This window comes from Lactuca sativa, chromosome 3, assembly GCF_002870075.4.
Source record: "Lactuca sativa cultivar Salinas chromosome 3, Lsat_Salinas_v11, whole genome shotgun sequence".
Taxonomy (NCBI): domain Eukaryota; kingdom Viridiplantae; phylum Streptophyta; class Magnoliopsida; order Asterales; family Asteraceae; genus Lactuca; species Lactuca sativa.
This window is the reverse complement of record NC_056625.2, coordinates 22,351,967-22,424,055: the sequence shown is the minus strand read 5'-3', so window position 1 is coordinate 22,424,055 and position 72,089 is coordinate 22,351,967. Positions and strand designations below refer to the sequence as shown.

At 37.1% G+C, this 72,089-nt stretch overlaps 1 protein-coding gene, 1 non-coding gene and 2 pseudogenes across 2 annotated transcripts; 1 reads left to right on the top strand and 3 right to left on the bottom strand.

Annotated features, from left to right (window-relative positions):
- Window positions 1-16,253: 16,253 nt before the first annotated feature.
- Window positions 16,254-16,370, bottom strand: LOC111907411 (5S ribosomal RNA; annotated as a pseudogene).
- Window positions 16,371-23,635: 7,265 nt separating this feature from the next.
- LOC111907368 (uncharacterized) lies at window positions 23,636-47,958 on the top strand. Its single transcript, XM_023903141.3, has 58 exons — window positions 23,636-24,015; window positions 25,144-25,247; window positions 25,385-25,519; window positions 25,595-25,645; window positions 25,872-25,966; window positions 26,035-26,152; window positions 26,496-26,597; window positions 26,672-26,857; window positions 26,965-27,125; window positions 27,318-27,488; window positions 27,644-27,733; window positions 27,818-28,142; window positions 28,233-28,337; window positions 28,411-28,503; window positions 28,597-28,664; window positions 29,066-29,186; window positions 29,267-29,476; window positions 29,555-29,758; window positions 29,847-29,956; window positions 30,041-30,137; window positions 30,256-30,354; window positions 30,524-30,688; window positions 30,765-30,839; window positions 30,913-31,356; window positions 31,445-31,786; window positions 31,887-32,018; window positions 32,555-32,668; window positions 32,743-32,927; window positions 33,051-33,159; window positions 33,344-33,487; window positions 33,659-33,952; window positions 34,548-35,195; window positions 35,272-35,460; window positions 36,874-36,977; window positions 37,994-38,283; window positions 38,369-38,453; window positions 38,548-38,859; window positions 38,933-39,776; window positions 39,957-40,120; window positions 40,240-40,402; window positions 40,494-40,760; window positions 40,985-41,182; window positions 41,593-41,635; window positions 41,939-42,048; window positions 42,142-43,119; window positions 43,212-43,285; window positions 43,379-43,718; window positions 43,805-43,903; window positions 43,988-44,143; window positions 44,240-44,421; window positions 44,538-45,237; window positions 45,311-45,447; window positions 45,530-45,656; window positions 45,755-45,976; window positions 46,052-46,570; window positions 46,637-47,134; window positions 47,218-47,379; window positions 47,482-47,958. The coding sequence occupies exons 1-58, from the start codon at window positions 23,919-23,921 to the stop codon at window positions 47,830-47,832; spliced, it is 12,708 nt and encodes a 4,235-aa protein (XP_023758909.1). The 5' UTR covers window positions 23,636-23,918; the 3' UTR covers window positions 47,833-47,958.
- On the bottom strand, window positions 35,982-36,055 carry TRNAR-ACG (transfer RNA arginine (anticodon ACG)). The gene has a single exon. It is a non-coding gene; the product is annotated as a tRNA-Arg (tRNA).
- Window positions 47,959-65,185: 17,227 nt separating the features above from the next.
- LOC111907321 (uncharacterized) lies at window positions 65,186-69,907 on the bottom strand (annotated as a pseudogene).
- Between the last annotated feature and the right edge of the window lie 2,182 nt (window positions 69,908-72,089).

Here is a 72,089-nt window from a genome sequence, read left to right as displayed (position 1 = left end):
GATGTCACAATATCTCCCACAAAGGAAACCCTAGGCTAACAGGCATCATAAATCAGGCAACATTATCATGAAATCATGAAGATCCCTAGCCTAGTACTAGCATTTTGTTCTATCAAGGCTCAAAAACAAATATCATGTATGGTATTTTGGGGTTACTTACTGGCTCCGGGTGATCGTACCTCCGCGTCCTCCTTTACTCATTTTGGAAACCATTTTAAATTCTCTTTTGAAAATCCTCCTCTATTTGAGACTGGATTCACACGAATGTTCCTCCAATTCACTCAAACCAAGGCTCTGATACCAACTTTTAACGACCATAAAATTCCAACCAATTTAAACTTTTCAAAAACAACCCGATTTCATAAAATTATTACAAAAGGTTTTCAATATAATTATTTTAGAGTATTCCCAGAATCGCATCACAAAACATAATCATGAGGAGCGGTACGATCACGCCTTTGCCTTGCCACGGTCTTCTGAAGAACCTGAAAAACATTAAACCACAACTGTAAGCCCGAAAGCTTAGTGAGATATCCCCAAAATACCAACCACATATACCATACACGCATAACATGTCATATCATAACAGAACACAGAACAACCATGCACTTCGGGTCTACTATGTGACTGGTCTGCCGCACCGGCCTTCAGTCCACCTGTTCCACCCTCCAAGTCTATCCACATACATCGAGTCTACAGTGTGATTGGTCCGCCCGCACCGGGCCTTCAATCCACCTGGTCCACTCTCTGAGTCTACAATATGACTGGTCCGCCCGCACCGGGCCTTCAGTTGGTCTGGTCCACTCTCCGAGCCTCGGCACGTCTGGTCCGCCCTCTTGGGGCCTACAGCCTATCCGGACCGCTCGCTGGGCCTTCGGGATAACCGGTCCGCCCTGGGTATGTTGGCCTACAGCACAAAGCAGGTCCCGCCTCAACCCAACCCCAGTCCAACAACCATGTGCACATAAACATTCAATCATATAACATATCACATCCAATCAAACCGATCTAACAGATCACTAGCATAGCATCATCCTATATACCAAGATACCGACCTTAACCAGGTCTCTAACATATACCACCTTAACTACCAGGATGCAACACAACAACGAAACATAAAAACGATACCCGGATCACAATCCGATAAAAGGGTCGGCCTTGGTGCCGTAGACCCTGTCGATATAGTGAGGATAACTCACCTCGCAACTGCCGACTGATTAGATAAACCCGAGCTGCTCCGACCACTGATACGATTCCCACCACTGGCCAACCACCAAACACTGAACTCAAAACAAATGCCAACAATTACCAAAATGCCCCTGGAAGTCAACTGGTCGACCCTTGGTCAAAGTCAACCCCTAACTGACTCTACTCCCCGAGTCAACCCAATGACTCGCCGAGTCCCCATGCATAGAATCTTCCCCACTCCGCGACTCAACTCGCCGAGTCACCCCGAGACTCTCTGAGTCCAGCAACTCTAAGTCCTTTCACACTCGACTCACTGAGTCATCCCTTGACTCACCGATTCACAGCTCAACCAGAAGAAATTTGGACCTCACTACCAGACTTGCCGAGTCCAAGAACAGACTCGCCGAGTCCAAGGCTATCTTCAACCTACTTGCCGAGTTGTTCTTCCAACTCGCCGAGTTCCAGTCCATCTTCAAGCAACTCGCCGAGTACACCTTTGTGACTCGCCGAGTTCCTCTAGATCTCATCCCATACATAAGCCTTCCAGGCCATGCAGTTGATCCAAAACATAGATCTACCCTTCTACAACCCATCCATCACGTAAAGTGCCAAACTTTATGTGAATCCAAAGAGATCTAGGCATTTTACACTCTAGGGCTAGGGTTTGGGACAATATGACTTCACCAAACACTCAAGAACAGGGACTTTAATGCACTCTAGACCTTCTCCATTCCAGATCTGAGGTAGCAACCTCAGATCTAACCTTCAAACTCAAAATACCACAAGCTAAACTTCCCACACACTCCAGAATGATGAATCTAGATGAATAACAACCCAAGAAACGAAATAATACCTCAAAAGGAATCCCCAATAGAAGAGAAATCTGAATCTTAGCAAAGCCCCTTGCTCCAAGCCTCCTAACTCTCCAAGATCTCCTCCAAAATCTCTTCTCCAAGGTTCAAATGCACTCAAATCCCTCACAATCGCGTCTTAGGGTTTTTTGGACTTCAAGATAGGGTAAAGAGGCTGGGGAGAGGGTATAATGTCCTTTGTATAGGGCTCATCCTCCGAAATTAAGGTTTTCTCCACTCAGCGCCTACTCGCCGAGTCCATCCTGCGACTCGCCGAGTTGGCCACTTAACACGCGACCAGAGTCGCGACCCTACTCGCCGAGTCCACCCGTGGACTCGACGAGTTGCCCTTTCCCATTTACACTTTTAGCACTTCAACTCTACTTTTGGTATTCCGGGATGTTACATGATTACATGTCCATGATGGAAGGAATAAAGGAGGAGGTATGGTTGCAAGGGCTTATTCAGAGCCTTGGTCTGAAGGTGGAGAAACCTGTCTTGTATTGTGACAGTCAAAGTGCTTTGAGTCTTGCAAAGAATCTTGTGTATCACGAAAAGACGAAGCACATTGATGTCAGACTGAATCTTATTTGAAATCTTCTGGAAGGAGACAAATTTTTAATACTGAAGATTGATACCAAGGTCAACCCAACAGTTATGTTGACAAAGTCGTTGCCCACTGAGAAATTCAAGCTTTGCTTGGACTTGGACACTTGGTTGATGTTCGCAGGAGGTAGGTCCCTTCGGGGACGAATGATAGGAAGGGAGAGGAAGTTCTTATTCAAGGTGTTGTTCAAAGGATGCTTGTTGCGCCATATGATAAAGGGATGGGCCAATAGTGATGCTCTTACGCCATAACACTCTCTCTTGCGCCATCATGTTCACTCTTGCGCCATGAGGCTTGTTGTTGCACCATGCATGTGCATGTTGTGCCATGGTGATGTCGTTGCTCAAATATTGATGTTCTTGTGCCACACTTGAATCCTGTTGCACCATCCATTCACTTGTTGCACCATCTTGGTGCAAGTTAGACAATCTTGGTCCTTGATGAGCCAAGTATGCTATTAAGTCCTCTATGATGCTCAAGAATGTTCTAGAAGATGTTGCATGGAAAAACATGATTGGTTGCCTCCATTCATGGGCCTATGGGCCAATGGTCTTGTCCCATTATAGTTTTAGGTCTGATCCCTCAAGTATAAATAGGGATGCATGCTAGGTCATTTTGTTTCTTGAATTATATAGTGATAAGTGAATCTTTGTGTAATTGTACTTCTAACCTTTATTTGAGAACTCTGAAAAAAATAATACTCCCCTCCTGCCCATGGACGTAGGTCACCTTGACCGAACCACGTAAATATTGTGTCTTGTGTTCTTATAGTTTTTCTAGTTATCCGCTTTACTTCCTAACAGTATGAAAGACTAGGATGTAGACCTTGGTAATTGTATGCAATATTGGGATGTAGCCCATGGCAATTGTATGGAAGACCAGGATGTAGCCCCTGGTAATTTGTGTAGTGGCAGCAGTGTTAGTGGACGATACACATGATTAGCATGTATGTTGTATGCATGTGATAAGAGACTTGGCAGATCGACGCTAGAAATGATGACTTTGTTTTCATGCATTGTATGTATAGTGGAATATGTGGTATATTGGGGAACTTTCTAAGTTTTATGCTTACAATTGTGAATTAAATGTTTTGCAGGTTGTTCATGAGAAGAGCTCAACGGGACTGTACACTTAGGGCCGACCTTAGAGCAAGAGCAAGTTGGGCAACCTCCCTGGGCCTCACCAAAACTCGGGGCCCCTCGGCTACGAGTTGCAAGTAGTGTGTGTGTGTATATATATATACAAGTAGTGTGTGTGTGTGTGTATGTATATATATATATATATATATATATACAGTTTTCGATGATGTATTATATAATACCGAAAAAAAAACAAAAGTGTCTTGCAGTTGAGACGGCTAAGTCGTGGGTGGCCTTCTTGCTAAGGTTTAAGTTCAAACCTTGATCTTTATGTTTTTCTGTAATCTTTTATACATACTTTTTATAATTAATTATGTAAAAAAAAACTTTTGTGCCTTTCCAAGAGGCTGACACTTCATTTTTCAATAAACAAATATAAATATCTCGTGTCCTTGTAATATACACATGCTATCCAAAAAATTATTGCTATTGGTATAAGTTACTGATGTTGATATAACCTTGAATATGGTTGGATTTCAGCCTCAAGCTGAGAAGCTCAAGGAGGTTTCCATAGTAGTTATCTCAAAAGTTAAAAGCAAATCTCCCCTCTTTAAAGTTGTTTTATCTAAGCAGGAATGAACCAATGATCAACTTGTAATGAATCCATCTTTTACCATAAGATCTTCACTAGTTGATTATCCTTTATAAGTTGGTCATGTATCCAGTATCCTTCTAGATGTAAAATCATTCCTCAATTTTTTCTTTAAATTTCAAGGTGCAATCTCACTAGGGTTAAGTTTATTAATTAGCTCTGTTTTTCATATAAATTGTATAAGCATGATTAATATATATATATGTTATTACTTCTATTATCAAGAGATAACATATATCTTAATTCATTTTTACCTGTAAGTTTGTTTTCTACATTTAAACTCTATGTGATGATGCCATTAAAGGAAAAAAATTATTTGTTCTCTGCAGCCATTGATGACCTTTACTTATTGTTGTGTCTGGGAATGTTATTTTGTTATTTAATAAGTTTTATTTATTAAAACTTTTTATTAAAAATCGATTAAAAAGACTTGGATACTATTTAAAATGCTATGCGTAGGGTTGGCATTTACCTCTTAGTTCTGTTTTGGACGATTTTACCCTTAAGGTACCCCCTCAAGATTTATCTTCCTGATGTTGTTAACCTTGTGTTGTTAGTTTCCCACTTATGTAATCTTTATTTTCATCCCACACTCTTATACTAGTCAAACTTCTGGCTGACTTTTGTTTATTTTCTAATACATTTTGTCTTTAAACGAAAACATAGTTAAATGTGTTCCTTTTCGTGTTATTTAGTTGATAAATTTTTTGGAGATATTGTCGTTCTTATCAAAATCTTCTTCTATTTGATTTGGAGGGCCTCATTTTTTTATTTCGCCCCATACCTCAAATCATCTTGGACCGACCCTGTGTACACTCGCATCAAATACATTGGTTTTCTGATGCTTTGCAATTCAACTATGTCGATCTTATAATATTCAAACAAATGAATGTGACTGAATGATTTTAAGTAAAGGGTTTTAATCGGTTAACTTACTTAAAATAAAAAACATCTTTTGTAATTTTTGGGATGTTACATATAAACTAAGACACTTAAAGGATTCTTAGATACAAATAAATTGAATAAGGGCATGTTTGATTTACCCACTTACTGGTCTAGTAAGAGATTATCTCTTATTGGGCCCGGTAAGAGTGTTTGATATCATCAAATATAGCATCTTATCGGGTCAACAACCTCTTACCGAGTCCACATAAAAAAGACAATGACTGAGAAAGATAAGTGTATGTTCCCCTATCTGCTATTCTCCTTTTCACGCTTTCCTTCTCCTTGCCCACCTCCTATATCTGCAAGGGCAAATCGATATCTGCACCACTCTCTCCACCTCTAAAGGACGCCTTTTCCGTCCTCGTCCAGCATCGCCGCCTCCTCCTCATCCTTCGGTATGTCTCTCCCTCTCCCAGTCGATTTGTGATTTGGATTATTGCATCGATTCACTCTGAATCTCTTCTCATTGCTCGTTCAGTTTGATCAATTACAAGATCAGAATGGTATTCCCTTTCCTTCTTTATGTAAATTGTCACATGGTTATGTGTTGGAACTCTTAATATTAAAAAATTAAATTGAAGCTAGTGATGCTAACCATTAAGAATTTGACTGAAATAACTTCGAATTTAACTGCTAATATCTGACAACCCGAAATTTCTATTTTGTATAGCCGTTTAGTTCAATCAAATTCAAACTTGTTTTGCTATATTTTAGCCTTGTTAAGGGTTTTTTTGAGTGTTCTAAGCCTAGTACCTTCAAGTATAAAGTGTTAGGAAGTATCGTATTGAGTTCGGTGTGCAGCATACAAGCCGGAAAACTCCATCATAAGGAGTTTACGGCCGTAAACACCTCCTTGGTCGTGAACTCACCCCCTTATATATGATATCCTTTCTTCCTTCACCACTTTTTCCACCTCTAACTCAAGAACTCGGATTTGCTCTCAACTATCATCAAGTTTTCACCTTGATCTTCCAAAATGTAAGCAATCTTTCCATTTTATTAGTGGTTATCCTTCTTGATCTTGTATCACCCTTTGATTTCATCCATGAAAATCATCTTTTTGGGTAGATCTTCAAGTATTGAACATTATAACCAAGAACACCAAGAACACTCACTAGTTCTTGGACCGTGAACCCCTCCCAAGCTTCAAAAATGTGAGTATCTCTTTTATCTCCTAGTTAGACTTATGTTAAACTCTTGATTTCTAGCCTTGGATCATCACAAAATACATGATCATCAAGAGCTTACGGCCGTAAACCCTTTCATGGTCGTAAACTCTTGTGTTGGTGCATGTTTTGGCTTCAAACTCCTTCAAGACCAAACCTAGGACCAAGAACACTTAGGGAATGCTTGTTAGAGCCATAAAACACCTCATTTTCAAGCTCTTCAATGAGTGTACGGTCGTAAACTCCATGACCGTACACTCATTGGCCGAAAACTCCCTTAGGCCGTAAACACAATGGTCGTAAACCCCTTAGATGCAATCCTTTGTGATTATAACACTTCAATATAAGTGCTTCCTAGTCCCTAAGGTGTTTCTATATCATGATTAGTTGCCTAAACACTAATTATATACATATATGTGTCATTATATGCTTATTAGTGTAACAACGTAATTTTTCAACCAAAATTTTCATTTTAAAAATACACAAAATTCATCCATTTTTCTTTCAAGAAAATCATAAGTGTCTCAATGTCAACATAAAATCACAATCATAAGTCAAATCCCATAATCCTCCATATCATCACGAACAAATGTGTACAATCACGCCGGTGCCTTCCCGCGATCCTCGGAAGTACCTGAAACACATAACACATAACACGGTAAGCACGAATGCTTAGTGAGTTCCCTAAAATACCACGTACAACAATTCGCCACTCGAGGCTATACTCTGTACGACCCTCTGGTCAATGTGTCTCAGTAGGACCCTCCAGTCTCGTAGCTCATTGGACCCTCTGGTCCGGTCTAGCTTGAGAACCCTCTGGCCTCGTAAATCATTGGGCCCTCCGATCTGGTCAGAATAGTATATAACATACATAATCACAAAACACATAATCTCAAGCAAACACGTATGACCTTCCGGTCCACACATAATTACCACCCTAGGTAATATATAGTGAGAAGACTCACCTCGGGTAACTCGAATGATCTCGAACTCGAAACACAGATCTAGCCTCCGCCTAATCACATACAAAATATATCGACTTAGTAAAGGATATCAAAGGCTAGACTAATCCCTTCCTATTCTTTCTCAGAAGGGTAAAAGACCATTCTACCCCTCCAATGGTCCAAAAGTCCATTTGTTGACTAAACCCTAAAAGTCAACAAAAGTCAGCCCTAAGGAGTACGCGGCGCGTACCAGATCCCTACACTGGGCGTACTCGACTGCTACACTGATATCGGGCCGCTTGAACCCTACGCCCCGCGTATTGGGATTTACGCTCAGCGTACGTCCCAATTTCACTATTATCTCACTTATGGTCTTAATCATTTAAGACCTTGGCTCAAAATACAGATCTTTCCTAATCTATAAAGTCGAAGACTTTACGCCTTTGCATGGCTATAAAGGTCATCATCATCCAAAATACACCACTTCCTTCACTAAAGAGCTCATATCTCATGCATGGCTCACTCCTAACGTCCAAGATTGGATTTTCATGGATCTATAACACCTTATACACTGAACATGGACAAATCAAGGTCTATGGAGCTCCTATACTCATAAAGTCTCCACCTGTGGGACAAAAACCCTAGAAATGGTCCATAATGCACAAATAAAAAAAGATTGATAAAGCTCCAAGCTTTTTACCTCCAAATGATGCTCCAGTCTCAGAAAGTTCAGATCCAAAGCTTGTCCTCCAACTCTAGCTCCTTCAATGGCCTCTCCTTCTCTTCAAAAGCACACAAGAACACTTTCAAGCCCAACCACACTCACACAAGCCCTAGAACGAGGGTTAGGGCACACTTAGGGTTTTGCTCTCTGGAAATGGTGGCTAAAAGTGAGGCCATAATGTTCCTTATATAGGGCTCACCCCCACAATTAGGATTTCAATATGAACGTGGTACGCCTAGCGTACTGGGTTATCACCGCATCTAGAATACGCTCAAGAGTACGCGCAACGTACTCTCCCTTACGCCCAACGTACTAAAAAGCCCAAACTTTTATTACAAGGACCAATTTTGACAACTTAATGAAAGAAAAGGATCAACGAGATATACATGAATTCCGGGATGTTACAATTAGGATCCACTTGTGCCCGAGATTTCACTTAGCACTTAGCATCCTACAACCAATCTTACATTCGTATTACTCACTGTATGTGAGTTCATACCCCTTAATCTACCTTTTATATGATTTTAAATGCTTTTATGTGGGAGGGGGAATACAAGTTGATAACATTATAGTGGTTATATCAATCACATGTGATTAATAACTATCAAACAAGTGAATTTTCTTATACTTCAACTGTTTTATCAAACAAACTCTTCAAAACATTTTATAAACTGACATCAAGTCATCTGTTACCATTCAAATGGTTAAAACTCTTTTATATGTTAAACTCTTTTAAACTTAAATATATTGTCAAAATCATGTCTATATAGATATAGTTATACAAGTAAGGTTGAAAGGACATATGACTGATAACTCACTTTATTTCTTGTTCATTGTTTGGTTGTGGACTTAGTGTATCCAGTTATTTGTCCGAGTGTCGTTTGAATCTCAGTTATATAGTATGTATATATGTATAGATATAAAAATTCTTACATCAGTTCAGCACCTTTGGGTAGCAAAGGTGTATAAACATACTCAATCATTCAAACAACATTACTAGTAAGTTATAATAGGTATACTTTAGAGGTTTACTACTCACTATTTCTAGTACAATGAAACATACAAGAGTCAGTTCATTCATGATTCAATACAAACTTACTATTATGAGAAACAGAAGGACCATACTATGATGAGAAACTAACAGAACATACACTACACTATACAAGAGAACATACTATATACTAGAACAGAGAGAACATACTATACACTAGAACCGAGAGAACATACAATTGTTGGATTAATGTCTAAGTCCATAACTATAATTGGTAAGACTTGACCCGACCCGGCATGGTCCATTTGGGTTGCATGGCATCATGCATTTGGATAGACTATAATGAGAGAAATAAGACACTTATGGTTATTAATATATTATAAGTTCTAGTATATTACTAATAAGAATAATAAGATTATTTAATTAGTATTGATCAAGAATTAATCTAGGATTAATTAAGTGATCAAAAGAAGACTAATTAAATATATGGGTTGATTGTGTAAATCATTCATACTTGTATAGTGGGCTAATGCTCCATGGATAATCAAGTTGGGCTAAAACCCATAGGATGGTCCATGAATGCTCCATGGTGTATTTGAACCCATGGATCCAAGGAAATGGAAAGTCATGACAATTAGGGTTTACCCTAATTGTAACACTATATAAAGATCTTATTCTTGACAAAATTGGCGACTAGTATGAACTAGAGAGGGCTAGCCGATTTTCATGAAGTGTAGAATTCTCTCAAGTTATTCCAAGTGTATTTGGTGTTGTGTGAACCATTTGAGGTGTCACACTTGGGGCACTAGGCACTCAAGCTTCATGAAGACTTTCTACATCAAAGAGGTATGTATTCTATCTTGTTATATTGATAGTTTTATATGCTAGATTAGGATAATACCTTGGAAAGTTCTTATTTGCATGTATAATAGAGAAAACATAGATCCAAGGTATTTAGGGTTGCATGTACACTTATGAGTGTTAGAATGCTCAAAACCCATCAGTGGTATCAGAGCCTAGGCTTGTTTTCTTGTTATACTTGCAAAACTGCTTAAAAAATCGAAGTTGTTGCTGTTTGATCATTAGACTCGGCGAGTCCATCAGGAGACTCGGCGAGTCCATGCCTAAAAAGTGATCAAATCGATCCAACTCGCCGAGTTGGTTCATGCACTCGACGAGTTGGACCCCCAGACAGCATAAACTCGACTTTTTTGGCTGGAATTGGACTAGGAACATTACCCTAAGATGTTTTTGAACTTATAAACTTGTTTTTGATGTGGTAATGTTCATGCTAATCCAATTTCAAATATAATTGTCAATAGATTCATGTTTTGTATTAGTTTAAGGTTTAGACTAATTACATGAAAAAGTTTGATTTGAATTATCTTGTTCTTATGAGTTGCTTAGATTAATAGAAAGTTGAGTGAAATAGTTGTTTTCAATCCAAATTAATCTAAGAGGTGATTCTAAAATGTGTTTTTGTAACTTGTCTTCAAGTTATATGAAAAGTCACATTTAAGTTTCATAAAACTCATAAAAGTTGGCAATGGTTACAAAAGATGAAAAGTCTTGTCCTTAAGTTATGGAGGTTCAAGAGTTACTTCATTAAGTAATAAAATATGTAACCTTAATTAATTCCATAAGTTACAAAATAAAGAAAAAGCTACATTCTTTAATAATTTAAAGTCTTCCATAACTTGTCCTCAAGTTATGGAACTTGAAGAGTTTTTGGATTAAAACTACTTTAAACACATAAGTTATGGAATTAATTAGTTTTGAATAGTTTCAAAACTTGCCCTCAAGTTTTGGAATTTGTAAAGTTTTCACTTATGAATACTTTAATTCCAAGTTAGCCCTTAGAATTTTAAATGTTAAAATTCAACCCTTATACTTTATAATATTATAAGTTAATAATATATATATATATATATATATATATATATATATATATATATGTATGTATGTATAAGAGTAAAGTCAGTCTTACCGCTAGTACGCCTCATTCACGAAGCCAGTCTATAAGGTGGGTATAAGGTTGTTGCCTATAAAATGGCAACTTAGTGGGTGTCCACTCTCACCCACCGCTTGCTTGTCTGGTGGAGGGTCGTTAGCCGAACGGGTTTGACAGGACTATAATTCTACCTTCATTAAAAGTATTAATGATAAATACTAAGTAACTAAACCTTTTATAAATACCCAATCTTAGTTACTTAGGAAAATATAAATAAGGTGCTAATCCATGAAATTACACTTTGCACTTTTTTAAGTCGGTTAGTGGAGCGTGTGTGGTTAACCGGCACACTAACTCGTATTTAACAAGGTAGGTAAAGGGTAACTTAATTTTTATCTTAGTATCGATGGAGCGTGTGTGGTTAACCGGCACATCGATTGAGGGGTAAACACTTAAGGGTACCAAGTAATTTGCATGGTTACTTCACACCTTGTTTTGTGATCCTCGACATCCCAGTTACAAAACCTGAAGGGCACACTCGAGATTGAAACATGCCATTGAACAATTCAATGAATCTCAAAGATCTAGGAGTTTCAAAACCAATTAAAACCTAATAATACATTTTGTTTATCTTGGTGGAAATTGGTGAATCGTCATTCACCTACCTTCAAATATTTTATAGCTTGGATTACGGCATACCTCTTCTAAGTTATAAAATAGTTTGTTGGGTCCTAGCCTTAATATTTCATATTGGGTGTCATATTAAGGACTTAAGATCAACTATCTTGAATATCTCCCAAAAGATGTCTGCTTTAGACATTTATGATCTTCCCAAATCTCTTGAAACAAGCTTTCCTAAATGAAGATGATGTCCCTTGGAAATCATACTTCTTTCACCTCCTCCAATTATTCTCCCTAACCCACAAGTTCTTGACAAGTTCAAGGTCACTCAAGCCCTATTGGCAAGGCAAGGTCTAGGTGTGTTCACATCTTGGAGATGTAGTCATATATTGACAAGCCGGGAGAGTTGGGTGTCAAAGTCTTGAGAAAGTTGGTGGTTCAACTACTTTCTAAGTCACATAGTGAGTTCTTTTGGAACACCTATGAAACAGACTATGACAAGACCCTTAATGATTTTTGATAAGATCAACTTCCTAAAAATTTATGGACATTGACAATGATGACATTGGATATCTAGTAAAGCATTCTCTTCCCAATGGAAAGGGATCGGCCATAGTCAACTCGGTTGACCAAATGGTAAAGAGAAAAGCTAAGTCTGTGATAGTCCCGTGTACCATTATCAAAGTGTCCATATGTTTATATTGCCAAAGAAAGGGGCATTGGGTGCGAAGCTGCCAAATTTACCTAAGGATGTTAAAGTCAATAAGTTTGACTCTACTTCAGGTAAAGTCCACTATCTAACTCTGCTAAGTTTCTATTCTGAGATTCTTGATACATGATGTGACTGGGTCACATGGTGATGTTTTAAGAATCAAAGAAAAGTAAAGAAACTTAAAGAAAAAATATGCTGAATCTGATCGCGTAGATGGATTTCTATCGTGTAGTTTGAAGATCGGATTCTTGAGCTGCTTCTTAGGAGTTATGAGATATTGCTTAGGAATAGACAACAACAAGTTTTCATATGGATTGTAAGGATAAGTTTTTCCGCAAAATTTTAAAATAAAAGGAAATTTTTTGATTTTATTTATTTTTAAAATATCCTTACAATGGCATTTGAGGAAAAATTGTTGCTTATATAATTCCATTAATAGCAAGAGTGGAAATATGAAATTGATTCTTTCATTTGTGGTAATGTCTAAATTTACCAAATAAGGAAAGATTCTCATCACCCAAGTTTCAATTGGACCGGAACTTGGAATCATGCAAGTTGTATAGCATGATGAATGAGAACTTTCAAGTATTGGAAAATTAAGACTAATTACTCGGTCACATGGATGTGTGATTCAAGTAAAGGACTAAGGGATCGAGTACACATTCTTGTGCACTGATTAAGTCCACCACAAATGATTGATAAGACTATTCGTCATAGTTTACTAAAGCTTAGTAAATATGATTATACTTACAAGCTTAAGTGTAACTCTGAGACATTGGAAAAGGTTCCAATGTATGGCAGAGCGAATAAGAAGAATCAAATTAGGTAGAAGGATAAAAGTTTCTTAAGAAACCATAGCACAATTAATTCTTTATGGAAATCTTAGTGCACTCTTATGACTAAGAAGAGGGATCTTGAATTGTTGAAATGGTTAAATCAAGAAGATGAGTCATACTTCGTTCCAATACAAGTCTTAGAGTCATACTCCAAGATTGTAACTTGAGTGACATGTCTTAAAGAAGGTTTAAAACACTTGTCAAATGTAAGAGTAAAAGTTTTCTACTCTTGTACATTTGAAATTGGTAACTTTTGATGTTTTGGATAAAACAAAGACCAACTTAGGCCAATTTTGTGAAGTGTTTGTCTTGATTAGAATCCACACAATCTCTTGAATAACTGACAAGAAAGTCTTATATGTCAAGAGGACAGTGGGAGTCTTAAAGGTCTTGAAAGTCTCAATAACTAATCAAGAATAAAACCTGAAGTTCTTCACTAGCACACGACTTGAGGTTTATCACCTATCGTGTTGACATATTATGTGCCCATTCCAGTTAAAGTTGGCTTTGCATATGAGTTCTTAGAGTTCTCAATTAGTTGCACAACAACTTGGAAGCAATGGCAGGCCCTTCAGCTGCCAGGTGGCAAGAAATTAAGATTGAGTTCAATCCTTATGAGTTTGGATTTGTCATTATCCTGTCTTGTGATTATGGTTTTGACAAATTCATATGGGTAGGAACTCATACACCATAAAAATCTAAGTTTCATAAGGTTTCTCTCCGATTCATGAAAATGATGGTGAGGAAACACTTTCACTAAGTAGATTTTAGCTAGATAGCAATTGTGATATTTGCATTCTCAAAGTCGTTAGTGGAGCGTGTGTGGTTTACCGACACACTAACCTGGACTTGTGAGAAGTGGAAAAAAGGTCTAACCATTATGATTACGGAATCCCTCTTCATAATTGGTTAGACACACAAGTGTGCTATCTAAGGGAAGGTGTATGATTTTGATAAAGTCTTATCAAAACAATCTAGTATCAGAAATATGAACTTTGGTAAGAAAGTCAATGAAGTATTGATTTCTAGAAGTCCAGCTGATTTCTGACTACATGTCAAAGCTAGTGGGAGCATAAGTGTTATGCTAATAATCATCTTGTTAGTGGGAGCATGATAATTATGATAAAGGTTGCAAGTTAGCAATGTTAATTATAGAAAAACAAAAGTTTCAATTGGGAAAGAGTTGTTTTGCTATAATTAAGGGAGAGGAAGTTATACCTCATCTCAAATGGTAAAGAGAAAAGCTAAGTCTGTGATAGTCCCATGTACCATTACCAAAGGGTCCATATGTTAAATTGCCAAAGGAAGGGGCATTGATTGCGAAACTGCCAAATTTACCTAAGGATGTTAAAGTCAATAAGTTTGACTCTACTTCAGGTAAAGTCCATTGTCTAACTCTGTTAAGCTCCTATTTGGAGATTCTTATTACATAATGTGACTAAGTCACATGGTAATGTTATAAGAATCAAAGAAAAGAGAAAAAGCTTAAAGGAAGTATATGCCGATTCTGATCGCGAAGATGGATTTCGATCGCATCAGAATTTTAAGTTGTTACTTAGGAGTTATGACACATTGCTTAGGAATAGATAACAACAAGGTTTTCATATGGATTGTAAGGATGAGTTTTTCCGCAAATTTTTTTAAATAAAATGAAATTTTTGATTTTATTTATTTTAAGTATCCTTGCAATGGCATTTGTGGAAAATTGTTACTTATATGATTCCATTGCTAGTAATATATGAAATTGGTTTTGATTCTTTCATTTGTGGTAGTGTCTAAATTTACCAAATAAGGAAAGTTTCTCATCACTCAAGTTTAAATTGGATCGAAACTTGGAATCATGTAAGTTGTATAGTATGATGAATGAGAACTTTCAAGCATTGGAAAATGAGTAAATTACACGAATGGTCCTTATGGTTTAGGGTAATTTACACGTTTGGTCCCTAGCTTATTTTTTTAACTCGGAAGGTCCCTATTGTTTGTTTTTGTTACGCGTTTGGTCCCGGTCTTACCTAAAAAGACTATTTTTCCTTTGGTTTTATTAATTTATTTAAATAAACACACCCCTAACCCCACCCTCTCACGTTATCTTACCTACCCCACTGTTTTTCCCAATTTAAATAATAGTCTTTTCAGGTAAGACAAACACCAAGCGTGTAACAAAAACAAATAATATGGACCAAACACGTAACAAAAGCAAATAATAGGGACCTTCCGAGTTAAAAAATTAAGTTAGGGACTAAACGCGCAAATTACCCCAAACCATAGGGACCATTCGTGTAATTTACTCTTGGAAAATTAAGACTAATTACTTCTTCAAATGGATGTGTGAGTCAAGTAAAGGACTAAGGGATCAGGTACACATTCTTGTGCACTGGTCAAAGTCCACCACAAAAGATCGATAAGACTATTCGTCATAATTTACTAAGGTTTAGTAAATATGGTTATACTTACAAGCTTAAGTATAGTCCTGAAACATTGGAAAAGATCCAATGTATGACAGAGCGAATAAGAAGAATCAAATTAGGCAGAAGGATAAAAGTTTCTCAAATCTGAAAAGATGGGAGAGTACTTTAGTATCATGATATATGATCATCGTAATGATTAAGAGACCTTATCACAATTTGTAACATCCCCCTCTGGCACGTATCATAGTATTTTGTCTGCTTTGGGCCACTCGGCATGAGGACTTCCCAGGGGGTCACCCATCTTGGTACTACTCTCGCCCGAGCACGCTTAGCTGCAGAGTTCTTATGGGATCTGCTGCCCTCACGGCTTTAAAACGCTTTGTGATAGGGAAGGTATCCATACCCCTTATAAGGAATGCTTGGTTCTCCTTCGCAGCCGATGTGGGATCAGATCTAACCCACTTTCACCCCCCATTATAGGGTTCGATGTCCCTGTCGAACACATCGACCCGTGCCCTGGCTCTGATACCATTTGTAACATCCCCCTCCGGCATGTATCACAATATTGTCCGCTTTCGGCCACTCGGCACGAGGACTTCCCAGGGGGTCACCCATCCTGGTACTACTCCCGCCCGAGCATGCTTAACTGCAGAGTTCTTATGGGATCTGCTGCCCTCACGGCTTTAAACGCGTTGTGATAGGGAAGATATCCATACCCCTTATAAGGAATGATTAGTTCTCCTTCCCAGCCGATGTGGGATCAGATTGTAACGCCCGTAGATCCGGGCTAGTCAATTTAGAAACAATAAGCATCAAAGATGACTTTTTGATGGAAGATTATTTATAAGGATTAATCTTAACCAAGTTTTAGTATATGTCACAAGGTTTTTGTGCATATAAAGAACGCCAAAATCCGAGTTATAACGAAGAAGTTATGACCTGTCGAAGTTTCGCAACAGAACCGGCACGACCCAGCGCGACGTAAATAGTGAATTTAAGGTAGATAGATATCTATCCTTAGTGATCTAAACGAGAGTTGAAGATGTCTTCGATAGTAGTCCAACGATAAAAAGACAGACGAAAACGGAGTTCAGATGAAAGAGTTATAAATTTCGAATGGAGTTTTCCTGTCCCGGCCTACTAAAGATAATATATAAGTAATATATTTACAATATATTAAAAATAAAGTCAAAATTAGCCAATTGAGTCTAAACGAGATTTGTATATCATAATCTCACCTACGCATCGATATAAAGAACGTCGAAAACGGAGTTCGTATGCAAAAGTTATGAATTTATGAAGTTCGGGGCACGAAACCCCAAAACTGTCAGATACCACGACGTGGCAAGTCTTTTGACACCTCCGGGAGTCCCCCAGATGCAACTTGCGATGACATAGGCAGTGAAGACCAAGCCCACGACGTGGAAAAAGATGCCACGACGTGGCAAGGGCAGATTTTGCCCTATAAATAGATTTGAAGGGCCAGCCGAGTTTGGTTACTCATTCTCTCATCTCTCACCCATATTACATCGTTTTACGTGCAATTTTAACCCCCCAAAGCCCCGATATAATCTTGAGACCCGAAGAGAGTCCCGAAGCACTGAAGATCCCGAGAAGAAAAGAGTTTCCGAGCCGAAGCTCTGCCCGCGAGAAGTCCGGTGTGTGAAGAGATCACAGTTTCACCGAAGGATACTACTTCTACAAGCCGTAGTGCTGCCCGATCATCTTCTGATCAGGTAAGTGTGTGGTCACTTTCTTCTAACACATTAATATTAAGTATTTGCTATGAAATACGTGCTATGTGTGTATATATATTGTTTTTTATTTGAGATGTTTGTGGGATGGATAAATTATATAGGTTTTAATGAGTTAAACTGTATATGTATTTTGTATCTGCAAATACGTTGGGTAGAACATGGGTAGAACATGGATGTATGGGTCAGATCAGGAGGTTAGTTTTAGATCTGAGAGTATGGATAAGATCAAGAGGTTAGTTTTAGGTCCGGGAATATGGATTAGGTAATGAGGCAAATTTAAGATCCGGGAGTACGGATTATGTATTTTAGAACTACGTATTCATTCGATAAGGTATCATGTGTATAGTACCTTTTAGGAACATAATTTAAAATACGAGTATTGATTATAATATGAAATATACATATGTATGTGAAGTATCTGTCATTGTTCGAAATACGTGTTAGATATATTTGATAATATACAACGTGCGAATCAGATATGGTTCAATATGTGTTAAGATGTGTATATATAATACTATTGCTTAAAACCTTGTGTTAAGTATACACTAGTTAGCGTTTCCTAAATGAAGATTGTATCAAAAATTGATTATAAACATTGTAGGTTTGCCTAGTGATAGGTTAAGACTTAAATGGGATGTTTAGTTCAATTAAGATTTGAATTTGGGTAGTCTCTTATTAAGAGTACGTGTGGGATGAGATTAATGATCGGTGGAGTACGTCCTACGTACTGAAGTACATTTTATGTACGAAGTATTTTTCAAAGCTCTGTGTCTTGGGTGCTGCTTGTGCCAGGGTATTATTATGTTCTCGGGTACGATTCTTTCGCATACCAGAGTACTATAATGTGCCAGAAGTACTATCTTGTACAAAGTCTTTTTGACAATTTTGTGTGTCGGTTACGGGAGCGTACGGGAGTACTCTAGTAGTATTTCCCCATACTTTTATTTTGAGAGAGCTATGGAGTCAGCGTTTCTTTTATGAGGTGATCGACCGAGCTTCATATGTCAGCGTTTTCTTTCACGAAGTAATTAAGGGAACTTCGTAGACTGCCTAATAAAGTGTGTCGGTAATAGACCACTGCTAGGTATGTTTAGTGTTATATTGTTGGATAGGGTGCGTCTGGGGGTGAAATACCTCATGTATTCAGGCCACTGCTAGGCAAAGTTCGATGCTGGGATAGGTAGAGTCTGGGGGTATAATACCTCATGATAGTCGGACCATGCCTAGGCATTGTTATCTAGATAACTACCCCTGACTTAAAATGTCATGTGGTTCTTTCTTTTACGAACAAAGGTTCGTGGTGAAACTTATTCCATTCCCCTCATTTGATGTCTTTATTGATCCTCGTTTACTGCTAGGGAATTTCCGAAGCAGCTTTGTCAGTTGTTGTTCATATCGATTTCCTTAGGTTAGATCTCGTAAGATCATTGTATAGGGTCAGTATGTGGGGATCGATGGGATGGGATAGATCGTTTTAGAAATATGGTATATATGCGTTAATAATATTAGTGGTTTTGCAGGATCGAGATATACATTATTATCATCATTGTTTGAACTAAGAGCTTTCGTACTCTGTGTTCCTTAGGTGATTGGGTTCACCAGGGATATTTGAACTAAGATTTCATTAGGTGTTTTTGAACTAGGTGTTCATTAATTATCGTGAACTGCGAGTTCACCATAGCCGGTTGAAAGACCGAAGGGGTAGGCCAGCACTCAAATATGCTAGGCAGTATGTGATTATGTGTTTATAGACTAGGACACTATGTGGTAGTGGTAAGGGGTGAAATAGTCCCTATAACCGGTTGAAAGAGATCGAAGGAGTATGCCAACACCCTGATATGCTAGGCAGTTACCGGTTGAAAAAGACCGAAGGGGGGAGGCCAACACCCTGATTTGCTAGGCGGTTACCGGTTGAAAGAGACCGAAGGGGTAGGCCCGCACCCGAATATGCCTGACAATATGTATTGTATGATATATGGTATGATGGGGGAACTCACTAAGTTTTGTGCTTACAGTTTTCAGTTTTGGTTTCAGGTACTTCTTCTTCGAAAGGAAAGAAGCCGACATGATTGCAGCGCATCACCCCATGATTTCCGCATATGTGATCTTTGGGAGTTATACTCTAATGATGTTTTATTATGACATGTTTTGATTATTGATATATTGGTTTTGGTATGTGGTATGGTGAGGGAACTCATTAAGTTTTGTGCTTACGGTTTTCAGTTTTGGTTTCAGGTACTTCTTCTTCAAAAGGAAAGGAGCCGACATGATTGCAACGCATCACCCCATGATTTCCGCACATGTGATCTCTGGGAGTTATACTCCGATGATGTTTTTGATGGGTTTGAGCCATAAGAACTTTCCTATGTGCACATGCAAACCCTAATGCTTGGATCTAGGTTTCTCTAATTGAACATGCAATGTATCCAAGACTTATATTGATAGATCTAGTGTAAACATTCAAATCATAACATATGAAATCAGATCTAAAGGAATACCTTGAGTTGCTTGCTTGAATCTTCTTGTCTTCGGAGCTTAGAGTCATAATTGTCACTCCTCTAATGGCTTACAAACATCAACTAGCAAGAGGATGATAATAGAGAGAGAGGAGGATGAGAAAATCGGCTCTAGGGTTTCTTGAGATGCAAGAGTGCCGATTTCCTCCACCCAAAGGGTCTATATATACTATTGGCTACTAGGGTTACACCTTAAACCCTAATTGAATAACTTAGGCCCTAAGCAATCCAATAATCCCTATAAACTAGGCCTTGGACGATTTCTAGGTTTCTCCAAACCCTAAAATCGTTCACCCTCATATCCATAAAGATTCATAGCCCAAAATACAACTATCACACATTTGACAGTTTATGCCCCTTTACTCAATTAACCTCTTTAAGTCACCAAATTAATTCCTAATTAATTTATGACTTATATTAATCAAATAACAATATTATTATTCCTTATATTATTCTCATAATATATTAATAATATTTCTTCTCTCATTATAAATCATCCTGTCAAGTTGCTATGGTGAAGGCAACCCAAAAGGACCATGCTCAACCGGGTCAAATTCTTGCCAAATATAGTTACAGCCTTAGACACTATTCCAACAGTTTTATTATCACATGTTTTGATTATTGATATATTGGTTTGGTTGACACTATGAATGTTTTCAGACAATTGGTTTTATAATTATTAAATTAAAAATGAAATTTTTGGTCTTAAATTTTGGGATGTTACAGTATTAGTTATGACATTTTTTTTTGTATTTTGAAACAATAGTATTCAAAATATTTTAATAAAATACAATTTCTGCAAATTGTTTTAATATACTAGGATTTTCCGCAAACAAAGATCGTTAAAAAAATAGAGGATGCCACAACATTTTTATTTCGATCAACAAGAATTATATTTGTGATTAATGTAATAAACTAATAATCGATTCCTTAAACCTATAGGAAGACAAATCAAATTTTGGAAAATTGGTATACGTGCATTCCTAGAGAAACTCTAAGAGACCTAAAAAATTGGTATACAAAATGACTTTAGATTGTCCGATCAAGATTCACTTAGAGAACCTACTGGAGGTGTTGCAGTAATATATTCCATGGAGTCGATGTGTAACCGATGTGTGTTACTGATGAGATGGTGGTAGCTAGGAAGTCAACGTGTGTCCCTTGTGGATTCTTAGAAGTGGGGGTAGAACATGCATGAGAAATGGGGAGGAGAATAAGTATTAGGTGTGGCCATATATGTTTTTTAAATGATAAATTATAAATTAAATAAAAAATTATGAAATTAATGACTTATAAAAATATTAAACTTTACTTATAAGTTACTTATGTCTTTTTCACATGTTTAATCGTTTATATTTTTTATACATATATGATCAATTTTTTTTAATTAAATATATACACCAAATAAAACTTATTACCCATATAAATCATTAACACTAAAATGATACCACACAAACCTTCTAAGTAACAAACGACAAACTTAGAAACCATATAATTAAAAGACAAAACTTCAAAAATGGTCCCTGTGGTTTCCAAAAATATCAAGTTTAGTCCCTAAGTTCAAAAAACCTCATAGATGGTCCCTGTGGTTTCAAAACTTTTAACATTTGGTCCTTCCGGCTAACTCCGTTACCATTTAGCCGTTAAGTCAGGGGCATTTTTGGCATTTCACTACACAAGGACCATTTATGAAGTTTTTGCCTTATTTAAAAAATAATTATTATAATTAATTAATATTAAAGGGTCCCTCTCTCTCTCTCTCTCTCTCTCTCTCACTCACACACACACATGTATTTAATAAAAGGGGCATTTTCATCCCTCTCAAGTATTTCACAGGAGGAGCGTATTCATCGTTCATATATTCAGTGGTGTTAAATTCATTCATGAACAAAATCGCATTCGGATCAATTTTATGAACTCGATTGAAAAAAAATGATGACGCGTTCTTCCCGAGTCTCTTCTCGAAGAAGTTATGATGCAGATTCTCGTTCATCACATCCCAACCAATCAACCTTCCTTTATATCGATTCACCACCGAATCAACTCTTTCTTCTTTCTCGATGACAAGCTAGCTAAACAACCACCGATATTTGTTGTTGTTGCCTTCCTTTTTCTTCTTCAACTTTAATCGAGAAAATCTCCAGCAGAGATGGGGTTTTCCGACATTCAAGAGGGCAACAACCCCTTCCCACTTGACAGGAATGGAGAAGATGCGAACGGAAGAAATTGACGGGACCTTCGGCGATGGTTGGGCCAATCACAAAGGGAGGGAGAGACACCAATTTGTGGCGACAGGAAAACGGAAGGGCATCTTTCACCCAATCAATTGAAAAACAAACATACATACACTAAATCCACATCTCCTGCTGGGTTTTTTCCCTAAATTCAAAAACATTTTTCAATCGAACCACCTGTCAACTAAACCATTGCCTCCGCTCGACCAGAGAATCAAAACCTTTGGAAATCAATCTTGATTTTTGTTTCGAAATCAAAGTTTAATGATTTGAAGTCATATGAGAAGAACCCAGTAAGGAATCAAAGGAATCAAGTTGATTAATCTCTTCGGAGGTTAGTTTGAATGAACTCACTGTTATGATGTTTCTTTGTTGTTGAATGTGCTTGAGGACAAGAACGACGGAGATGACGGTGGTCGGACCCGTTGATGAACAGAACTAGGTCGGCGACTGGAACTTGGGTTCGATTGACTGAGAAATACAAACGAGGGGTGCTTCGGGGTGGCTTGATTTGAACTTGGATATCGTTTGCTTTTTTGGTTAGAAGCTTAATGGCTTTGTGTTCCGCGACTGTAATTCCTTTCGCTAGAAGAGTGTTGTCGTCGATAGCTAAGCACTTGAAGATGAAATCAAAAAGGCGAGAAGTGTGTATGTTTGTTCATCATATCTAAATTGGGGAATAAGCGGATAAGGGTATACCAGTGGAAAAAAAAGACAAAGACTGTGGATTTCCTCAAAAAAAATACCATGATTCAACACTGTAGATGAGAGAGAGAGAGAGAGAGAGAGAGAGAGAGAGAGAGAGAGAGAGAGAGAGAGAGAGAGAGAGAGAGAGAGAGAGAGAGAGAGAGAGAGAGAGAGAGAGAGAGAGAGAGTGGGTGGGACCCTTTAATATTAATTAATTATAATAATTATTTTTTAAATAAGGCAAAAACTTCATAAATGGTCCCTGTGTAGTGAAATGCCAAAAATGCCCCTGACTTAACGGCTAAATGGTAACGGAGTTAGCCGGAAGGACCAAATGTTAAAAGTTTTGAAACCACAGGGACCATCTATGAGGTTTTTTGAACTTAGGGACTAAACTTGATATTTTTGGAAACCACAGGGACCATTTTTGAAGTTTTGTCTAATTAAAAAAAAAGACTGCTAATGCAATAATCATACATCAATATGTACTATTCTCGTAATTAACTCTTAACATTTATTTAATAAAACATTATTTTTAAATGTAACATGTCTTTATGGCAATGTCGACAATAGACATAAACACCGGGTTTATTAACTAACCGAGTCTTGCGCAATGTCGACAACATATAACTCCCTTCAAAAAACCGGGTTTGTTACCTAACCGACTCCATTTAATCGTTGAAAATAGTGAGCAGTCAGCTGAACTCGTGACATCCACGGGATCTGATTAAAGGATATTTTATTTCATTCCTTTTTTGCTTCCTCCTGTCCCAAGTCGAATACGTGGGCCAACTCTGTCACGTTCTAGTCCCGTTGGAGGCGTTAATTCAGACGTGTCTTTCATAGCTCTCGTAATTCGTAAACCCTCTCTCTCTCTCTCTCTCTCTCTCTCTCTCTCTCTCGACTCGATACTTCACTTGCACCGAACGAATCCATCCTGATTCCTTTTCCCCCCAATTTCTTCCTTCCATTTCTCCCGTTGATACCGTTACCAGGATATGGAATAATCAACACCAAAATCAAAATCAAAGTCAGAATCAGCCTCTAAGATGTTGGAGGATCAAGTAGCGCATTTGTTGCAGAGGTATCTCGGCAACTATGTCCGTGGCCTAAGTAAAGAAGCTCTCAAAATCAGCGTCTGGCAGGGTATAAAATCATCATCATCATTATTGTTCTACTTTTTTGTTGATATACTTTTTTTCGCTATGATCACTTTACTGACGGACTTTTTTAAAATTTCCCTGTGGTCGGTTTTTTTCATGTTTCGCGTGTGTATTGTTTGCTTTAGGGTTTATAGGTTTGTGCAGCCGGCGTCAATGTTACTAGTGTTTGTGTTATGTAAAAGGAATATAGAATGGATGCTTGTTTGGTAATATGAACAATGCTATTAGTTTCTGAATTTGAAATGATGGTTGCGTTGCTGGCGGTGGTGTGTACATACCGATTATGGCATGAAACTGGGGATAGAAATTAGGAATGTTACAGTTCTGTGAGACAGTCCATTAGAATTGCTCAATTGGTTTACTGACTTCAGACGGCTTCTGGCTTGCACTTTAGGGTGGTATGTAGTACTTCCAGTAGGGGTAAGTGGATGACTTTGGGGGCGAGTGATAACTGAACTGATGAGAGCCTGCCTGTTGGTTTAATGGTTTTGGGCGAATAAAACAGTAACATTTGTGTACTGTGAAATACTGAATGTTGTAACCTGCTAAGTGTGTGCCCTATTCATTTTTGGTTTACCATAACTAAGTTGAGTTTCAAGAAGGCCACTGTAGATATGTAAAGCTAGTAATCAACTTTGGCCTAGGATAATAGCCTTGAAATGGATAGAGTGGGCATTTTGTAATTCATTCATCAGTAATTACAGTAATGTGGTCAGATGTGTGAGATGAATGTGCTTTTAGGCTTAGGTGGTTCAGGAGGTGTTGGTGCATTGGAGTTATGTATTAATACTAGTTAATGGTTATGGTGTATATTACCGTTTATATGTCAGTTATTTAACATCCCAAGCCGAACTCAGAGTCTTGCATAATAACCTTCAAATCAAAATTAAAATGATGTAGGCCAGTTATCAGTAGCCCACTACAAATTTCATGCTATATCTTAATGAAGATCCTTGTATGATTGTATCTTGAATCAAATGTTGGTCTAGTTTGAAACCTTTGTTGCCCATCTTTTTGGTATATGCATATAAAGTTTCCAAAATTTGATTCCTTCATGTCAAATTTATTTCATACACTATACTTTGAAATTCAATTGTTTGGTTTGTGACAGGCGATGTAGAATTAACAAATATGCAACTGAAGCCGGAGGCACTAAACGCGCTGAAGTTGCCTGTGAAGGTTAAGGCAGGGTTCCTTGGATCAGTGAAGCTCAAGGTGGGGGCTGATAAATCTTCTCTTAATCACATAGAGGATGTTGGAAGATGTCTGAAAGCATATTAATTAATGGGGACTTCTTATCTGCTTATCGTCTGTAATTATTTAAGTTTCTTTATGGTATTTATATTTCTCAGGTCCCTTGGAGCAGGATTGGTCAAGAACCAGTTTTGGTATACTTGGATCGTATATATTTGCTAGCCGAACCTGAGACCCAAGTTGAAGGGCATAGTGAGGATGCTGTTCAGAAAACTAAGAAGTCCCGAATACATGTAAGACATCAGCATACTGTTGTAAGATGCCTGATTTGATGATCCTATAATAACTTCTTATTATTATTGAAATAGGACATGGAAATGAAGATGCTGGAGAGTAGGCAGATATTGACCACAGAGATGGTATGCGCCTAAATTCAAAATCTCACCTATCCGGTACCATATAGTTTTCTCCTTTATAGAAGAAACACTAGCAATCTGCAGATAATTTGCCTCCTTGTTCTCTACTTTGCTACATTGAACTATTGAAGAAGTATTTATATCTATTTTAATGAGGATAACATGTTAAAATAATGCATGCTGACTTGCCCATTCAATCAAGTAACATGTTCATTTTATTTTCTTTAAGAATAAATCGTGGCTTGGATCCTTCATCGAAACAATAATTGGGAATTTAAAGCTGTCGATATCAAGTATTCATATCAGATATGAGGACACTGAAAGGTAATTAACTTCAAATTCTCTTTGTTGTCTTGTCACTGTGTTTCCAGCTAATTCTTTTTCTATTTTAGCAATCCTGGCCACCCATTTGCAGCTGGTGTGACCTTGGAGAAGCTCTCAGCTTCGACAGTTGATGATAGTGGGAAGGAGGCTTTTGTCACTGGTGGTGCATTAGAGCTCCTCCACAAGGTCTTTTTCTACAAGCTTTACATTGTTGGATGCAATTTCTTAATGTCATTCACATGTCCGCTTTTCTTTTTAATAAGCTTTATTTACTGTTGTGATATTATTTGGAATTAACCTAACTTGTTTGAATTGATGTTTTTTTAAAAAAAAAAATACTTGGGTATCATGTTTTGAGATTCTTTAGTTAGTTACTTTATTTCTATTATGGGTATTTTGGTCTTCTAGTATTTATCTATTCTCCAAGTTGGTGATAGGGTTATTGTTCCTTGTAATAGGACCATGATCTAGTGGGGTTCTAGTGAATTGTCATATTGATTATCGGTTTTGCTGTCATAACTTTTTCCAGTCTGTAGAGCTTGAAAGGCTGGCTGTTTATTTGGATTCTGATATAACTCCATGGCACATTAAGAAACCATGGGAGGATATGAAACCCTCTGAATGGGATCAGGTATATATATTCGCCGGTGTAAATTGATCTTTTAGATTTCAGCCGCAATGTCATTGTACTAAGCTCTACTTCAGGTCTTCAGTTTTGGCACAAAAAATGGAAAACCAGCGACTGCTCTTGCTCAGAAGCACACATACATTCTACAACCTGTAACCGGAAATGCTCAGTACTCAAAACCACGTTCAAATTCATCTATTCGAGATCAACCTTTACAGAAAGCGGTAGTGAACCTGGATGATGTCACAATTTGTTTGCCAAAGGTCAGCAAGTCTTTATTCTATCTGGTGACTTCATTGTGCGAGTGAGTGAGTCTGATGATTATTTTATTTATGTTGCTCTAATAAACATTCCTTTCACAAATTTACAGAGTGGTTATAGAGATGTGCTGAAGTTAGCTGATAACTTTTCTGCGTTCAATCAGCGATTGAAATATGCTCATTTTCGGCCTCTTGTCCCGGTGAAATCAGATCCGAAAGCATGGTGGAAGTATGCCTACAGAGTTGTTTCAGACCAGATTAAGAAAGCAAGGTATTGACTTGACCTCCCCTCTAGCATCTCACAATCTTAATTATTTAGTTACTTTTTTTGTTTCTCTATTTGTTAAGAAAATATCTTGTTTTGAGAAAATGAGTTTTCTAACCATCATTCTTTTAGTTTCATATCAAACTACTATCTTATGCCTGGGAATTTTCCAATATATAATACTATTTGTGGTGGCAGTGGGAGAATGTCTTGGGATCAGGTCTTGAAATATGCAACCTTACGTAAAAGATACATATCTTTGTACGCTTCACTGCTAAAAGCTGACCCTGGTCGAGATGTCATCGATGATGATAAAGACATAGAGGAACTAGACCGTGAACTTGATATTGAGCTCATAGTTCAATGGAGGTATAATTTTCTTTCCGAGGTTTTAGTTATAGATCTTTTAGCATGTCATTATTTCTCTTTTAGTCAAGTTGACCAGCATGTTGAAAGTAGAAAAGGACTCCTATTTCACTACATCAAATCTAATCCATTTACTTCGTCCCTTGTGGTATGTGTAGGATGCTTGCACACAAGTTTTATGAGAAGTCGCAGTCTGATATTGCCATGAAGAAAGAGCAAACAAAGAAATCATGGTTTTCATTTGGATGGTAGTACCTTCACCCTATTTTCTTTACTCTATATCATGTGGCAAGACTTTTGTATATTTAAGTGATTGCACTGTGTGGTTTTAGGGGCAATGGAACTGCTGAAGATGATAATCAACCTTTGCAATTCACGGATGAGGACTGGAAACAATTGAATGACATTATTGGATACAAGGAAGGTGATAATGATGAGCAGTCGGGGAATAAAGATGAGCAGGGGGATGTCCTTCGTACATTGATAGAGGTTCACATGAAACATAATGCTTCAAAACTTACTGAAGCTCATGAGTTTGTTGCTGAGTTGTCATGTGAGAACCTCGATTGTTTGATGAAGTTTTACAAAGATGCAAAAGTTATTGACATGAAATTGGGATCTTACCGATTGTCATCTCCTGATGGTCTCCTTGCTGAGGTTAGGCTCTTAATACATTTGTGTATGTGTGTCTGACTGCTATAGTATATATGATTGTTTGAATACTTGGGTTCTGATTTTTTGATGCAGAGTGCGACATCCTCTGATTCATTAGTTGGGGTCTTCAACTATAAACCATTTGATGCTAAAGTGGACTGGAGTATGGTTGCTAAGGCATCTCCTTGTTATGTTACAGTAAGTTTTATTTTCATTAGGTATGTACTCTTTAAGGAAATAGATTTTGATCTGATAAGATGTCTTTTCTCAGTATCTGAAGAACTCCATCGATCAAATTACAAACTTTTTTGAAAGCAATGCTGTGAGTCAGAAGATAGCATTGGAAACTGCTGCTGCCATGCAGGTTTTGTTTCTTGAATAACGCAATAACGTTCTTTCCACTATCTCTGTGTGCTCTTTTCATTGTACGTTGCTGACAGCCATATTATTTGTTTAGCTTACAATCGATGAGGTTAAGCGCTCTGCACAACAGCAAGTAAACAGGGCCTTGAAGGAGCATGCCAGGTGTGTAACTTACTTCATGTGGTGATATTACCTTTGGCCATTAAGGAGAACATCATATTACTTGATTATAGCTGTTCACTAGATGTGAATTTTGTCTCCATCTTTTAAGTTGTGTGCCTGGGGGTGGACATTTCTCTAAAATAACTTTCATATTTCTTTGGAATTCTATTTGCCTTCCTCGACCCTTTCCGATTTCATTAGTAAAGTTTATGATGATAGGCATGTCCGTTTCTCTTTCTAATCATACCATCTGCTTTTTTGAATGGTTATGTGTTGATGATTGATGTGGATGTATCATAATGTTGTTGTTGTTGTACTTATACATCCATAGACAGTTCATATAACCTAAGAATACTTCATTTACAAAGCAAAGTGTGACACTTGAGTTAACTTGCTACTAGGTTCTTCTTGGACTTGGATATAGCAGCCCCCAAGATCACCATTCCAACTGAATATTGTCCGGACAATCTTCATCCCACAAAACTCTTGCTTGACCTGGGAAACTTGATAATCCGTACTCAGGTTGGTCCATAGTGATCTCTTTGATCAGCCCAAATATCCTTAAATGTAACTTTTTCATAAAATTTCTCAAACATGCACAGGATGATGATGATGATGATGTTTCTCACGAGAAGGATATTTATCTCCAATTCGGTGTAGTATTGAGTGATGTATCTGCTTTTTTTGTTGATGGTGACTATCACTGGAGTCAACGTTCGGTGACAGGAGGATCTGGCGGTTCTTCGCAGTCTAGTATCGTTAGTTTGTTGCCTATTATTGATAAGTGCGGTGTGACTTGTAAGCTTCAACAGGTAAATTCATTTCAAGTTTGAAACATGATTGTTATTATTATATGTTGTCAGTTGATAACACTTCATCTCTGTATCTAGATCCAATCAGAGAATCCATCTTTCCCCACAACAAGATTGGCCGTGCGGCTTCCTTTCCTAGGATTTCACTTTTCTCCGGCGCGTTATCATCGACTGATGCAAGTTGCAAAGATCTTTCAGGGAGAGGATAATGATAACGAAGGTCTTGTCCGCCCTTGGGATCAAGCTGACTTTGAGGGCTGGTTAGATGTTCTTAATTGGAAGGTTGGTTTGATTCTAGAACCACTCCTGCTTTCATCCAATCCAATCTTAAACTTTTGGAATTTTTTTATTTATCGTTATTTTGTTGTAGGGTGTGGGAAATAGGGAAGCTGTCTGGCAGAGGAGATATTTCTGTTTGGTGGGCCCTTTCCTGTACGTGCTTGAAGCGCCTGGCTCTAGGTCATACAAACAATCTTTCAGGTGCTTATATTTTGATGTTGATGGTTGTACTTAGCATACTTCCGGATTGGCTGTTTTGATGTTGATTACTTGTCTTATTTGCAGCCTGCTTGGAAAACAAGTATATGGCGTCCCATCTGAAACTATTGGCGATGTAGAAAATGTGTTGGCTGTCTGTCGTACAGAACGATCCATCAGCAAGGTTGTTTAGCTATTCTCTCACAGAGCATTTTGGTTAACCAAAAGAAACAATATTCTTATGTGTAATCTATTTAGTTGGCTTGATGGTCTGTTTCTCATTTGCATACGTTCATCTGTAGGTTGTGGAAGACGCAAATGCTCTGATATTACGATGCGAATCAGAGGAATCAAAGACAAACTGGAAACACTTATTGCAGGGGGCTATTTATCGGGCATCGGTAACCATTTTTGGCTCTCTTTGATTTATAGCTATTTGTGTGATTGCACTTGCTAAGTTTACCTTGCACTACGATGTCTTTACAAATATACTAGTATTGTTTTCCTTTCATATATTTTAATGTGAATGTCTGGAAGAAATTACAGGATCCTTTACCTGTTTCCATGCAGGGTTCCGCTCCCATCACTGGTCTATTGGAAACTTCGTCAGAGTCGGAAGATTCAGAAATTGAAGAGGTTCAGAAGCTTGATATGAAGGATGTTTCAAATACAGAGAAACTGTTTATAACCGGTGTTCTAGATGAGCTGAAACTGTGCTTCAATTATAGTACACAGGTAAAAGTGCTTTTGAAGTGGCTAGTTGAATTTGCACTGGCACAGGTAAACCTGACATTTCCTTTGACTTGTTTAGACGGACCGGAATCTTATAAAGGTGCTTCTGGCTGAGGAGATTCGTTTGTTTGAACTGCGGGCAATAGGTGGTCGGGTGAGATTTATTTGCATTACATTTTACAAGTCTGTAAATTTTATTTCTCATTTGAGTTCATGCTTCTGAACAGGTTGAGATTTCAATGAGAGCAAGTGATATGTTCATTGGAACTGTCCTGAAAGCATTGGAGGTAGAAGATTTAGTATCATGCAAGGGGTCCCGCAAACCTGTTTACTTGGCACGGTCATTTATACGTCATGCAGATGCTCCTTCTGTGTTTGATACTATCGAAGATCAGAGTTATGGTGGCAGCGATAAAAATCAAACTGAAGGAGATGATAGGTTTTATGAGGTATCTGATAGCCTAAATGATCCAGGAGATAGCCCAGGGCCATCAAAAGGAACAATTTTGAAGACCCCAAGTTTTACCCGTATTGCTGGTTTGTTACCTGATGATGTTAATCAAGATGGGGAAAATAATTTGGAAGTTACCGACACATTAGACAGTTTTGTGAAAGCTCAAATTGTTTTCATTGATTCAAACTCTGCTTTCTATGATAACGTTGATAAACGTGTGAGTTTCTTTCCCCGCTTTCGTTGGTTCTTTTTTTGTAAGCAATTGTTGGAACTCAAGGTCCTTTTTTTTTTTTTTTAAACTTCAGGTGATGGTTACTCTAGCAACCTTATCGTTTTATTGTAGAAGGCCTATACTTGTAGCAATTATGGAATTTGTTAGTGCTATCACTGTTGAGGATGACAATCTGGAATCTTTCAGTGATCATTCTTCAACAGATGATGTGAATGATAGTTCTCGGGAGGTTGAAGTCAATAATCGGTCACCTGCTGTTGATGAGTTGAAAGTCACAGGTCTGCTGGGAAAGGGTAGGTCTAGAGTGGTATTCCTTTTGACACTGGAGATGGCACGTGCTCAAATTTTGTTGATGAAAGAAGATGGAACTAAGCTCGCTACTATGTCTCAAGATAATTTCACAACTGATATAAAGGTTCATTTGACTTCTTTCTTTAAAATACCAGTGAATCTACGTATTAAAATGGTGTCCTTCTAAAATAGTTTAATTTGTGTAATTATCTTTTCTTCCTCAGGTTTTCCCATCTTCTTTTAGCATAAAGGCATCCCTTGGGAACCTGAGAATAAGTGATGATAGTCTTCAGAGCAGTCATATGTATTTCTGGGCATGTGATATGAGAAATCCTGGTGGTAGTTCATTTGTGGAGGTAATGTAATTCGATTTTTATTTTTATTTATCTTTAAAAAATGGCTGTAGTGAGGTATGTGAAGGGTCTGAATATCTGATACCCTGTTCTTTGAGGTATAATTTTTGTAGTATGAAAGTTCCATAGCTCACATGCCATCTTGATGTGTAGTTCCGATCTGTTTTGTTTGGTTGGTTTGGTGCATAAGTGCATTGAATGGGCATAGAAGCAGCAGAGTGTCAGTTTTGTCCCGAATTGACACAACTTAGCTTGTCTTTATTGGAGCTTGCTTTCCTTTCTTGCTTTAATCTTCATCTAGTTATTTATTGACCCACAATAGAATGAATTGCTTGTGTCCATGTTTGTAATGCATGCATGTGGCATACTGTACTCCCTGCAACATGTAAGCACTATGCAGATTGGTGTTTTGAAACAATGAGTATATGATAATATTAGTTAATGTATTTGTTCTGATTGCTTCTTCTTGTTGGTTTCTGCCATTTACACCCATACACATGTCAAATTGATCACATTTTTCTTATTTGTCAAATCTACAGTTGGTTTTCAGTTCGTTTAGTGCTGATGATGAGGACTATGGTGGGTTTGATTATAGCTTTACTGGACAGCTTTCTGAAGTACGAGTGGTGTTCTTGAGTCGATTTATTCAGGAGGCAAGTTTTCTCTTCTTCTTGTTATATCTGATGTATTTTGCTATTGCTTAGGTTGGTGTTTTGTTGGCCTGTAGATTATCAGTTACTTCATGGGCCTTGTTCCTAACAACTCAGTGGCTGTTGTAAAAGTGAAAGATCAAGTAACAGATTCAGAGAAGTGGGTTAAAACAAGTGAAATTGAAGGCTCACCTGCTATAAAGTTGGACCTTTCGTTGAGGAAACCAATAATTCTAATGCCTCGTAGAACAGACAGCCCCGAGTAAGAGTTAAATTCTGTAACTAATTAATCATGTTTTGTGCCTGATCATGTTGTCTATATGTAAAATGGCCTTACTAGTCTTTGAGGGTTGTCACATATATCGTCCTTGTTTTGTTGTTGCAGTTATCTGAAGCTAGATATTGTTCATATAACTGTTCAGAACACTTTCCAGTGGTTTGGGGGTACCAAAAGAGAGATGAATGCTGTTCATTTGGATATAATGTCGGTCAAGGTGAGTCCTAGGATTCGACTTTGGGTTAAGTACTAAAAAAGTTGGCATGGTAAAATCTGTGTTGTTGACTATTTATTTTTCTTAGTTTGGAATCTGGTACTAGAGGAAGTAATCTAATTGCTTAACATAGAATGGAATCTGAATGATCTTTAAGGTTTCCCTAATGAGAGCTTTCTTTTGGTAGTTTGAGGACATCAACTTAAATGTTGGCATGGGAACCGAATTGGGTGAAAGCATAATACACGATGTGAAGGGCGTTTCCATTGTTATTCGGAGGTCACTTCGTGATTTGTTGCATCAAGTTCCAAGTATAGAAGTTGCCATTGAGGTATTACAACTCATCTTCGTATGTAAATATGTAATATGATTTAAGAGAGATGCTGGTGACACTGTTGCTGTCTCATGTCTGCGAAAGCTTCAAAATTCAAATTCACTGTTGTAATATTCTTGAAGGTGTCATTTTTCAACTTATATGATGTGTTTTTTACCACTTATTCAGATAGGTGAACTGAAAGCGGCTCTCTCCAATAAAGAGTATCAAATTATTTCAGAATGTGCACTGTCCAACATCTCAGAGACTCCGAATGCTATTCCCTCTTTGAACAACAACAGTGCTGTGTCGGCTTCTGCTGATGTTGTTGAATCTTTAGTTCTTCAAGATTCAGAAGGTCGTGAACATGGAGCTGAAAATGAACAGACTTGGATTTCTATGAAGCTTTCTGTTGTTGTTGGTCTTGTTGAATTGTCTCTTCATTATGGGATGGCTTCGGATGCAGCTCTCGCGACACTGCAGGTACTCCTTGACACTTAAAATTTTTCTTTGCAATTTCATTTTCGTCAATCTTGTGCAGATTCAGTGTTGCACTGCATTTTAGGGGTTGTTTCTTGCTGACTTAAAGAGCTGTGATTGAACTAGAAATCTGAAAATGAAAGCTTGCATTTAATAGTGAGGTTTAAGCCTCAATTTATATACAAAGGGAATACCAAAACAGGAAATGTTTAAAAGCAACTTAAGACACAATAAAACCCTATTCTATTTCTATCCTTAAATGAGCTAAGCCAAAAAAAAACATGCTTAATGTATCAAGACACCAACCCATGCCTATCTGCGCTTCTCGTTTTGTTCACCCAACTCCTCTCATGTTAAACTTGATGAATATTGTGAAGTTTGTTTATTGGAATGTAAGGGTAAACCGATCATTTAATCTCATTCAGAAGGTTTATTAAGTCTAGAAAAGAAACAAACCTTTACGTATACAGCACTTGATCAGTTGATCCAGAGTGACAAACATCATTACTCATTAAGCCACTTCATCTTTACATGACTTAATGGAGAAAAAAAAAGAAACAAACTCTTAGTTGTTCGCTTATGTGGCTCTTTGTCTCAGGTGAGTGGGCTATGGATGCTTTATAAAGCTAATACACGGGGAGAAGGTCTTCTGTCAGCGAGCCTGAAGGGATTCACTGTGAATGATGACCGTGAGGGGACAGAAGAAGAGCTTAGGCTAGCTGTGGGGCAGCCCAAGAGTCTGAGATACAGTCCAGATTATGAGGTTCACAATGAGGAGAACCAAATGGCGAAGGCAGACGAAGTGAAATATGATGAGATATTAGGAGTTCCCACAATGTTAATCCTTGATGCTAAATTTAGTCAGTATTCAACCTCATTGTCATTATGTATCCAAAGGCCACAATTGCTTGTTGCACTTGACTTCCTAATGGCGGTTGCTGAGTTTTTTGTACCTACTGTACGTGGCATGCTGTCAAATGAAGTGGATGAAACATCATTATATGTAGTTGATGCACTTGTTTTGGATAAACCAGTTTTTAGTCAAAGCGATGAGGTGTTGATACTCTCTCCTCAGAGGCCTTTGGTGGTTGATGGTGAAGATTTTGACCATTATATTTATGATGGTAGAGGTGGAACTTTGTTGTTACAAGACAGAGAAGGACAAATGATCTCTTCTACAAGCATAGAAACTATTATACATGTTGACAGTGGTAAACGATTGCAATTCAAAAATGTCACCATCAAGGTGTGTTTTCGCTTTTGATGCTGGTTTGATTGTTTTTCTTCTTCCAAACTTATGAAAATCAAATTTATTCATGCAGAATGGAGAATATCTAGACTTATGTGTTTCCCTAGGGTCCAACAGCAGTTTCTCAGCTTTGGAAGATGATCAAGTTTTTTTGGAAGAGGAGGAAGTTAGCTCACCAAATACTCAAGAGGAAACTACAAAAGATTTGCCTTCTCCAAACAATACAATGAGCAGACCCACAGAAACTTCCATCGAGTTGCAGGTGAATGTATTTTTCTGATAGCAGTCCATAGCATAGCGTAAGGTTAATTTTTCAATGATTATATCATTACCAAACCTGGGTCTATAAACCTTTTGCTTCCCGAGCAAACACCACTTGAACTTGACATTACATTCGTTCTTCCTTCTAACATCAATTTTTTCGTATCATCTAAAGAAAAAACTCATCTCAGTTAGTGAATTGTAGGCCATCGAAAAATAAGAGAGAACTTAAGACAATACTTCCATCAATGTTAATGTTCTTCCCTCCAAGTTTGTACTTGCTCTGCTATTCTGCCCCATCCTGGCTGAGGAAGAGTTATGGGCGCGTAAAAAAAAAATACGCTGATGGGGGGGCGGGCATACTATGTGTAATGCTTCACTCATTTACGATAAATAATAAATAAAAAGGCCATTCCATTTCGACAAAAGACCCACACCCAAGTTCCATAGCTTTTGGTCCACTATCCCGATCATGATTTTGCTACCCCCAGAGGGAAAGGCCCTTCCCTTTTGGGCTGGTTGTGGGCGAGGAGGGATTCGAACCCCCGACACCGTGGTTCGTAGCCACGTGCTCTAATCCTCTGAGCTACAGGCCCCACTCCGTTTGCTATTATGACGCCGATTTAGAATTATCCTTTTTCTCTTTGTATAATCTGTCATTACAACATATCACTTAATCCATAGACATTGGCTCTAAAAGATGTACAAATATCCCTTTACTTTCGCCCCAGTCCCAAAAATCAACATTTTCTCTCTTATTTCAGTTTAAATTTACATCTTAGCTCATGTGCAATCTTGAGAAGATATCTATTACATTTATTTTGTCCCCCAAAGTCTCTTATTCAACCATGTGTCATGTTGCACATTACATTATCTTGGGAGGAGGGAGTATGATATTATTTTGTGTACACCTTGTAATAATGTGGCTTAATATCTGACAGTCAACTCTTATTTGTGTCTTCAATGATATTATTTTCCAAGATATGTGGATGGTCTTCTCTTATTGCGATTAATTCGCTATTGATGCAAATTTATACTGCATTAGCACAAACAAATACTATCAAGAAATTTAACTGTAATCATTTACATTTTCTGATGTCAGTTCAGATCATTTTTGTAGTAATTACTTTTATCTCCTTAACATTTTTTCTTAAACACTTCAAAGCTTCTAAGCTAAATAGTCTAAAATCATTTTTGTGCCCTCAGCACTGCAATTTATAGAACGACCCTTAATAATAGGACTAACTACTGTAGTACTAAACCACTTATGTTATTCTGTTTAACACTCATGATAACCTTGTTCATGAAGCTACTAACAGCAGGGGTGCTTCTATGACATGCCAATATTTCTCATCTTACTTCTCTGCTCTGTTATTTGCTAGTATGTCTGTTCTTATACATAATTTTTTTGCAGGTTATAAGCCCCGAGCTTACATTCTATAATTCATCAAAATATGTAGGAGAGTCTCCTCTCTTCACAAACAAGTTTTTGCATGCAAGATTGGATGCCTTCTGCAGGTCTCTCTTTCTTGCCTTCATGAATTTTGTTGATTAAATTTCATGGGTGCCTTAAATTTGTATTTGGTCCTTTTCATACTAAAGCTAGTGTTGCATGTTACTGGATGATTTGGGTATTGGAAAATGATAGGCCCTGATTCTTTATTGAATAAGACACATATTCCATTGATAATCAAACTATGAACTGATAAGATAGATTAGGGTTTTCGCATTCATTCGAGAGGAATGGACTCTCCAAGAAGAACAAAGTTCTTAACAATATAATTCTTAGCTGCTCAACAAAAACCTCAAGAAGCAAATAAATAGAAAACAAGACTCAGGGGAGTGGTCCCAAAACATACCTAGGACAATGTCAGTGCTCCCACAAACAAAACAACCAATAACAACCATAACTCCTAAAAAGACCATTCTATCCCTAAAGCCAAAAAGATAGCAGAATAATAATTATAAAGCAGATCAACTAAAAGCCCTCTAGGATTACTTGGGGCTTATCAGAAAAATGCTTATAAATTTGTTCCTTTCTCTGGCATATAGGTACTGAAACTCAAACATGATTTTGCAATAGTCTATTTATCATTTTTCTTCTTATTTTCTATCCCTAAATGAATGTCTGTCTTCTAAATACGGCTAAACATAAATCTTCTCTTTTTGATTAACAAATCTTCACTTTTTGTTTAATAAAATGAATAAGCACTATTTTCTCACTCCATTTTGTGTGTGTTAGTTTGTATGTGGTGGATGGGTCCAAAACCTGGCTCCCCGGAAACCTATATCCAATATATTCTAAACTGAAGGAAAGAGGCCAGTACTTTCTGAGAGAAATCTGAAAGGAGTAGGTTAATTCTTATGGTTGGGTGAGAGGAATTGCTGCATATTTTGAGAGAGTTTATGAATAACTTTTTGTTCTGTTTCATGTTTATAAGCTGGAGGTTGAGGGTTTTGTTCTAGGTTTATGATTTACTTCTTAAACGATCAACTTATTAAAAAAATCTTTCATGTTTATCTGCTGTCTATAGGCTCGTGCTGAAGGGCAATACAATAGAAATGAGTGCAAATGCTCTTGGTTTAACTATGGAGAGCAACGGGATCAGAATTTTAGAGCCTTTTGATACTTCTGTCAAGTTCTCAAATGCCTCTGGGAAGACAAATATCCATGTTGCAGTTTCAGATATATTCATGAATTTTTCTTTCAGCACATTACGGCTATTTTTAGCAGTTGAGGAGGATATATTAAAGTTCCTGAGGATGACATCCAGGAAAATGACGGTTTCCTGCTCCGAGTTTGACAAGCTTGGCACATTTCAAAGTAAAGATCTTGTCTACTTATTTGTTGATTCTGAGAAGAATACTTGTTTATCAGTCAATTAAATTAAAAATTCTGAGTGTTCCAGGTGCCCACAACAACCAAACATATGCATTTTGGAGACCGCATGCACCACCTGGCTTTGCTATTCTTGGTGACTACATGACAGCAACGTTCGTGAATCTTTTAAGATTTAGGGTTTTCCATATTACAGTTGTGTATGTGTACTGTTCTTTCTTATTATCATCATTTGCCTCTTTGTTACAGTGACAAGCCACCATCAAAGGGAGTTCTTGCTGTGAATACTCGCTATGTAAAGATCAAGAAGCCCGAGGCCTTCAAACTAGTTTGGCCCCCTTCTGATTCTGAAGGTGCTGGCGACCTTGAGCTTGTCCCTGAAGATGGGGAAGAAAGCTGTTCCATTTGGTTTCCGGTTGCACCAAAAGGATATGTTGCCTTGGGATGTGTGGTTTCTCCTGGAAAGACACAGCCTTCACTCTCCTCTGCCTTCTGCATACATGCTTCTTTGGTATCTCCATGTGCGCTGAGGGACTGTATTGCAATTAACTCTGGTGACATGTATGTGAAATTCCCAATTCAGTAAATGCATACATATCGAGTATATTCTATTGACTTATTCTTTACTTTGCAGAAGTTCTCCTGGATTGGGATTTTGGCGTGTGGATAATTCTCTTGGTACCTTCCTTCCAGCAGATCCAGGGACTTTGAACATGTCTGGTAGAGCCTATGAGTTGCACCATATACTTTTTGGGTTTCGTGGAGTATCTTCAAAATCATCAAAGGGTTCAGACTCCCCAGCACTTCCTTCTAATCGTGATAATATTCAATCAGAGAGGTCATCAACTGCAACTTCTGGCAGGCGGTTTCAGGCGGTTGCTAGTTTTCGTTTGGTATGGTGGAATCAAGGTTCAAAATCTAGAAAGAAGTTATCCATATGGCGCCCTATTATTCCTCAAGGGATGGTGTATTTTGGTGATATTGCTGTTACAGGCTATGAGCCTCCAAACACATGCATAGTTCTTCCTGAAGATGATGAGACTTTTAAAGCTCCTATTGGTTTTCAAATTGTCGGTCAAATAAAGAAACATAAAGGAGCTGAAAGTATATCTTTGTGGCTGCCTCAGGCTCCCCCTGGCTATGTTTCCTTGGGGTGTGTAGCCTTTAAGGGCTCACCAAAGCAATCTGATTTTGGCTGTTTGAGATGCATGCGCAGTGATATGGTCACTGGGGATGAGTTTTTGGAGGACAGTATATGGGATACCTCTGATATACGGTTCTCCAAAGAATCGTTTAGCATATGGGGAGTTGGTAATGAGCTTGGAACCTTCATGGTCCGCAGTGGCTTTAAAAAACCTCCCAGGAGGTTTGCTGTAAAGCTTGTGGATTCCGATACACCCACTGGTTCAGATGACACAGTCGTTGATGCAGAAATTAGAACCTTCTCTCTTGCACTTTTTGACGATTATGGTGGCATGGTAAGCGTTATACTTTTCATTGCTGAACTTCCTTTCCTTCTTGATAAACTTTAAACCTTAAACTGCTTGTCATATTATATTATATATTAAGGTACAATTTTATGCATTTATAAATGGTTTAGTGTTATCCACCACATTGATAACTCGGATCTTAACTGTTTCATATGTTTGGAATTGCAGATGACACCATTGTCTAACATATCATTGAGCAGTATAGGATTTAGTCTCCATAGCAGACCTGATTACCTCAACGCCACTGTTTGCTTCTCATTGGCCGCCAGATCATATAATGATAAACTTGAAGCTTGGGAGCCTCTTGTTGAACCTGTTGATGGTGTCTTAAGGTAGATTATCTATTTCTCTAGAATTTTGCAAATAGATTTTAGTGATAAATTTCTGAAGGGATCCCTTTTCTCTTTCTCTCTCCTTGTTTAATGTCTTCTTGTTTGGTTTCAATATACAGGTATCAAAATGATGTCAATGCTCCAAGTGCTGCATCTCAATTACGGCTCACCACTACAAGGGATCTCAACATAAATATAACAGTGTCTAATGCTAATATGCTTATTCAAGCTTATGCAAGCTGGAATAATCTTAGCCAAGTTCATGAACCCTCTAGTGTTAGGGTAATTTTCTGGTTTCCTTGGTGCATAACAATTTTTTTTAGTATTCCTGGATTAGTGAGTGATTCTTTCTCTCATGTGGTCCGTATAACAGGAAGCAATCTCTCCATCATATGAGGGGCCTATCATCGATGTTCATCACAAGAAAAATTATTTCGTGATCCCGCAAAATAAACTTGGACAGGATATTTTTGTTAGAGCTACTGAAATCAGGGGACTTCCACATGTAATCAAGATGCCATCTGGAGAAAAGAAGTCTTTGAAAGTACCAGTTTCCAAGAACATGTTGGATTCCCACTTGAAAGGAAATCTTTACAAGAAACTACGATCAATGGTGACAATCATCATCTCACAGGCACAGGTGTGCTCCCTTGTCAATCTTTGATTTCTTTATTAATGGACAATGGTTGATTTACATTAGCTGTTGGGCTTCATTAGCAAATCATTCTCCCTCTTTTTGTACAAAAAAAAACTAGTTAACTGGGCTGTTACTAAACTTGTTGTTGGGTTATTTTTTTTTTCAAACAAGTTTAATGTTGCACATATTGTTATGTTTTCATGATCTTACATTCTCTTTCATATCAGTTTCCTAAAGTAGAAGGACTGGGTTCTCATCAATATGGCATTGCCGTCTGTCTTACTCCTGGCCAAAACTCCTCCAATGGCATCCTTCTTGGTCGGCAAAGTGCACGTACATGTGGTGCCAGCTCCAGTAGTGAAAAATCTTCTGATCTTGAATTGGTTACATGGAATGAGATTTTCTTCTTCAAAGCAGATTCACTGGTTAGTAATTTACATTTTTTCTTTATGTTCGCCCTTAACTGAAAGCAAATCTGGTTTATGATGGAAGGCATGTTTACAATATCCATCTTCCCTAGATGATGGTTTCTGATTTTAGTTTACATAACCAACACATCATTGACCAACTTTTGTAGTTTTTGGTTTTAATCTACTACTACTACTACTATGATGTCCATCTTCCCTGTAGGCTGTGTATCACTCCTTTAAATTTGTATTCTGTAAATTTTGTGTTGCTTTTGGATAAACTTTTGATTGTTGCAGAGGTGCACTACTCCTGCCATGTATTGTTCTGTTCAGGGTTCAGTTTCATTTCTTATTCCAATATAGACAACCTGTCAAGATTTTACACATGAAATCAATCTTTTAAATCACTATCTACCTATTTTGTGCAGGATGGCTATATGCTGGAGTTAGTAGCAACAGACATGGGGAAAGGTAGATCATTTAACCGCAACCATGCTTATTTTTCGTTCAAAGTCTTGTAATATTTTTGAGTGTTGATAGATGATGCTAACAGAATTGTGCATCATACACATACTGTATCCTTTTGGTGGCATATATACTTATCTGTTTCCAGTGTTCTTTGAGTAGCATATGCATACAGGCCTGGCTCACTTCACTGTGCACTGAGATAATTGTGCAGAGTTGTATACTTGTCATATCTATATGGTGTCCTCCATGTTTTAGCCAATTTAGACTACTCATCTATTTCTAAGCTTACATTTATTGTTCTTATAGGTGTTCCTGTTGGATACTATTCTTCTTCTTTGAAGGAGCTACTAGAAGCCCAAGATGATTCAGCAGGGAATGGATCTGAGTGGCTCGAGTTGTCACCAGCTGATTCCACTGTGAGATTCTTTGTAGTAATCTTTCAAGTATCTCTGTCCATATTTTTGTTAATAGCTCCAATCAACTCTGTTTGTTGGTTGTTAATATTGCAGAAGACAACTCAAGCAGACACATCCTCAGTCTCATGTGGAAGAATAAAGTGTTGCGTCCTTCTTTCACCAAGATCAGTAGTAGCCAACACAGATAAAGGCTTCATTAGGGACCGAAATTCTGGGTCTCTACAAGTCGGGCCTACCAAGGAAGGCCCCTGGACCACAGTGAGACTAAACTATGTTGCACACGCTGCCTGCTGGCCATTAGGAAATGCTGTAGTTGCAAGTGAAGTCCTTGTAGAGGATGGAAATAGATATGTGAATATCAGATCTTTGGTTTCAGTTACCAACAACACAGATTTAGTACTCGAATTGTGCCTCCAGCTTGATGCTTCTTCTAAAGAGAATTTGGATACCTTAGAAGATTCCAGAACGGATTCCCCAAAAGATGCCATAGAGACAGATGTACAGAAACAGATTGTCATTGGAGAACTGAAACCTGGAGAAAGTCTTCCACTTCCACTTTTTGGACTTGTCCATTCTGGATTATATGTTCTCCAATTAAGACCTACTCTAGATGATGATGATGATCACAAGGAATATTCATGGAGCTCTGTAATGGATAAGCATGCAGTGTCAGAAGATGATAGTAGGCCCAAAGAAACTTCTGGAATACATGTCTCAAATCTGAATGAGTCTGAGGAACTTCTATACTGCTCTGAGATAAGTGGAACATCTTCAAATCCGTCACATGGAATGTGGCTTTGTTTGGCCATTCAAGCATCCGAGATCTCTAAGGACATCCGTTCTGATCCTATTCAGGATTGGAATATTGTGGTGAAGTCCCCTCTATCTATCACCAATAATCTTCCTCTAACAGCTGAATTTTCTGTTCTTGAAATGCAAAGAAGTGGCCATTTTAAAGCATGCTCCAGAGGTGTATTTACTCCAGGTGAAACAGTGAAGGTCCTAAATGCCGACATTAGAAACCCCTTGTACTTTTCTCTGTTTCCACAACGGGGGTGGCTCCCAATACACGTGAGATATTGCATTCACATTTCCTTTAGTTTTTCCCATTCAATCCTTAAAACATTTTTTTTTCTCCAATTGACATGATTTGTCTTTTGTAGGAGGCTGTGCTCATATCTCATCATTCTCTTGATCCAGCAAAAACATTAGGTTTAAGAAGTTCAGTTTCTGGGAGGTTCGTTCATATATATATATATATATTTTTGTGTATCTTACTTGTTTTGCTTTTTTGCTTATTTTGATATGCATTTGTTGTTGGTATATGCAGGGTTGTTCATATAGTTCTTGAACAGAACTATGAAATGGAAAGGCCTTTGGCACCCAGGACTCTAAGAGTTTATTCTCCATATTGGTTGACGATTGCTAGATGTCCGCCACTTACATTCAGGCTTGTAGATATGTCTGCAAAAAAAGCAAAACGAAACCCTTTCAAGTCAAAAAAGACAAATGAGGTAATCTTAGAGGAGATCACTGAGGAGGAATTTCACGAAGGCTATACCATTGCTTCAGCTCTCAACTTCAAACTGTTGGGCCTGTCTGCTTCCATTAGCGACAATGGGAATGATCATTTTGGGGATGTTACAGATCTTTCTCCACTTGCTGACATGGTAATAGTTTTTATCTACTTACCAATGATTTTGTTTTTTTTTCCTGTGAACTATATGAATTCATTTTTCTCCTATGTCTTTCTTAGGATGGTTCGTTGGGTGTCTCTGCTTATGATGCCGACAAGAACTGCATGCGCCTCTTCGTATCATCAAAAGCAACCCCCTATCAGTCTGTTCCAACAAAGGTTGGTTACCAACAGCTTTTTTAAAAAATTTAGTTGGTTTATATTTTGTCCAGAACTTAAAACCTTTTTCATTGTCCACTTTAGGTAATCAGTGTGCGTCCGTTTATGACATTCACCAATAGACTTGGTGAAGATATATATTTGAAGCTAAGCAGCGAGGATGAACCGAAATTGTTGCGAGCATCTGATGTACGAGTCTCCTTTGTTTACCGTGAGACTGACCAACCTAGCAAGCTACAGGTGAGTAGGGGTCCTTTGTGTGTGTGTTTCTTTCATTATGCAGGTTTTATCTATTTATTATAGTGATACATTCCTTACATATTGTTTATCTGGTAGATCCGTGCTGAAGGCACAGAATGGTCATTTCCTGTTCAAATTGAGAAGGAAGACACCATATTTCTTGTTTTGAAGAAGGAAGATGGCAGTCAGGAAATTTTAAGGACTGAAATTCGAGGTTATGAAGAGGGATCACGTTTCATTGTTGTACTCCGTCGTGGACCAAGAGATGGCCCTATTAGGTACACACACATCGTATAACTTTGTATATTTATCAACAGGAAGAATAATTCAAGCTCACTTGTACTTATTTCCATGCTTCTGTCCGTCTTACTTGTGGAAAAATTATGTTCGACAGGATTGAAAACAGAACAGCTAGTAAAGTTGTTAGAATTCGCCAGTCTGGTTTGAATACTGATGATTGGATCCGGTTAGAGCCTCGTGCAAGCACCAAATTCTCATGGGTGGATCCGTATGGTGAAAAGTTTATAGATACTGAGGTGCACAACAATAATGAGGTTACAGTATGTAAGCTTGATATGGATAAATTGGGAGTTAGTTCAGAATGTTGTGAAGGAACGGGATTACTCTTTCATGTTGTAGAAATGGGTAACATCAAGGTTGCTAGGTTTGTGGATGACGTGGCAACAGGTTCACATACAGATGGGCTTAGTAGATCTATGGCAAGTTTTGAAAATTGGAAGAGTGCCAACATGCCAACCACAGAAAAGGAAACTGCAGCTCCTTTGGAGCTCATTGTTGAACTGGGAGTCGTTGGTGTTTCTCTTGTGGACCATAGACCAAAAGAGCTTGCGTACTTTTACCTGGAGAGGGTTTTTGTATCTTATTCAACTGGCTATGATAGTGGGACCACAAGCAGGTTCAAGCTGATACTTGGCCATCTGCAGCTTGACAACCAACTTCCTTTGACATATATGCCTGTGCTTTTGGCACCTGAAGAAGCCTCTGATATGAATCACCCTGTTTTCAAAATGACAATTACAACATGCAATGAGACCCCTGATGGTATCCAGGTCTACCCATACGTCTACATACGGGTAATCAGCGGCTCCCTTGTTGTCTTTAAACTTCCCTATATATATACTTCATGTTTTGGTGTTAATATTGTAGGTAACTGACAAAATTTGGAGGATAAACATTCATGAGCCAATAATCTGGGCTTCGGTAGAGTTCTTCAGACATGTTCAACTTGATCGTCTCCCCCAAACATCTAGTGTGGCACAAGTTGATCCAGAGATACGTGTCAAGTAATAAATCTTCTATAATTGTTAACAATACATGTTGTGCAAACAAAATGGTAAAACCATATTTTTATTTTCTTTTTTACAGTCTGATAGACGTTTCAGAAGTCCGGCTAAAATTATCCTTGGAGACTGCACCAGCTCAAAGACCTCATGGTGTTCTAGGTGTATGGAGTCCTATACTATCAGCGATTGGGAATGCATTCAAACTTCAGGTTAACTCTATGGATTCAGCCACTCTGTTTTCTGGTGGCATTGTCTATAGCTGAATACCACTGGAACTCATAAAAATGTATTTTATTTTTATGTGCAGCTCCACCTTAGGAAAGTAATGCACAAAGACAGATATATGAGAAAGAGTTCAGTTATTCCTGCCATTGGTAACCGCATCTGGAGAGATCTTATCCATAATCCTTTACACTTAATTTTCTCTGTGGATGTGTTGGGTATGACAAGCTCCACATTGGCTTCTCTAAGTAAAGGATTCGCTGAGCTCTCCACAGATGGACAGTTTCTACAACTGCGCTCAAAGCAGGTTTGACTTTTTTTTTTTCCCTAGTCAAACACATTACAATAGAAACCATACCTAAATGATAAATTATGTTGGCAGGTATGGTCAAGAAGAATAACAGGGGTAGGGGACGGATTTTTACAAGGGACAGAAGCTCTTGCACAAGGTTTTGCTTTTGGGGTGTCTGGCGTAGTGAGGAAACCTGTTGAAAGCGCGAGACAGAATGGTATTCTTGGACTTGCTCATGGGCTTGGGAGAGCCTTTCTTGGATTCGTGGTACAACCGGTGAGTGGAGCACTGGATTTCTTCTCATTAACTGTGGATGGAATTGGTGCAAGTTGTTCCAGGTGTTTGGAAGTTATAAACAACAAAACCATCATACAAAGGATTCGAAATCCACGCGCCATTCGCGCAGACAATGTCCTCAGAGAATATTGCGAGAGAGAAGCTGTTGGCCAGATGATACTTTACCTAGCAGAAGCCAGCCGTCGGTTCGGATGCACCGACATATTCAAGGAGCCATCAAAGTTTGCATGGTCTGATCTTTATGAAGACCATTTCCTTGTTCCATACCACAGGATTGTTTTGGTAACCAGCAAACGAGTCATGTTGCTTCAGGTACGCCTTCCCCTTTTCTTATATGATATCCCCAATTCTTATATAACATATACATTAATTCTACAGTGTCTGTCTCCTGATAAAATGGACAAAAAACCATGTAAAATCATGTGGGATGTCCCATGGGAAGATCTAATGGCACTGGAGTTGGCAAAAGCTGGTAATCCAAAACCTTCTCATCTAATCCTCCATCTCATAAACTTCAAGAGATCCGAAAGCTTTGTGAGAGTCATCAAGTGTAGCACCGAAGATGAATCGGATGAAAGCGACCCCCAAGCTGTTAAAATATGCTTGGCAGTTCGTAAAATGTGGAAAACTCATCAATCCAGCTTAAAAAGCCTAGTTTTAAAGGTCCCTTCCAGCCAGAAACATGTATCCTTTGCTTGGAACGAGACGGATTACAGAAACAACACCCGTAACCAAAATAAGTCCATTATAAAATCAAGAGATGTTCTGTCCACAACCACTGACAAGACCAGTTTCGTTAAACACATTATCAACTTTTCCAAAGTCTGGACCAGCGATCAAGATTCCAAAGCCCGACATCCTTTTTCCAAAAAGAATGTTAGCACCACCCCCCATCTCAACCTTATCTTTACTACTTTTGTTTCCCAATTAAAAAATCTAACATCTTTTTTTTAACTCAGGTTGTAGAGGACAGCACGATATGTAGCTTCTGGCGTCCAATCTGCCCACCCGGGTATATTTCAGTTGGGGATATAGCTCGCATTGGGACCCATCCTCCAAATGTTGCTGCAGTGTATCAGAACACAGATAGACTATTCGCACTTCCATTGGGCTATGATTTGGTACTAAAAATTCAATTTATCATCCATCCACCCGCCCTTTTGGCTTTGTTTTTTTTTTTTATTGAATAATTATAATATAAAGAAGTGGTTGTTTGGATTTAGGTTTGGAGAAACTGTGCTGAGGATTATGCAAGTCCAGTATCAATATGGAGACCTCGTGCCCCAGAAGGTTATGTTTCGTGTGGTTGTGTTGTTATGTCGAGTTTTACAGAGCCAGAAGCTGATGCTTTGTACTGTGTGGCGGAATCGATTGCTGAGGAGACGACATTTGAAGAACAACAGGTTTGGTCTGCACCAGAGTCGTATCCATGGACATGTTGTGTTTATCAAGTCCGTAGTCCAGCTCTTCATTTTGTAGCCTTACGTCAACCAAAAGAGGAAGCCGAATGGAAGGCTATGAGAGTTATTGATGAATCGGTATCCGTGTCAGAAGCTTCATCGTCTTCTCGTTAATGTAAAAGTAAAACAATAACTATTGATTTCATTCTGTACAGAATGTACAAAAACTTTGAGTTTCTGTTTGCCTTTTGAATTTTGGTTTGTTGGTACATAAAGAAATAAGATAAGATGATCGATCAACAGATATATGCACATAAACAAACCTCGTGAGCGAGTAAAATGGATACATGCATTTTCAGTTAAAACTATCAAATGTATGAATATGTATTTAGCCTTTAAGTAGGTATTATTTCCATAAATAGGATTTCACCAGGTGACCTCATGAGGAACCTACACCATATTTTGCAATAATTTGGTTTTGCCAAAGATGGTCGACACATTGCTTGTTGCTATACATACACTCTACAAAAAAAAATCATTTTACTTTGGGAAGATTCAAATCCTATATATGCTTTCTCAAAAACTAATCCAATCGTGTTCGTCAAACTCAATGCTAAAATGAGCATACACAATTGGAAAATATCATCTCAGCTCTCCGCACTTTACAAATGAAAGCGACAATAGGGACCTAGGACGTACAAATATCGTTTTTTTCTTTAGATATTTACAAAACATGGAGATATTTTCATGCCCCCTACCCGAAAACCCCACCATCGACATTCGACCATGCACTGCCACCGGTAGAGGTAACAAAATGGGTAAATTGTCGACCGCTTACATTTTTACTACTTTAGTGTGGTTTGGAACAGATCATGTGACGAATACTTTATTAATTTTTATTTTTAAATTTTTTTGTAAACAATAGATTTGTTCAAACTAGTTTTTCCAACTAAAGCAATTTAGGATGCTGATGACAATATAACCTTAAACCTAAAATTTGACTTCTTACAACCAACATACATTGTTCGCCTTATGCTTTAAAAAGTTACAATTTCAATACGAATACATATTTACTTTTTTGCTTTTGTTTTTCTTAATTAAAGCTATAAGTACATACAGGGTATAATTATACTCATGTTTTAATTGTTATAAGATACATTGTAACACTTCTTTCATTCAATAAAGTATATATTCCGGATCCGCTTTCTTTTTAATCTTCATTCGTAATGTATAGCTCCAATATCTGGTATCATAGCCTTTTTGCAGGACCTGATTGAAAATAAAATATCTTGAAAAGATAATTTATGTGGAACATAAAGCGTTTACGTTTCCGTCGAGAGATAACCACAATTTATATATATAAAAAATGAAAAAAATAGAAAGTGAAGTCAGAATGATAGATGCCGATTATGGGGACCAATAGTATTACGATCGACAAAAATATATATTTCCTTAGGGTGTCAAATTTTCCAAAAAAAAAAAGTGTCTAGTCATAAAAGTGTCACCATTTTGTTGTCATTATTCATGTGTAATATATACTTGGCTAACATGTTTTCTAGTAAAGTTAAAATTAAAAAAATAAACATATCGACACGGTATAAGACTTGTTAAGCAAGTATTTGAATTAAATACGGACAATATCAAGTTATCGACCTACTTAATTATGTCAATTTTATTTTGGAAATTATATACTTTATCTCTGCTCACAACATTATACGTTTGTTATTTTGCCTAAAATAAAACATTTTTAATTCTCGACCACAGAATTTAAATTCTAAGAAACGTACTATATCCAAGTCAAAAAAAAAGAAAAACTGAAATAAAAATATGACAAAACTTCAAAAATGGTCCCTGTGGTTTTCAAAAATATCAAGTTTAATCCCTAAGTTCAAAAAACCTCACAGATGGTCCCTGTGGTTTCAAAACTTTTAACATTTGGTCCTTCCGGCTAACTCCGTTACCATTTAGCTGTTAAGTCAGGGGCATTTTCGTCATTTCACTACATAGGGACCATTTATGAGGTTTGTAGTTACTTTTTTTTGAAAAAAAAAGAAAAAATGAAATATAAAAGGGTCTCTCTCTCTCTCTCTCTCTCTCTCTCTCTCTCTCTCTCTCTCTCTCTCTTTTCTAGGTTTGTTGTTCACCCTCCTTATTTTCTTGGTTTGTTAATCATAAGAACCATATTGTCTAAATCTCCATGAGAGTTCCACCGAACTAGTTCGTCCTTCACCACCATCGCCTTCGGCGGTTAATCCTAGGCAAACACCCGCTGACATGTCGCCATATCAATTGCGATAACCTTATCTCTTCACCTTTCTTCCCCTCCCATCAAGAAGCCCTCCACTGTTGCTGAAAAAGAAACAAGTGTGTCAATTGTTGGTTCTAACCTACCCTTTCTTCCCCTCCCAACAGTTACCTACCCTTATACAAACCAGTTTTGGAATCGATTTGTTCATATACAAAAGGGAAAACACCAATGGTCACCTCTAACCTAAAATCAAAATCAATCTTGAAATCTATAGTAAGATCCAAACCAAAATCAACATCAAACAATTTAAAACCAAAATTGATGAAATTACAACCAAAACCAACATCAAACATGTATCAAAATACCTGACATCGTTTAAATCTCAAAGAGTTGGGTGTTGTCTTGTGAAATCGCACAAAGAGAATTCTATGACAGCTCCACCAATCGTTTACGTTCCTGTTGTAGAGTTGGTCACCTCTGACCTAAAATCAAAATTAATCTTCGTTCTCGTCTCCTCCAGCTCCAGTGATTGCTTCGACTTTTATAGTTACTGCTTTGGTGCCTAGAAAGAAGAAGACTAGGGCAAAGAAGACTAGGGCAAAGAAGCACAATGCTTTGGTGGATCTAACACCAAACGTCGGCGTTCCGTTGGTCGTTCCTGATCACCATCACGAGGCACAACTCCCCTTTTCCAACGATCGTCTTCAGAACCACCGGAATCTTGAAAACCAGGACCGAAATTAGAAGACCTGGTGAGTGGCATGGGCTCTTTGCTCGCCGTCCAATTATAAATCTCTTCAGCTCTAGAAATCTCGTCATAAGTAGGCATCATAGGTTTCTTCGTCACTGCCCAATTATCGACCTCGTCTGCCCTAGATGGTTGATCATATTTCGAAATCCAAGGGGATGAAACTCTACGATCATCACCAAACTCGCCATAAGACTGTTAGCTTATCTCACTGGAGTTGTGGCTTCGTGGAAAACAAGGGTCAATCAAAAAAATAATAGAGGGTGTTTGGGGTTGTGTCTTAACAGGGGAGAGAGAGAGAGGGTGGGACCCCTTGCATATTAAATATTATATATTTATTTATTTAAAAAAAAGTAATTAAAAACCTCATAAATGGTCCCTGTGTAGTGAATTGACAAAAATGCCCCTGACTTAACGGCTAAATGGTAACGGAGTTAGCCGAAAGGACCAAATGTTAAAAGTTTTGAAACCGCATGGAAGATCCGTGAGGTTTTTTGAACTTAAGGACTGAATTTGATATTTTCGAAAACCACATGGACCATTTTTGAAGTTTTGTCTAAAAATATTTGTTGCTTTATAAATATTGCAATATTTTTATATTTTGAATGTCTCATAAAAAAAATAGAAAAAGATTATTTTTTTTGGTTATTGTTTCAAATAACTTGATGCTATCGAATCAGGTTTATAAAGATTTTTTAATTTAGGGCGTGTTTGCCACGAAACTTTTGGAAGCGTTTGGGAGCTTCTAGCTTAATTTTTGATAAAACGCTCTAGTTTAAACAAAAAGCTTGACAGTACGAGCGTTTAACTTTTAGCTTTAACAAAACGCTCAGATTCTAAAAGCTACTTCATGTAGCGTTTAACAAAACGTTCATGAACTTTTGAAATCAATTTCCATAAGTACCCTTAATATATATATATATATATATATATATATATATATATATATATATATATATATATATATATAAAATCAATTTTCTTTTTATGTAATTTTATATATTTCAAAAACTTCCAGCTACTATATGCTATAAAGATTTTTTATTTAGGGCGTGTTTGGCACGAAACTTTTGGAAGCGTTTTGGAGCTTCTAGCTTAGTTTTTGATAAAACACTCTAGTTTAAACAAAAAGCTTGGCAGTACGAGCGTTTAACTTTTAGCTTTAACAAAACGCTTAGATTCTAAAAGCTACTTCATGTAGCGTTTGACAAAACGCTCATGAACTTTTGAAATCAATTTCCATAAGTACCCTTAATATATATATATATATATATATATATATATATATATATATATATATATATATATAATCAATTGTCTTTTTATGTAATATTATATATTTCAAAAGCTTTAAGCTACTATACACCCATAGTAATTGCTAATTTAGAAGTTTATTAAAGTCTCAAATATTTAAAAAAATTATACATCTACTCAAACAATGTAGTTTTATAAAAATTATTACACATCAACTTTAAATGGATTTTCGACCTCACACTCCATCATTTAAACTAAGGGTGAGCATACGACTGATCGCTTTGGATCCGAAACCGGAATTGATAATTCGAGAGGACTGATAACCAAAATGGTTGGCCTACACCGATGTCGGTCTTGGTTTTTATGATTAATATCCAGTTGGAACCGGTACATATGCTTATGCAGTTGGTACAAGTAGAAAATGTTGAAACAAAACAATTCAGCTTCAATACCCTATGATCTTGGGACTATAACTCAATCAATATGTATCCAAATAACATGTTTTTATAGTATAAAATAGAATATAAGCAATAAACTATATGTTGGAGAAAATTAAATGTCGTTCCGACTTCAAATCATAGTGTAACACCCAGTTTCAAGATGTTTCTTAATTCATGATTGTGGTCCGTAATTTGATCATGTAAAGACTTTGGGATTCAGGGAATAAAGTTTAGACCTAATTTAATGTTGATATTATTGGTTATGAGATCTAAGCCCTTGATTTGTGTGTTGGAACATAAGGGTAAAATGGGAAAAGTTATATGTCGAGTTTCTTGCATGGATTATGGTTTTAGTTTGGCCTGTGTTAAGCCAAAATTAACTAGATAAAATTGTGGGGTTCGTCAATACATTTTTGTGCATATAAAGAACGCCAAAAATGAAGAAGTTATGGCTGTTTGAAGTTGAATTGGAAATTGAGAATTTTGCCCTATGCTGGGCGTAGGTGCTGAATTCTTGACACGAGCTTAATGACTTACACTGGGTGTAGCCGCTGCAGACCAAAACCTTAACCCTAAGATTTTAAGCCGTATTTAAAGGCTCTAACTTATTAGGATCATTCCCATGACCAGCCTCCATCACCTCATATCGTTCCTTTGAAACCCTAACCACCATTTGTGAGTTTTGAAGCTTTTAGAGAGATTTGTGTGCTCTATGAAGGAAGAAGGTGTTTGTATCACCAAGTGGGAAGCTTCAAGGTGTGTAGATGTAGGATTTCTAAGCCAACATCTATCTTTGTAAGGTATAAAGCTTTCATCTTGATGCTTGTAAATGTTAGATCTAGTATGGTTGTGAGTTTTATGCTTTTTTCCCCATAATCGTGGTCCTTATGAGTATGAGTTACACCAGACCTTTTGAATGCCTCCTTCTGATGTTTTTGAGGTTATAGAGTCATAAAAATGATAGATTGGTCACTCTCATCAATCCATGCATGTGTTCTTGAGCAAAAAGTGACAATATGGACTTAGAGTTTGGTTTTGTGCTCTTCTTGGCTATGCAAAGGGATAAAGCCATAAACTTTATCCATTAAGACATTCATTTAGATCAGATCTGGGAGTTTGAGAGTTTAACATGCTATATTAAGAGCTTAATAAAAGTTTTTGGGAAACAAGGGCTCTATGTTGGTCGTAGCCTTCTGCACGCTAAGCGTAGCTCTACGCTGGACGTAGATTGCCATACGCTAAATGTAGCTCTATGTTGGGCGTAGATGATGGGTTTTGGTCATAAGAACATCCTATGTGCTCATACAAACCCTAATGCTTGGATCTAGGTTTCTCTATTGTACATGCAAGTTATCCAAGACTATAAACCCTAGATCTAGCATATGATAATCAATATAACATATAATTAGGGTTTAGATCATACCTTGATTGTTATGTAGCAATAACAATCACAAATCCTTCTTGTATTGACTTTAGAAAGCTTAGAGTCACAAATGTCATTCCTCTAATGGTTCACAAACACCAAGAGCAAGAGGATGAGGAAGAGAGAGGATGGAGGCTGCCCAAAACGTGTTCTAACCCTAGAAGAGAAGTTCCCCACGTTTTTGAGCCTTAAGGGTTCTATATATAGTGAGGCTATTAGGGTTATCTAACAAGGAAACCCTAATTTGGATGCTTAAGCCCTAAGCAACCCATGGACTCCTTTAATTAAGGCCTTGGACGATTTCTCATGGGTTTCCCCATAGAATTCGTCCACTCCTCAATATATGGCAATCCATAGCCCAATTTGCAATTATCTTATAATTACAATTCCAGTCCCTTAAGTTTAATTAATCTCTTTTAGTCACAAAACTAATTACCAATTAATTATTGACTAATATTAATTAAACAATATGATTTCTCCTTTAATATATTATTCTCATAATATATTAATAAATCATATTTAATCCTTTCTCTCCATAATTCATCCTATCAAGTTGCTTTGGTGAAGGCAACCTAAAAGGACCATGCACCATCGGGTCAAGTACATACCAAAATAGTTATGGACTTAGACACTAATCCAACAGTAGATTAGTGTGCTACGCTGAGTGTAAGTCAACTGAGGGTTAACCTTTGAATTTTGACCGATTTGACTTTTGTTCAACCATGTTGGGACTTAGTATTGGAAGGGCAAAATGGTCTTTTGCCCAAAGGAGGTTTATGTAACACCCCGTATATTAAATAAATAAATAGATAAGGGTTAATATGAATAATAATCCTAAAGTAAATAATATTTAGCGGGGTGTTGGTGTTGGGGAGCCAATTGATACAATTTTAGAAGTTGGTAAATTATTGGGACTTAATTTGAAGAGATTTGGGAGGCTCAGGGGCTGAATGGTAAGTTTTGGACCTAAAATGAAAGGACTTTATAGAATCAGGGGCTAAAGGGTAACTTTTGGATTTACGTTGAAAATAATTTAGTGGGGAGGGACCAAAAGTGTATGTCGGTGCAACACAGTTTGAATTGGACACGAGTTTAACCCCTTATCCTTCTTTTCTTTCCCTCTCGTTGGATATTGGAGCCCTAACCATAAAATCATTTTACCATCGGCCGCCACCATCAATTGTAGCACCTTCAGCCGCTGCCCCTGTCGTGACCGAGCAGCACCCTCCGCCAGCAACCACTTTGCCACCGAAAATGCAACGCTAATGCCGGAGACGTCGTGACAATCGAATGAACCATCAAGACTGAGTGTTGAAGCTTTGATTCGTCGCTGTGCTGGGCGTGAGCGAAAGGGAAGCTATCGGTAAGTATAAACGCCACCCACCTCCTATCTCTTTCATTCTTGTTGTGAATGCGACGTCGTGAACATCGGCTGTGGTCGCCGGTGGCCTTAGGTCGCCGCTTCTATGGCTTCGGTCATCGTCTGCCGCCCAATGAGGTTGGTTTGGATGTGTTTGTGTGTTCGGATCGCATTTGTGAGTGTGTACGTGGGTTTTCTCGGATCACATTTGGGTTTGTTAGTTTGGATTTTACTGGGACCCACAGTTGGACTGTTAGATTGATATTATGAATTATGTTCGACTTCATTGTGTGAATGGCCTAGTGGAGTGACGGACTAAATGGGTTAAGTGAGAAACACTTAAAACTAATCGTAATTTTATGTGAAATCCCTAAATTTGCTTAGGCCTTGAGTTGGGCTTTTCTATTGGGCTATTGACGGGCCATCCATGAACAATCATGTGGACTAGAATATTTAGATGGACTTTGGGGTAAGGCCCATATGAGGGTTTGGGCCCAATTTGGAAAATTGGGCCATAGTTGGGTCATTAGTGGACCTTTGTGGACCCATTTGGTATTGGGCCTTGGTGGGCCCAATGGGCTTGGGTTATTTATGGGTCGGGTTGGTGGACCATATTTAGACCTAATATGTGAAGGTTTGGTCTTAGATCCTAGTGGGGTTAATTGTGGGTTTGGCTTAGTGTTAGAGGCCGGAGTACAACGACAACATTTATAGGATCTGTTCGCCGTCCGAGGTGAATCTTCTCACTATACTTACCCGTGTGGTAATTTATGTGTGACCGGAGGGTCTTATTCGTGTTACTGACCGGAGGGTCTTAATTACATTATTGACCGGAGGGTCTTAGTACATTTTAGACCGGAGGGTCTTAGTACATTATTGACCGGAGGGTCTTAGTACATTGTAGACCGGAGGGTCTTAGTACATTATTGACCGGAGGGTCTTATTTGTTTATAATGTGATATGTGTTATTGTGGATACTGTCTTTGTGACTTATGATGTTATAGTATTTTGTGTATATGTTGATCTTATGTGCTTATACTGATACATGTGATATCATGTATTCTGTCTTGTGATTTATGTTGTATATTATCCTGTGCATTGTTGGGATATGACCAGAGGGTCCACCCGAGTTGTGGGATCGGAGGGTTCCACTGAGACACATTGACTAGAGGGTCTTATTCGAGATATATCCATGAGAGGCTAATGAGATGTGTGTGGTAGTTTGGGGACTCACTAAGCTTTGTGCTTACCGTGTTATGTGTTATGTGTTTCAGGTACTTCTGAGGATCACGGGTAGGCGCCGGCTTGATTGTACACATGAGATGGAGTTATGTTTCTGAGGATCCTGGATTTTATTCAAACGACTATAAACATGTTTTTTTTATTTTTTTATTTTTTTTTATTTTTATAATTTGACATTTGGGGGATATTGTGATACATGTTGATGAGATTTATGTGATTTTAAAATGAAAAAAAATTGTTTGAAAATTTACGGTGTTATAGTTTAATTGTGAGCCTAGACCTTTCGTGAGTTAGTTATTACCTTAATTGTTAATTAGTGTTTTATTATGTGTATGTTAGAAAGAGGAGACTTGATATCGTCGGCTCCAATGGGTGGTTTATCTTGTCTTCAGGGTTGAGGTGAGTCTATTCATGATACTGTGTAGGATGCTAGTTGTCTTTGTGACTCTTGCATATGTATGTTGCGCTGGGCCCATTTGCATGTTGGACTTGGCCAATTTGTATGTATGTTGGGATGGGCCCATTTGTATGTAAGTTAGGTTGGGCCTATTTGCATGTTGGCTTGGGCCCATTTGTATATATGTTGGGCTGGGCTCATTTGCTTGTTCTGTTGGGCCTATTTGTATGTATGTATGTTGGATTGCGCCCATTTTCATGTTGGGCTGGGCCCATTTGTATGGTATGTTGTATTTTGGAGAACTTACTGAGCTTTATGCTTACGGTTTTATGGTTTAAAATTTTTAGGAACTTTCAGCTCCAAAGGGAAGGGCCCGACTTGACCGCACAAATCCGTTGATGGCTTTTTCCGTACTGATTACTATTATTTTACTTTGATGTTTGAAAGATATATTATAACACCCTGTCCCGAATCGTTTCCTAATTTGGGGCCGCGACCCGAAGGCCGGTTATCATAAGGCCTAGTGCCTTTGAGAAAAAGATATTTAGACCTATTTGGGTGTGTGTAAGGTATGATAGATGATTTGGGAGTTCGGTTTGTGATTTGGAGCCCAAGGGTATAAGCGTAAAGTGGCAGTCAGGCCTTTTATGATTTTTGGATTATTTTTGGAAAGTTTTAAGGAAAGGATGAGTTGATAAAAGTGTAGAGCTTCTCGTTACCTTTCCGGGGATATAAGGATCGTCGAAAACGAACTAAGAACAAAGAAGTTATGGCTCTCGGAAGTTTGGGTGGTAAGCTAAGTACGCTGGACGTACTCAGGAGTATGCTGGGAGTACTAGGGTTAAGCTTAGTACGATGGGCGTACTCAGGAGTACGTTGAACGTATTGGGCAGGTTGGTCGCATAAGCATTATGGGGTATGCATGGCGTACAAGAAGTATGCTGGGTGTACTCCAATCACACCCAAACCCTAATTTAAGGTCTTGGACCCTATTTAAGCACCTTAACTCACCACCAAATCCTATTATCTTCATCCTCCATCCCCTTCAACCCTAAAAATGAAACCTCAACCTCCTTTGGTGTGATTCTTGAGTTCATGGTGGTATTTCATGCATTTTGGTGCTCATGGAAGAAAAAGGAGTTTCTTGAAGAGGTGTGGGATTGCTTGGAGCCTTTAGATCCATTCTTGGTGCACCTTGATCTACCTTCTTAAGGTATAAAGCTTCAAACTTGATGACTCTATTCATAGATCTTGTTATGGTATAATTTTATGAGCTTTTGTCCTAAAGTTTGGATCTTTGTGAGTGTCACACCCCGAAACCAATGGCGGAAACGTTCTGAGGCGGAGGACGTCATGTATAGCATCACAACCAATGAATAACAGCAATCATAGCAACACAACCATGACGGTGAATACTTAGGTAAAAAAACGTTTACATCTGTTTTAATACTTAGTTTGAATTACATCCAATAGTTTTGCATTGTAGAAACTTAAAAACTCTAAATGCTTTGGTTCCTCGAAAATCCAACAAGTACCTGTCTACTGATTTCCTGAGAATACAATTAGTTTGAAAAATATCAGCACAAAACTGGTGAGTTCATAAGCAGTAACTTGTAATGAAAACTTATTGATGAGCGAGCCGAAATGATTATGTAGTTTCAATAAAATCCGATATTTTCTTTAGTGAAAAACGTAGTGAGATCGATTTTGTATACAACCATGAATGTTCGTTTCTAAAAATCGTAGAGATATGCAAAATACTACTTCATGTGGCTAGCTAAAGCTAATCATGAAGTATACGTATTTAAATGTAAAACCGTAGCATAAATGATTCGATTTTAAAAATAAAAAAAAACCATGGCTCGGCCAGTATGCATAGTGTGTTTAGTTCTATTTTGTATAAATAAAACTACTGAAGAAAACCAGGTTGGTAAACTATCGGTGATTTATACATAATGTGAGTCGTATAACCATGCTTGATATGACTAGTGACCTTTCCAACGTTCTTCAGGCGTTGATGTTAAATGACATTTGTACATCTCAGGCGTGCCCGCCTAACTGTAGCTAGCAGTCCAGATGTGGGATTGTTAGTCCCGAATAGATCTATTCACAAACCTCACGCTCTCCCTCCAGGAGACTCTGGTTATACAGTGATATGATTTATCCCTGTACACCCACCTAAGGGTACAGTAATGAAGTAGCGCCTCACAGTATCGTACAATCTAGTTTACAGCGTTCTACCGTAATGGAAATCCGAGTGTATACCACGTATAATGATAAATTACAGTTATGAAAAATCATGATAAAACTGTAAATAGTTTCTGTTCTAGTGCATATGTTTAGTAGAGATAGTTTTCATGCTTGATAAGTTCTTAGAGAAATTCCCAACTATACCGATTATAGTTTGTATAAATAATGAAGCGAATATCGAATCCGTAAAAACTATGCAACTTTCGTGAAAATGTCCCTTATGCTCGACACAGTACAAAAGGGAAATAAAGTATGAAATTTTGCATAAGTTTTATGTATATTCCTGAAAACATTTATGTTTAGCTTATAAGAAAAACATTTATGTTTAGCTTGTATTCCCCTCCTGAAAACCTTAAAAATACGGAAAAATGTAGGGGTATGAACTCACAGTTGTTGCGTGGAGTTGTTGACTGAAAAGAAGGTTCCCGAGTTGTTGCACGTGACACTTAACGAAATCCTATTGTCAAATAAATACATATATGCATCTAAATTAGCGATTTCGATGAATAAAGTGTCGGAAAACACTTGAATTTGGTTGAGGATGTTACCGAGACTTGTTTGAATCAAAGGAATGAGTTTACAGCCTTAGAAATCGAGTTTATGGTCTCTGAAGATGGGTTTACGGTTTCTGAAATGAGTTTACGGTTTCAGCAGGTGGCTGAGTTTACGGCCGTAAACTCAAGAAATGAGTTTACGGTCTTTGAAGCTCGGACCGTAAACTCGGAAAACGAGGTTTTGAATGTTGATTTCGATGCGAGGTGTGATTCCAGACGCTCCAAAGTGCTTCAAAAGGTGTTCTTCGACGTGTCCTGGAGTCTAAAAACGTTTTTGTGAGTTTACGGTTGAAGAACTTAGAGAGAGAAGAGGAGAGAATGTGGCCAGAAAATGTTCTAAGGAGAGTGGGGTATCGTATTTATAGGGTGAAAAATGGGGTCCACTCGTCACTGACCGTAAACAGGGTTTACGGTCGTAAACTAGTTTACGATTGTAATCCCATTTAGACCAAAAATGTTTGATTTTTCGAGACTTTCGGGTTTCCGCGCGATTTTTGGTTTCGACTCGTAAATAATTAAGTTAAATATAACTAGATTATTTTAATAAACCAAAGAGTTTGACGAAAAAGTTAACAAATTTGAATTTTTATTAACGGAATCGCGTAACGGAAACGGGATAAGTTTCGGGTTGTCACAGTGAGTATGGGGTACTCCAAAGCATATTAGTTGTCCTTTTTGTGGTCTTGAAGTGTATTGAACCATAAAAATGTTTGCTTGATCATTTCCTTAGCACCATGCAAGAGTTAAGTGGTTGTGAGTGTTGTGAAAGGAAGGATTTTGGAGATTTAGCCCTCTTTAGCCATGAAAAGGCTTAAAGGTTTCAAATTTATGGTTTAAGACATCATTTAGGGTTAAGATAAGTGTTTGGATGCCTTTGACTTAACATAATAAGAGCTTAATGTGGATTTTTGGCCTATGATGAGTACACTGGGCATACTCAGAAGTACACTTAGTGTAATGTGAGTTTCAGGCTTTATGGGCTTGTACTTTGTGCATTGGGGGTGAGTACACGGGGTGTACTCCCCAACGTGTATATTTTGGGCCTTTTAGGGTTTGGGCCTTGTTGGGCCATTAGACTTCTGAACTTGGTCCTCGGATGAACTATGGACTTTCTTGGAATTAGGTCTATAATGGTTTTTTGACCTAATTTGGAATTTGGGTCTTATTGGGCCTTGGGATGCCATTTAGGAATTGGGCTTTTGAACAAATGAGTTGGGCCTTGGTTTTGGGCCAAGTAAGAAAAGGGTAAAAAGGCCTTTTACCTTGGTCATTGGCAAGTAATTCAGATTCTTGATTATGGTTTGGGATTCAATTATTAATTGGATAATATTTGATGGTGCTAGCACGCGGGGATTTCCGGATCAACGGTCCGAGCATTTTTCTAAGATATTCAACCATTTCATGTGAGTTTTCCTCCCTGTACTTATGGGTTGAAGGCACCAAGGCCGACCCTTTGGATTTGATATCCTGTTATGTGATAGTATGTTATCGTGTTGTAGTGATATGTTAGATCGCTATCCTGGTATATAGGATGATGCTATGCTTAGTGATCGGTAGATCTGCCTGTTATCCGCTTCCTGGATAATGTTTATATGTGGTATATGTAGTTGTAGTGTGGGTGGGTTGAGACGGTACTACTTTGTGTTGTCAGTCAACAAACCCAATAATGTTTATATCGATAAGTTGTCATGGTTTACTGGGCTTATATGTACACTGGATATGTGTATGTTGACATGTTGTGTGTGGTTGGGTTGAGGCGGACCAGTGTAGACTGAAGGCCAAGAGACTCATGACGTCCTGGATAGACTGCAGGCCCGAGGGGTGTACCAGCATGTCGAATTCCTAGAGAACGTTCTAGATAGGCTGAAGGCCCGACCAGGTGTATCCGTCATGCTGAAGGTTCTGTGAGTGTACCAGATAGTCTGTAGGCCGACAAGGCGTTCGAGTCAGGCTGAAGGTTCTGTATGCATGCTGTTTGTTTGCTATGTGTATTGTGTGGTGGTACTTTGGGTAAACTCACTACGCTTCGTGCTTATAGTTTTGGTTTATGGTTTCAGGTACTTCAGTGGACCGTGACAAGGCGAAGACGTGACCGTACACATATTTGGTTTTACAACTGATTGGATCTTCAGAGACTTTGATTTTAAATAATGTTTTGGAAATAATAGTTTGTAAATACTTTCATTAATAAATGAGTCGCTTTTGAAAGATTTAAATTGGTTGTGATTTTCGAAATGTTACATATATTTTACTCTGATTGGTTTTTGAACAAATGTTTGTATGAATTTAATGATTTAAAAATGAAAATTTTATTCATGTTTTTTTGGATGTTACAGATATAGTGATTACAATTTAAAGAAGATGACAGATTTGGTCTGCTCACCTTCTGTGACAGCCGGAGTTTTTACTTGGAACTGGTGGCACCGAACTGGTTTATACCGGAACTGATATAAGCCAATATTAACTGGTCCTCTTAAGAAAAAGCGGTCCCGTTTCTGCACCCGTCACAATTCGGTCCGGTCTAACTAGAGGTGAGCAAGACTACAAAATTTCCCGATCTTAACCGACACCATTTATGTTAATTTGAGATGATACTAGAATCTAAATACTCTAAAATCATGAAATCCTGGATTTAGTACTGTCGGTACCGGTGCTAGTACGGAAATCCGATAATATTCTTTCGGTTCAGTCATGCTCATCCCTAATCCGACTAGGACAATTAGTCTCACCTAATTTAAACCTAATAGCTCGGTTTTAGACACGAAGAGAAAGAAATGTTAGCAAATTTTACAATAGACCCCTTTAAATTTACACACATGTCACGTAGGACCCTAACCTTTTGCTGTGATTTAAAGCCACACACAAGTCTAAGCATAAAAAATGTGGGTGCAAGTGACTTGGAACGAATGGTGGCGAAAGAAGTAGACGAACTGCCCACCATGTGACAATTCATTTTATCAGTATTCGGAAAAAGTGTCGTGTGTTTTCAAGAAAACAATCACCGATGTGACCAATTTCTAGTAAATTGAAAAGTTAACAATATAAAATAGAATTTCCACGCAATATTGCAAATACTAGCCATGCAAATGTGTTTGAATTATTCGTTATGTATTTTTACAACGAACAAAAGTTCTTTGATCTAATTCTAATAATATCCTAACATGTCTTTTTTCATGAGATTGGGAGTCTAAGTCCTCTCCAAAACATAGATATATAGAATTTAAAAATAGATTGAAGAATACTCTAAAAAATCACAATAACTATTATTTTTTTCTTTTTGTTGTGCTTTAATTAATAATGAAGTAGTAATTGGAATTTTAGATATTTGAATCCCTAGAAAAAATAATTATTTGCCCTTTAAAAAACATTGAATCAAATAAATAAATATTTTGCTGGACATTGGGAATACACAATAGAGCCACATAAATTTTCAGTAACAATTACATGATACAGCTACTTTCTAAAGTTATGTAATTACATTTTGTTTAGTTATTTATTTTGTTAAATATGAGTTAATACCAAGATCAAATGTAATTCAATTAATATGAATTGAGATTAGAAAAAAAAAACACCATGTTAAACTTTTATCGATTTTATCAGTTGTTATTTACATGTGAGGTTATTGGGTCCTTATATTTGACACATGTGTTGATGTGGTGTGGAGAATGAAGAGACCAAAAAAGAAGATAAGGTTTAACATCCACCAACCAAAAACAAAAGTGATAACAAAATCCACGTAGGAATGAAAAGTACAATACCAATTCTTAAAGAAATGTGTAAAAGGGAATTAGCATCGACTTGACACTACTCATCCCTTCAAAATTCAACTTCAACTTTCATATTAAAGTTAAATGTGATAATTATGATTGGAAAATAACTGAATTTGAAATAATCTGACAGAGTCTTGCTTGATATGGATGTTAATTAACATTCTTTGGTCATTGTATGTATATAGATTTATTAGTTTGTCCATATTAGTACAAAACCTTTGTGTCGATCATGTATGAATAGTTTAAGCCACAAAATTTATAACAAATATCCCAAAGATAGCATTTGAGTGATACAATATAAATCACATGCATATGGAATATTCTATAATAGTATAAAATATCTAAACAAGATTTTTCTTTTAGAACAAAAATTTATTTTACGAAGCCAAAAATAAATAAGCACAAGTTCTATAATTCTATGAAAAAACTGTTTTGTTAGACACTACTTTGTTACTTTTGCTTCTAACATTCAAACATGAAAAATGAACTCGTGTTTATAAATGTGTGATGTAATGCAACCTAGCACGAACTATCAAAAAAATCCCGATCGGTCATTATAAAAAAATGTCATTTAGTGGCACACAAAAAATGCTACTAAATCCCTTAAAATGTGTGATCTCTTAGAGAATCAGCGACACAATTGAAATATGTCACTAGAAACGTTTCCACTAAACCCTTTCATAGCATTTTCAGGTTTTGGTGCTACAACGTTATAGGTTTTTAGTGCACTTTTTTATTTTCCATAGACGAAATGAATTTTGTGGCACATATTTTGTGTCAGTAATAACTCATTCACTTCTAGAATTTATGCCACTTTTAGTGGCACTTATCACGGTACAAGAAAACATTTTATGACATATTTTGTCTTCATAATATCCATGTGATTCTAGAATTCATGCTAGGTATATCGACGTATTTTTAGCTATAATATAAATATTATAAACTCATTAAGTTGTAGTTCATGGAAAATAATAAAAAATTTAGTGAATAAAATGTTTATAGAAATGTCGAGTAAGTCTAAATGAGGAACCAAATACACCCTAAACATAAAAATAAATAACAAAAGTAATAAAAAGAACTTGAAACTTCACTATATTTGAACTTATTCCATAAGCTTCATGCTAATTTGAATAACCTCGTGTTAGGTTTTTTCTAGAATTAATACTAGCAATTTCCAATTCAAAAACAAATAAAGACAATTGATAATACAATTAAAAAAGACATAATTTAAGAAGTAGGTAATTAAATATCAAGCATAAATGAACTTTATCTATAATAACAAATGGAAAAAGAAAGAACAACACTATTTTTATATGTTGCCATATGTTTTTTTGCCTTAGACATTCTACCACCGAAGTATTGTTATCAAAACCCATGACCCTAAGCATCATTCCAACCTACATGTTAAACAAGCAATGAAACTTTTAGTCTTCCAAAATAGGCATAAATGCAAAAAATAGCAACATACTTTAATTGTCAAACTTGGAAAACATGGAAAATATGGAGAGAACATAATCCCAAAGCTAATAAAATTGCATACATAACCATTTTACATTTTCGTTCGATTACATGTCAAACTTAGAGTTGTACCTGTGATATTACCAACATTTAATAAGTATCATGATAATATAAAAGGAATGCTACAAGTTCATAACTTAAAACATATTTTTGTTACATGCATGCATATTTGAGAGATGTCAAATGTTGCTAGTTTACCATCAGATTGGGTCTATTTAATTATTAGAACTTATCTAAAGTTATTATCTTGTATAATACATATTGTAAGCATATAAAACACCTAGTCTTCGATCTCATGTCAATTCATGCACTACATTTTAGAATCAAGAATTAGTATATAAAGTACTAGAAGAACAATAACACTTGCTTCTTTTGGCATGTAAGATAGCCGGATAATCTGTGTGATTCTTTTTTATTCTAAAAATACTTGTCCTTGTCAATATCAAAAACCATGGATATCTAGCCTGATATAAAAACAAAAAAATAAAAGAAAAAAGTTAATGGATTGACTAATCCAATTTAACCTTTTGTAATTTGATAAATTCCACTGTATTGTGCCCTTGACATCAACTGAAGGATTGTCCCTAATAATGTACAAAGTTTCAAAGTTGTGTGATTTAATAATATCTTTATGAACTTCATTAAGAAGTTGCTTTAATATGGACTCTGAACGATTTGGTTTTCTAAACGATGTATGCTCCACATGCTTGTGGTGAATACTACATCGATGTTCATAACATAAATCGTGATGCAATAAACATAAATTTAGGATTTAATTTATTTTGTTGACTATTATTTATTTTTACCTGTTACATATGCTTTCAAGAGCAATCATGAAAGCCCCCATGCCAAGACGTTAAGGAAATAGAGCATGTTCTCACCTTTAACATGTTCAATGCATTATTCCAACTTTAAAAACATAAATTATGTTATAATAAATTATAAATGTTATGAATGACCTGATATTCAAGATCATCAACTGCAAAAATACATACATGGTTGATGCTGAGACTTCTCTCCAGGCAAATCACCCGATCTCGATATGTTACAAAGAGCCTATAAACATTATGTTGCAAGAAACCCAAATCAAGAATAAATTTGAAAGCAAAAAGATTTTTTAAATAAAAGAACAGCTACCTGAATATTTCTACTACAGTCAACATGGTCACTAACAACAAAAGTTGCTTCAACTCTTTTAGAAGTGACATTAAAACTTGGGACTTAAACTGATTCACCGGAGCTTTTGTTTTATCATTGCATGGCTGCTTATTTGTCCAGGTTTTATATGGTGATAAAGGATTAATGTAATTGAAGTAACATGCATATTCTTCTAATGAGATGGCTTTTTTGTAGCATACTTGAAACTAAAAAACTAAGACGATAGAATTAGTTTTACTCCTACTTTGATTACCAAAAACGCTTCAGTCAATCAATCATCTTGCAAACACATCAATCTAAACTGATGACAAAAAATGCTCATTAAGACATTTCATCAAACACTTGATATACTGTTGGATTAGGTTTCTATGCCCATAACTATAATTGGTATGTACTTGACCCGAGAGTAGCATGGTCCATTTGGGTTGCCTTCACCAGAACAATCTGATATGATGGATATTTGAGAAAATGCTATTTATGATTTACTAATATATTATAAGTATAATATATTAATTGAGAAATCATAATATTTAATTAGTATTGATCAAGAATTAATTTGGAATTAATTTAGTGATCAAAAGAGACTAATTATGTAAATTAGTGATACATATGGTTTGGGTTATTGATCCATGATGAACTAAGTTTATGCAAGAGTCCATGAAGAGTTAGTCCACATGAGTTATGGATCATAAGCCTATGTGTATGGATTAGGTTTTACACACGACCCTTGGAATCCTATACTATATATGTGTTATCCCTTAGCCTAAAATTGCCCCCCTAAGTATTCATGGTGTTTGTGAACTATTTGAGGCATTACACTTGAGGTGCTAAGCTCTTGAAAGGCTAAAACTACAAGCTACAATAAAAGGTATTCTTCTAACTTGATTTTATGATTTATATGTCAAAATTGTATGCTAGTTGTAGGCTTCATGCTTTGGAAATTTTATTGCATGTATAACTAGAGAAAACTTAGATCCAAAGATATTAGGGTTGTATGTGCACCATAAGAGTGTTATAGCACACAAAACCCAACAATGGTATCAGAGCCATGGGTAGTTTTCTGTTATATAGTTGCGTTGTTCATTGGTCAAAGTTGAAGCAAACTGAAAAAGGCCTCCTGCCAGGCTGAACCTGCCGAGTCCAAAGCCTGGCTCGACGAGTTGATCTAAAAAATTGTTAATGAGTTCCATAACTTGTCCTCAAGTTATTGAACATGAAAAGTCTCATCCATTAAAATAACATTAAACTCATAAGTTATGGAAATGAAGAGTTTTGAAGAGTTTTAAAACTTGCCCTCAAGTTTTGGAATTTGAAAAGTTTTAATTTGAAATATTGAATTCTAAAACATCTAGTAATTGAAAGGTTTCAAAAGATGCAACTCTTGGGTTCATAACTTAAAAATTAATTAAATAGTTTTAATTTTGAATTTTTAATAACCTAAATGTTTTGAATAGTTCAATTACACCTTATGGACTTTATTAAATTGATTAAAGTGTTTAATTAAAAGAGTATTAATAAATCCATAGTGATCTGGTTTGATTTTAGTTAAATTAAAAGTCTAGTTTAATTAAAAGATTAAACCACCTAGTATTTTAAATGTTTAAAATACACCCTTATACTATATAAAATTAAAAGTATAATATTATATATATATATATATATATATATATATATATATATATATATATATATATATATATATATATAAGTAAAAGGTTGGTTTTAACGTTAGTAGGATATGACATTAATTCTTATTAAAAGTATAATGAAATACCAAGTAACTAAATACTTTTATAAATTCCCAATCTTAGTTACTTAGGAAAAATGTGAATTTGATGCTAACCCATGAAATTGCACTTTGCACCTTATTAGTCGTTAGTGGAGCGTGTGTGGTTAACTGACACACTAATATGGGACCAATAAAGGATGGAAATGCGTAGCTTGTAGTTTGTCATAGACCAATGGAGCGTGTGTGGTTAACCGACACATTGATTAGGTGATAAATGAATTCGAGAGTACCAAACTAATTTGCATGGTTATTCACACCTTGTTTGTGATCCTAAGCATCCCAGTCACAAACTTGAAGGGCATAATCGAGATTAAACATGTCATTGAAAAGTTTAATGAATCTCAAAGAATCTAGGAATTTCAATTCATTTAAAACTTACCTTCAAATATTTTACAATTGGCAAATCGTTATTTACCTACCTTCAAATATTTTACAATTGGATTACGACATCCCTCTTCCGAATTATAGAATATTGTGTTGGGTCCTAGCCTTAATATTTCATGTTGGGTGTTATATTAAGGACTTAAATCAACTAACTTGAATTTCGCCCTTGTAGATGTCTAGTTCTGACAACTATGGTCTACCTTACCCTTTTGAAAAAAAGCTTTCTTTATAAAGATGATATTCCACAAGAGAATCAAGGGGAAAGATTAATCCCTTCTTCGTGTTGTAGTGGAACTTTACTTCCTCCACCTCCTCCAATAGTTCTCCTTGACCCACAAGTTCAAAGACTTGAAAACTTCAAGGTCACTCAATCCCTATTGGCTACCAAGATGGAAGGTTTGTGTGTGCACATGTCTTGGAGATGAAGTCACACATTGACAGGCTGGGAATGTTAGGAGTCGTTGTGTCGAGGAAGCTGGCTGTTGACTTGGTTCTTCAATCACTTCCTAACTCATATAGTGAGCTTGTTAAGGACTACTATGTGATAGATCACGACGTGACCCTTATTGATCTTACCTATTTGCTAATTGTTGTTGAATCGACAATGATTTGGTGCACTGGTAAAGCAAATTTGATTGGAAGATCTACTTCCCAAACTTCCATGGATATTGACATTGGAAACATTGGAAGTCCAGAAAATATTTCTCTTCCTAAGGGAAAGGGAAAGGGAAAGGGAAAGGCTAAGTCTGAGATTGTCCCGTGTACCATTCCTAAAGAGTCCATATGTTTCTATTGCCAAGATAAGGAGCATTGGTTGCGAAGCTGTCGTATCTACCTAAAGGACCACAAGGATGGTAAAGTCAAAATATTTGACTTTGCTTCAGGTAAGTCCACTATCTAACTCTATTAAGTTCCTATTTCTAGATTGTTAATACATGATGTGATAAGATTACATTTTGATGTTTTGTAGGATCGGAAAAAGAAAAGGAAGTTTAACGGAAAAAGCATGATGTGTCTGGTCATGAAGAAGTGGATTCCGATCGCATGGTTCGATGATCAGATTTTTGAGATGCTGCTTAGGAGTTCTGGTAGATTGCTTTGGAATATTTAGAAACATAGCTTTCATATGTATTTGCATTGTAAGGACAAGTTTTCCACGTTTTATAAATATAGAATAAAATTTTGATTTTATCTTATTTATATTTCCTTGCAATTGCATTTGTGAAAATTGATGTTGGTATGTTTCTATTTTTAACAATATGGATTTGATTCTTTCGTTTGTGGTAGTGTCTAAATTTACCAAAGACAAAATTGCAAAAATGGTCCCTGTGGTATTCAAATTTTTGGGATTTTAGTCCAAACCGTGAGTTTTTTGGATTCATGGTCCTTTTAGAGTGGTTTGTATGTGAAAATAGTCCCTCCGAAAATTGAAATGACTATAATACCCTTAGGGTATTTATTTTCATTTTTTAATTTAATATTTATTTATTTATTTATTTTAATAATTAAAAAATAATAGAGGACATCTCTCTCTCTCTCTCCAAACACCCCTTCGAATCTATGCAATGAAGAGAGGAAGAGTTGGCTGTGAACTCATCGACTGCCACCACCATATTAACCCACCTCCACTGCCATCAATATTGCAACTTTCCCCTTCCTTCTCGTCGTGAACCATCGTATGCCAAAATAACCGGGAAGCAGAGCTGCCACCCATCGTTAGCAAAACCAACTTCACCACCCACCACCGTTATGACTGTTGGAACGCCCCTAATCCGACCTTCTACTATCTGACATCGCCCCTCGTTCTTCCCTCTCATCATCCCCGCTGAGTAGAAGCAAGAACGAAACAAGAAAGGCAACCGGAGCAACCTCCGGCCACCACTACAGTCGCCATCTACTGTTGCCACAGTGATTCCAGCCACCACGACCACCTTCTACCGCTACAATCGATTTACAATGCAAAATTACCTTTTCTGGAAGGATCGTGGGAGGATTGGTAGACGACTAGGAAGCACAAGAATGTGAGGAGTGGTATCAGGTGAAGGGAATGATAATGGATATGCAGAGCACCTATGATTCGTCATGCCTGTATCCAAGTCTCTTACAATTTTCCCTTATTTTAATTTCAGCTCCTTAATTTCGTATTCCTATCTCTATACATGTTCATCTATTTTCTGAATTGGATGTCTCTGGACAAAAAATTGGAATTGTATGCTTCCAATGGTGATAACTCCTAATAAATAAATCAGAAAACGAAGGAGGAGAACAATGCACTCCAGGTGCTCGATGAAACATCTGAAAGAAATATACCTTCACAAAACTGAAAGTGTCTAATTTCAAACATAATGCATTCAAAGTTGAAAGAAAACATTAGACCTAGTAGCTCACGAGTTGCGTAACACCACCCATTTCAAGTTATTATGTAATAAAGAAGAGAAATCAAGATACCGACTCTAATATAAACACAAACATATGCAACAGAGAGTAAAAATCGAGTGCCTTTGATATTTAAATATTTTACCTGGATGAAAAAGGCTCACAAAGGTAGGGGTGAAGGTGTTGGTGTGTGTTTTTTGGAAGAACACGAGAGAGAGAGACAGAGAGAGAGAGGTGGGTTCTTTATTATTTTTTTAATTGTTAAAATAAATAAATAAATATTAAATTTAAAAAAATGAAAGAAAAATGAAAAATAAATACCCCAAGGGTATTATAGTCATTTCAAATTTCGAAGGGACTATTTTCACATACAAACCACTCCAAAAAGACCATGAATCCAAAAAACTCGGGGTTTGCACTAAAACCCCAAAAATTTGCATACCGCAGGGACCATTTTTGCAATTTTGTCTTTACCAAATAAGGAAAGATTCTCATCATCCAAGTTTCAATTGGATAGAAACTTGGAATCATGCGACTTGTATTGTATGATGAATGAGAACTTTCATCTTTGGGAAATTAAGACTAATTCCTTGTTCACATGTATATGTGAGTCAAGTGAAGGACTAGGGGATCGGGTACACTTGGTTGTGCACTGGTCAGGACCACCACAAATAACGATAAGACTATTTTTCATGATTTACTAAAAGCTTCGTAAATATGGTTATGCTTACAAGTTTAAGTGTAATTTTGAGTCATTGAAAAGGTTTCAATGTATAGCAGAACGAATAAGAAAAATCTATTAGGCAGAAAGATAAAAGTTTCTCAAATCTGAAAGGAAACGAAAGTACTTTAGTATCGTGTTTTATGATCATCTTTATGATTATGGAACCATGTCACAATTGATCCTCTAAGGATACCTTAGTGCATTTGTATGGCTAAGAAGAGGAATCGTGAATTGTTGAAATGGTTAAATCAAGAAGGTGAGTCATACTTCGTTCCAAAATCGAGTCTTAGAGTTATGCGTGACATATACCAAGTAGGTTTATAACAAATCATAAAATGTGGAGTAGAAATTTTTTCTTGCTCTTGCACATTTGAGATTGGTAGTTGTGATTTTTTAGATAAGACAAAGACCAACTGAGACCAATTGAGTGAAGTGTTAATCTTGATAAGAAACCGCACTAGCTCTTGAATATTTGTTTGTCAATGAATGTTCTTGACAAGAGATTATTATATGTCAAGAAGTCAGTGGGAATCTTAAAAGATCTTGAAAAGTTCAAGAACTAATCAAGAGTAAACCTATTCTTTAACACTAGCACGTGACTTGAGGTTTGTAACATATTGTGTTGACATATTCTTGGTTCTGTGCTCATTCCAGTTAAAGTTAACTATACATGTGAGTTCTATGAGTTCTTAATTGTTTGCATAAGGCAAAGCACCTTGATCAGTGAAAGTTCATTAATCAGTAAGGATGAGCTGCTTAACAACTTGGAAGACATGGTAGGCCCTTATATAGCCAA

Coding starts and splice junctions, on each gene's coding strand:
- LOC111907368 (XM_023903141.3), top strand. CDS start 23,919: ATGTTGGAGGATCAAGTAGCGCATTTGTTGCAGAGGTATCTCGGCAAC. Junction 41,636..41,938: donor AGCAACAGACATGGGGAAAG/GTAGATCATTTA, acceptor TTGTTCTTATAG/GTGTTCCTGTTGGATACTAT. Junction 42,049..42,141: donor TGTCACCAGCTGATTCCACT/GTGAGATTCTTT, acceptor TTAATATTGCAG/AAGACAACTCAAGCAGACAC.